Source organism: Mastigoproctus giganteus, chromosome 8, assembly GCF_048544385.1.
Source record: "Mastigoproctus giganteus isolate SK-2022 chromosome 8, ASM4854438v1, whole genome shotgun sequence".
NCBI classification, from domain to species: domain Eukaryota; kingdom Metazoa; phylum Arthropoda; class Arachnida; order Uropygi; family Thelyphonidae; genus Mastigoproctus; species Mastigoproctus giganteus.
The window spans coordinates 214,889,222-214,961,310 of record NC_143582.1 but is presented as its reverse complement, the minus strand read 5'-3'; the positions used below and the strand labels follow the sequence as shown (position 1 = coordinate 214,961,310).

The 72,089-nt window shown below is 36.6% G+C and overlaps 1 protein-coding gene and 1 non-coding gene across 2 annotated transcripts in view; one reads left to right on the top strand and one right to left on the bottom strand.

Annotated features, from left to right (window-relative positions):
* Positions 1-96, bottom strand: part of LOC150082264 (small nucleolar RNA U3) — a 213-nt gene extending 117 nt beyond the window's left edge. The window contains exon 1 of the small nucleolar RNA XR_016547337.1: positions 1-96. This exon is cut by the window's left edge and continues 117 nt beyond it. This is a non-coding gene — a small nucleolar RNA (small nucleolar RNA U3).
* Positions 97-20,704: 20,608 nt separating this feature from the next.
* Positions 20,705-71,340, top strand: LOC150082263 (single-stranded DNA-binding protein, mitochondrial-like). The gene is made up of 6 exons (XM_090380082.1): positions 20,705-20,805; positions 33,971-34,019; positions 46,968-47,087; positions 57,500-57,587; positions 58,757-58,848; positions 71,237-71,340. The coding sequence occupies exons 1-6, from the start codon at positions 20,731-20,733 to the stop codon at positions 71,284-71,286; spliced, it is 474 nt and encodes a 157-aa protein (XP_090236208.1). The 5' UTR covers positions 20,705-20,730; the 3' UTR covers positions 71,287-71,340.
* Positions 71,341-72,089: the final 749 nt, after the last annotated feature.

Here is a 72,089-nt window from a genome sequence, read left to right as displayed (position 1 = left end):
ACCCCACCACTCTTCATCGTGGTTGAGTTTGCTGCGAGTTTCAGGGTCCGAACTCGCTAATCATACTACAGAAATGATCCTGTGAAGTATGATCTTAAAAACCCAATGTAAAGCATGAAATACATCTACTTCTCTTACCCAGATAATTTTATGGTGTGTTATGATTTATACGTTATTTCAGAAAATATTTATAGAATATTTCAACATATTGGTAATATTTAGAAGTATAATATGTATTTAAATATAGTTATATATAAATTTTGAAAATTAAGTTTTCTGTATTGTGTAAAATGTGGAAGGATAGAGATTTTACATAGATGCATGACAAATACCTACAATATATAAGGTGTGGTTACGGTTATAATATGGGGGAATGATATTCTCCAATTCAAAATTAACGACTGGTCCCTTATGCTAGAGAATTCGAAAGAATATATTGATCCCCTCCCCCCAGTTCTTAGCATTATTGTAAAGCACATGAATGCAGGAATTTTCAACCAATTACATACAGATATTTAGGATATCTATAAATAGCTATTTAAAATAATTGTCTTATTCTTTCATGTATGTTAGCAATCAGTAGGATTTAAAAATTACCTAGTTAATGCAATGGTCTTCTTGCAAACTGCAAGACAGACGTTACCTTCACAAGGAGTTGCCTGGAATTGAACTATTGTATGTACTTTCAAACATGTGAAACACCATAAAGTTAACATTGAGTCACTGTTTATTATTTCAGAAAATGCAATACTGCTGACCACAAAATCGCTGAAAGATCAAAAAGGTCGTCTCAAGTTCTTACAGTTTCAATAAGAAAAACAGCATCGAAAAATACATTATATTATATTACAATTACATCAGCTATTTTACAACCTTGAAGTTCAAACTGTGTATAGTTAATTTTCAGTAGCATAAAATATTCGGGAAAATTCGTGATTCTTGAATAAGAGGATAAGGTGTGTTTTGGAAAAGTATTATTCTAATGAAGATAAATACATACTGTATATATATTTTTGGCACTTCCAATTCAAATCACCAGTGGCCGCTACTAGTCAAAGTAAAAGTAGCCGAGGTGATTGGTTCAAGCTCACGCGATTGCTAAATACGGTGCTGTTTCTTGTATTTTCTCTTGTGAACTCCTTTCAGAGGCGGATTTAACGGCGAGCGCACCGGGCGCGCGCCCTGGGCCCCGACTTCTGAAGGGCCCACGCAAAACCCCAACAAATTAGTTGAACATATTGGTTCAAAACTTTGTGATTATTATTATGCTATTATTAATTATATTATACATATATTATATTCAAATTTTATCGGAAATAAAACATTAATAGTACATAATATTTTTTATTTATTTAAAATTTTGGTTAACATGTATTTTTATTTTCCCTGTCTCTCTCTTTTTTTTAAGGGACCCAATATTTTCTTCTGCGCCCGGGGCCTCAACCGACCTTAATCCGCTCCTGACTCCTTTGACCCTGTGGTTATCACGAAGTATAAACAGTAATTTATTTATTTCGGAAGAGCGCCTTCATAACGAGTTGCCCTGGTATTGCACAATCCTGAAAGTAGATTGTGGGTTTCACAGAATAAACCTGTTCTCGATGTTATTTCATCTACCAAATATTCATGTTCTCTTATTTTAAATAAATGGCAGATTAACTTTTTGGCAATTTCATTTATTGCAAAGTAGTGCAATAGCTGGCAGCTCTTTGTATTTGTTTTGTTTACCTAATAGAGTACAGCAGAATCCTCTGAATCCATATAATTTAATAATTATTTTATTTTATAATTTGATATTAATAAATTTATATTTTAACTTCATTTACTAAATTTTTAATTAAACAAACTCATAATTTTTTAAATTATTATTATTATAGCTTTGGTATAGCTTTATTTTCCATCTTCTTTATATGGAAGCCATTTTGTCCCAAACTTGAATGGGAGGGATAAATGATAATCTTATCCTAAAAAGTTATTATTATTATTATTATTGTGCAAGGAAGCCTGATGCTTATGCTGCAACAGCCAAAAAAAAAAAAAAAAAAAAAATTCCCAGAGAGAGAGAGAGAGAGAGAGAGAGAGAGTCAGAAGTAGAAAGGAATCACCAAGAAAGAAGGATGATGATATCCAGCTCAGGACCCTGGGTTTGCCAAGCCCATACTCACCAGAAGTGAGCCCCTGAGGTTAGTTTTTTAAAGTTTCAAAAGTCACAAGTGCAGCAAGAACTACAATTATCACTTTGTAGAAGAAGCACTGAAGTATAGAAAAGCGTTCCATATCATTTACCCCAGATATGGAACTGTTCACGTCTGGTGAGTATGGGCTTGGCATACCCAGGGTCCTGAGCTAGATATCATCATTCTTCCATTTCTTGGTGATTCCCTTCTCTCTCTCTCTCTTAGGGTAACTCGGGAAATTTTTTTTTTTTTTTTTTTTTTGGCTGGTGCAGCATAAGCCTTTTAACATATCAACACACTCAAGGATAAAAACAAAAACACACATCGAATTTGAAATCACGAGGAGTTGCAAAAAAAAAAAAAAGTAATAAACATCGCTCTCAGTGACAAGTCACAGTCCACAAAAGGCCATGTTTCTAAACAATGGTGAATTAGGGCCGCAATAATAAGGCCCTAATTTATCCAAAGGATGAAGTTAGCGCACCTACGAGGTGCGTAGGCACATTAACTTCATCCTTCATCCTTAACTTCACCCTGAAACATGGAGCAGGCAATTTACCTTGCCTGCTCCATGTTTCAGGGGCCGGCGTCTAAAAAGATAGAGAACAAAAGCCTGACATTAATAGTCTTCAAGTAAGAAATCACCTCATGCACACTATCAACAAACAAACATGAAGTAAAAGCCACAATTATAGCCTTGAACCTGAAGTGTCTGTTTGTGCTTCAAATTAACAATAAAATGTATTTATTTTATAATTTTTTTACTTAAGACTAATGTGAAAAATTATGTAATAAATAGAATTTATTAAGATAATAGAATAATTTTATTAATTGACATTCTAAATTTCGAAAAATTTAAAACATCTATTATATTTTTGAATAAAATATATGAAATAATATTTAAAAATTAAGATTTGGCATTGTTGTCATTGCCCTTTTAAATTTCAAGATGAGGCAGTGCCTTATGGCATTTTTATTTTTAGCCTAAAAGTTGTGGTATAAAAAAATAGAAAAATGGACAATTAAAGCAAAGTGATTCAGAATTACTTTTTTCCTATCTCAGTGATTTGCAAAATAATAAGAGAAGTTTACCTCAGTATAATAGGTAGAACACTCTCCAGCAATTAAATCGAAAATCTTACATTACAGTAAAAAATAATTAAAAATCAATTGAACACAATTTAACGCAAAAATTAAAATAATTAAAAGAAATTTAACGAAAAAATTGCAAAACGATTTTTTCGTTAAATTTCTTTTAATTAATTTAATTTTTAATTGCGTTAGATTGATTTTTAATTGCGTTCAATTGATTTTTAATTGTGTTGAATCGATTTTTAATTATTTTTAATTGTATTTAATTCATTTTTAATTATGTTCAATTGATGTTTAATTATTTTTTACTGTAAGGTAAGATTTTCGATTTTTTCGTTTTAATAATTGCTATCATACATTCTACATATTATATTGCGTTCAATTGATTTTTAATTGTGTTGAATCGATTTTTAATTATTTTTAATTGTATTTAATTCATTTTTAATTATGCTCAATTGATGTTTAATTATTTTTTACTGTAAGGTAAGATTTTCGATTTTTTCGTTTTAATAATTGCTATCATACATTCTACATATTATATTGAGGTAAACTTCTTTTATTATTTTACAAATATCGATATCAACGTAGAACATATTGAGCATTACAGCTCCGGTTCATACTATCTCAGTGATATAAATTTGGGGAATAGCAATCCCCCCCCCAAAGTTTTCTGAACAGCATAAACAGGCAGCCAGGAAAGCCCATGGTGTTCTATTGATTTATCGAACATTATCCTAGAGATATGGAAGTCATAGTCCCACTGCATAAGGCAATTGTTAGACCACATTTGGAATACTGTGTTCAAGTATGGAGATATCATCAGGAAAATGTCATTGAGCTTCTTGAAAGGATCCAAAGACAGGCAACTCGCGTGGTGAGATCAGCAAAAAGGCAACCATACAAGGAAAGACTCCAATTATGTGGGCTACAGAGGTAACCAGGCACCTCAGAGAGGCCCTCATTAAGATTTATAAGGCCCTGAGAGGGGTTACTAAAATAAATGGAGGCAGGATTTTCACTGTGATAAAGAATTTCAGAACTAGGGATCATAAATTCAAATTACAGGGGAAGAGGTTTAGACTAGATTGTAGGAAGTTTTCTTTTAGCCAGTGAGTTGTTGATTGCTGGAACAGGTTGCCTCCACAGGTAGTTGAGGCTGACAGTTTTGAATAAATTCAAAGGTAACCTATGTGTGTGGGGGGCAAAGCAAATAAGTTGTATTTTTTTTATATACTTGGCATATGTTGTTGTTACAAAGTCCTTGACTTATCCTGACTGATTTTATGTAATAAATGCAAAGTCAATTTTCTGTGGTGAGCTGAAACTTTGTGAGAAAGACTTATCCTCTAATCAAGACCAGCAGACTCAGCTTTAGTGCGAAATAGCTGTTTCATTGACATATGAAATAATAAACTGACATAGCCTCCAAATTGGGAGTATTATATTGATGCTGCATTTGCTGTTTCATTGAAATATGAACTAATGAACTTACATACCCTCCAAATTGGGGGTATTGGAGTGATGCTGTGTATGATGTTATCAGTATGCTGGGAAATGATTGATGCTGTATTTGATATCATCTGTACACAGGTAGACAATCCCTGGCTGCCTCCATGTGCCAGGAATGATAACCAACTAGTGGTAGTATATGTTATGCTAGAAATTACCTGTACAGTATTTCAATAGATGCTGGAGCTGCCAGGAAACCTGGCTGGGACCGCCTTTTTTAATAAATAAATTTTAAAAAATGTGTAATCATTGTTCCAACAATGATTTTCTCTTCTCCTTATTTTTTTTTCTAATCTCTTCTCATTTTTTTTTCTAATCTCTTCTCCTAAATTTTTTTCTCTTCTCTTCTCCTCCTAATTTCTTTTCTTCTAATCAAAGTTTTCTCTTCTCCTCAGAACTTAACACTCAGAAAATAAATTTACTATAAAGACAAATGTGGTTGTCTCCAAGACTCTTTTAGAAAATGAACACTGTACTATTAAATTTCTGCATTAGTTTAGTAGTGTTCCTTAGTGTTCCTTTTTCTATGATACACTTTTGTAAAAATCACATAAAAGCCACCAGAAAACACACAGGCTATTATCTGTTGTGAAACAATGTATTGTTTCACAACCTCCACACTGAACATTGGGTGAAGCAATTATGTGAAACTTTTCGTTTTGGTTCAGTTGTGTATAGTATATTTTAGAAGTAGAAGAATAAGAGTAATTACCTCAATATGATTAGAAATATCAATATGAAAGTATTATAAATAAGAATAATACTTTCATATCGATAAATTCATATTGAAACCTCAATATAAATAAGAATAATTACCTCAATATGATATGTAGAACACTTCCATATGATACTCTCCAGAAATTAAAACGAATAAAAGATTAACGCAAAATGATTACAGTAAAAAATCAATTGAAAACAATTCAAAAACTAATTAAAAATACAAAAAAAAAACAATTAAAAAATTAAAAAGTTTAACATAAATTTTTAATTTTTTTTGTATTTTTAATTAATTTTTGAATTGTTTTCAATTGATTTTTTATTGTAATAATTTTTCATTAATCTTTTATTCATTGTAATTTCTGGAGAGTATCATATTGAGGTAAATTTCTCTTATTCTTCTACAAATATCGATATCAGTCAGCGTAGAATGTATTGAGCATCATAGCTCTGTTATATACTATAAAAGTATATTTTAGAAGGGAAAATACAAATTAATTAATTTTATTTTGTAAACTAGACATTGGCAAAAATGTCTAAGCTATTTAAAGCTATTTAAAGCCATTGTCGGGTAGTGTCTTTCTATATGTAGCTATGAGCAAACTGAGTCTCTGCTACTTAGCGCATTAATCTCATATTGTGGAGGTATTTTGCCATTAGTTGCCTTAGTTTTGCACTACTCTAAGTAAAAGGCAATGCTCCAGTGGAGAAGCATTTTTTTAATTTTTTTATTTAAAGTGTATTCTCATTTTATTTTGTAGTTAATTTTATTTTTAGTGTACTGCATGATACAACCCTCCATGGCAGCCTAGTTAACATGATATATCACCATCTACCTCTTGTTTGGAGATGCCTGAGTTCAATTCCCATCAGACATATCTAAAGACCTCTTCATTGAAGGCTGTGGTTGGCAGACCTCTGTGTGGAAGATGTAGGGATTCCCCCACGAATTATTCTGGATTTTTTAGCCTACACAACATGCAAATTGGTCTGTGAACACACACCTCCACAGACATAATACACTTCTGTTATGTGCGCATGCTCGGAGGGCCATTAATATACATTTGGTGTCAAAAAATGAGAAATCTTTATTCAATATCTAGTAGGGCTATCTTTTAGCATTAGCATTAGCATTAGTAGAGGCATGTAATGCAAGAAAGCAAGCTTATACAGCATCAGCCCAAAAAACCTCAAAAAACCTTCCCATTTCACCCATTCATTCGCTCCAAATGTTTGTCTAGCTCTGCCTTGAATTTATTTAAGCTATCAACTTCTACAATGACAGATGGAAGTTTGTTCCAGCAATCAAGCACCCACTGGCTAAAGGCAAACTTCCACACATCTATTCTATAATTTGAATTTGTGTCCTCTCAGGTGAGTAATCTGGGCAACAGGAAGAATCCCATCAGCATTCAGCATGCTCATTCAAGGCCTTATACACTTCAATCAGATCACTTTGCAGGTGCCTGGTCTCCAGACACTGTAATTTGCAAACCTTAAGCTTTTCTTCTTAAGAGCAACCCTTTGTTCCATTCACTAATCTTGTTGACCTTCTCTCTTGTTGACCTACTCATTCCAGCAGCTGTACATTCTTCCTAAAATGTGGCCTCCAGATCTATATACAGTACTGAAGGTGTGGCCTGACCATTGCCTTATACAAGGGAATAATCACATCCTTTTCCCTGCTAGAAAAATTCCTGTATATCATTCACAAGGCACCATGAGCTACTCTTGCAGACCATCTGCACTGCTCAGAAAACTTCATACCTGATTGCACAATTATCCCCAGGTCCTTTTCATTCTCTACCACACTAAATGTAGTACCACCCAGCTGATTTCTTACTCTGGGGTTACTGCTACCTATATGCAGTACTTTACATTTGCAATGTTAAATTTCAGTTGCCACCTCTCAGGCCACCTGCTCAACTTTTCTAGGTCCTGCTGCAGTAGCGTACTGTCATTAGTGTCAATAACAACCCAGCCAACCTTCGTATTGTCTGCAAACTTAGACATTAAGCCTTATATTCCATCAACAATATGGACTGGAGATGTGCAAATGTGACCCCAATCCACAAAGGAGGATCAAAGGGAGACACGGGTAATTACAGACCTGTTAGTTTAACAGGTCTGTTTAAAATCTGCTCCAGGAAAATTAATGGAGGCACTGGTTAAAGAAGCACTGCAGGATCATCTAAACAAGACTTCAGTTATAGCTCGCACACAGCATGAGTTTGTTAAGGGAAAGTCTTGTCTGACTAATTTGATTGGATACTATGATGTAGTCCCAAAGGAACTGCAAAGAATAACTTTGATATCATATATTTGGATCTTAGAAAAGTCTTTGATACTGTTGCACATGGAAGACTGCTGCACAAATTGGAGCAGTGTGGCATTGGAGGCAAATTGCTGCTGTGGATAGAGGGATGGTTGAGTGGGAGAAGACAGAGAGTGGTAATCAATGGACACTACTCTTCGTGGACTAATGTTATTAGTGGAGTCCCTCAGGGTTCAGTGTTGGGTCCATTGTTGTTTTCTGTATTTATAAATGATATTGATGATGGTATATCAGGCTTAATGTCCAAGTTTCCAGATGATATGAAGGTTGGCAGGGTTTTTAATGACACTAATGACAGTATCCTGCTACAACAGGATCTAGAAAAGTTGAGCAGATGGGCTGAGTGGTGGCAAATGAAGTTTAACATTGACAAATTTAAAGTACTACATATGGGAAGCAGTAATCCCACAGTAACGTATCAACTCTGTGGTACCACACTGACAGTGGTAGAGAATGAAAAGGACCTGGAGGTAATTGTGTAGGCAGATATGAAGTTTTCTGAGTAGTGCAGACGGTCTGCAAGAGTAGCTCATGGTGTCTTGTCAACGATATACAGGAATTTTTCTAGCAGGGATAAGGAGGTGATTATCCCCTTGTATAAGGCAATGGCCAGACTACACCTTGAGTACTGTATACAGGTCTGGAGGCCTCATTTTAAGAAGGATGTAGAGCTGTTAGAACGAGTACAGAGAAGGGCAACAAGATTAGTGAACAGAACAAAGGGTTTCTTTTACGGAGAAAGGCTCAAGTTTTGCAAATTACAGTGTCTGGAGACTAGGCACCTGCGAGGTGATCTGATTGAGGTGTATAAAGCCTTGAATGGGTTGAGCATGCTCAATGCGAATGGGATTCTTCCTCTTGCTCAGAATAATCGCCTGAGAATGCATAAATTCAAATTGAGGAAAGACGGTTGTAGGATAGATGTGCAGAAGTTTTCCTTTAACCAATGGGTGGTTGATTGTTGTAACAAACTTCCATCTGTCATTGTAGAAGTTGATAGCTTAAATAGATTCAAGGCAGAACTTGACAAACATTTGGAGTGAGTGGATGGGTGAATTAAGGGTTGTTTTGTTTTTTTTTTGGCTGATGCTATATAAGCTTTCTTTCTTGTATCATGTGCTTTTGCTAATGGGTTTGTTAAGGGGAGTCTTGTCTGACCAATTTGATTGGATACTATGATGTGGTCACAAAGGAACTGGATGCAAAAGATGGAACTGGATATCAAATTTTGATATCATATACTTGGATGTTAGGAAGGCTTTCCACCAGATATACACCCTCCCGTCCACTTTAAATAACTGGAAAAGGGACTCATTGGACCAAGAGACACATCTCCAATTATCCAAGGTCCAGTGGCAATGTTCTTTTGCCCAGTTGAGGCATAGAGTCCTGTGTCATAGTGTTAGCAATGGGAGTCTGATGGGTCAGTGACTCCCATAACTAATGGTGGCTAATGATCTCCTGATGGTCTTGGTGGAGATGTTTCTGGCACCTGGTGGTGGAAACCAGGTGATGAAGGTGGTGGAAACCAGGTGGTGGTTCCGACCCACCTGTGCACCTGGCACAGGTGGGTCGGAAAACTGGTAGTTGGGGGGGATACAAGGACTAATAGATTAACAGTAGCCACTGGCAGAGGTGGAAGTGATTCTTGCACTGCTTCTATTGAAATGAGCAGAAGTCTGAAAAACAAGATGCAGGATATTTCGGAGACTGCTGGTAGTCATTGCGGTACAAGTAAACACATGGGTTGTGTTAGGGTAGCTAAGAATAGAAACAGGTGCATGTATACCTGCGTGTACACCAATGCTAGGAGTTTGGTAAATAAATTTGATGAATTTGAGGTATTGCTCAAAACATCAAAGGCAGATATTGTTGGGATATCAGAGACGTGGTGTCACACAGATATAAGTAATGCGGAACTGGAATTTGGGGAATACAATGTGTATAGAAAGGATAGACAGGACAGGAGGGGAGGAGGGGTTATGCTATTAATTAAGAAACACATAAAGTCCAAGGAAGTGAAGCCAGTCGACATCGATGGACAGGGCAGTGTCGAGTCAGTTTGGTGCGACATAAGCATAGGGAAATCAAAATTGAGAGTAGGAGTGTGCTATAGGCCTAATGACTCTGATGAGTATAATAAGATATTGTACAGGGAAATAGAGTGGGCCAGTAAATCTGAGAGTCTTATAATGGGGGACTTTAATTTCCCAGATATTGACTGGAATTTGTGGGTTGGTCACTCGCACACTAGCAAGGCTTTTGTGTATTTATTGGATGATTGTTTTCTACATCAGCATGTTCGTGAGGCAACAAGAGGGAGCAATACTCTTGATCTGATTATCAGTAGTGATTCTTCATGCATTAAGAACCTGCAGATAAATGAACCACTAGGTGGCAGTGATCACAGTGTGTTGAAGTGGGATTTACTCAAGGAGGTAACTACCATCAGAGGTAAAGGGAAGGGTTTTTGTTTTCGTAAAGGCGACTACGATGGTCTGAGACAGTATTTAAATTCTATACAGTGGGACCAACTGATGATGTTACCAACAGCAAACTCAAAATGGGAAGCATTCAAGGAACTAATCTTGGAGGCTACCAGGCTTTACATACCAACTAAGAAATATTGTTCGAGGTTTAGGCCTAAATGGTTGTCAGATGAACTAATGAGACATGTGGCAGAGAAGAAAAATGCATGGGATACTTACAAATTAATGGGTGACATGGAAGCCTATGATAGATATAAGTTGGTCTGTAACCAAGTCACAAAGGAGATTAGGCAGGCAAAGGCAGACTATGAAAAATCCTTGGCAAAGGATGCAAAGAAAAACAGAAAAGAGTTTTTTACATACTTGAACTCGAAAAGGAAAGGGATGAATCAGATTGGTCCACTGGATATTGATGGTTCAACAGTTGAGGATCCTGCTCAGGTGGCTAACAATCTAAACGAGTATTTTGCATCTACATTCACGCATGAGGAGTTATTCAGGAAGGAGAATGATGTAGGTAAAGTAAACATTGGCAGTGAGCTGGATGATTTTGTAATAACTGAGAGGAAAGTGGAGGAGAGATTGTTGAGGATAAACATAAAAAAGGCACCTGGGGTGGATGGGATCTATCCAGTTATATTAAAGGAGGCAGCAAAGGAAGTATGCAAACCCCTAGCCATAATTATGAGAGCTTCTTTGGACTCAGGGGAGGTGCCCATAGACTGGAGATGTGCAAATGTAACCCCAATTCACAAAGGAGGATCAAAGGCTGACACAAGTAATTATAGACCTGTTAGTTTAACTTCTGTTCCAGGTAAATTAATGGAGGCACTGGTTAAAGAAGCACTGCAGGATCATCTAGACAAGAATTCAGTTATAGCTCAGACGCAGCATGGTTTTGTTAAGGGCAGGTCTTGCCTGACCAATTTGATTGGATACTATGATGTAGTCACAAAAGAACTGGATGCAGGGAATAACTTTGATATTATATATTTGGATCTTAGAAAGGCTTTTGATACTGTTGCACATGGAAGACTGCTGCACAAATTGGAGCAGTGTGGCATTGGAGGCAAATTGCTGCTATGGATAAGGGGATGGTTGAGTGGCAGAAGACAGAGAGTGGTAATCAATGGACACTGCTCAACGTGGACTAATGTTATTAGTGGAGTTCCTCAAGGTTCAGTGTTGGGTCCGTTGTTGTTTTCGGTGTTTATGAATGATATTGATGATGGGATATCAAGTTTAATGTCCAAGTTTGCAGATGATACAAAGGTTGGCAGGGTCGTTAAGGACAATACTGACGCTATGCTGCTGCAACAGGATCTGGAAAGGTTGAACAGATGGGCTGAGAGGTGGCAAATGAGGTTTAACATCGACAAATGTAAAGTGCTGCATATGGGAAACAGTAACCCCAGAGCAACGTATCAACTCTGCGGTACTACACTGACAGTGGTGGAGAATGAAAAGGACCTGGGCGTAATTGTGCAGGCAGATATGAAGTTCTCTGAGCAGTGCAGACGAGCTGCAAGAGTAGCGCATGATGTCTTGTCAATGATATACAGGAATTTTTCTAGCAGGGATAAGGAGGTGATTATTCCCTTGTATAAGGCAATGGTAAGGCCACATCTTGAGTACTGTATACAGGTCTGGAGGCCTCATTTCAAGAAGGATGTAGAGCTGCTGGAACGGGTACAGAGAAGGGCAACAAGATTAGTAAATGGAACAAAGGGTTGCTCTTACGAAGAAAGGCTTAAGTTTTGCAAATTACAGAGTCTGGAGACTAGGCACCGGCGAGGTGATCTGATAGAGGTGTATAAGGCTTTGAATGGTTTGAGCATGCTCAATGCCAATGGGATTCTTCATCTTTCTCAGAATAATCACCTCAGAGGGCATAAATTCAAATTGAGGAAGGACGGATGTCGGATAGATGTGCGGAAATTTGCCTTTGGCCAGCGGGTGGTTGGTTGGTGGAACCGACTTCCATCACTTGTTGTTGAAGTTGATAGCCTAAACAAATTTAAAGCTCAACTGGACAGGTATTTCGAATGAACGGAGGGGTGAAATGGGAGTGGTGTGTTTTTTTTTTTTTTTTTGGCTGATGCTGAATAAGCTTGCTTTCTTGCATCATATGCCTCTGCTAATGCTAATGCTAATGCTAACCTACCTTCTCGAAGTCGGCAGTGATTTGTGCCACTGTCACTTTTCGGCTGGCTAAAACAATGCAAGACAGACGTCGACAGCCACCTTCATCCACCTCCCGTCCACAGCACTGTCCACGATGAGAAGTTATTACAGAAATTGTGTATTCCCAATACACTCTTGATACTGTAAAATGGGAATAGTGCAATTTCTGTCCACCTCTGTGATAGAGTGACCCATGCATCGGGTACCCACTATTATCCCTCTTTCAAAGTCGGTTAACTCACAATGTTTATCCATACTAACATTGAATTAACATCTACATGAATGCAGTGTACCTATATACCTGTCAAGTGGTTGGTTTTGTCCACTAGTGAGAGGGCTGACAGTGTTGCGTTGGCCAGGAACCAGGTGTTCCATGAATTCTGTCCTTTCAGTGTACACTAGTATGTATAGTTTGCATTGTAGAAATGCAGTACAGTGCATTTTATTTTATTATTATTATTGCTCTTATATTATTTCTCCCTTATTGGAAGTTCCACCTCGTGATGGGTATTGCTACCAAGTACACAAGGTATTGTTGTTATTTCTGGTGCTCTGATGTATTATCCTGGCTACTTGGTCACATCTATGAGTGTACTCAGTCTGGGTGATCACCTTGCATCCGGTGGTGATGTGTTGGATCGTTTCTGAGGCCAGCTGGCATCGTCGACATGTCTTATCGAACACTCCAGGCTCCTTGACAATGTATTTTCTATAGTTCCTGGTGTTGATTACGTGGTATTGGATGGCACACGACTCCTTCAGTCTCGGGAAAGAGCATCCCACTTGCGAGCCATGCATTGGATGCAATTTTATCAATGTGATCTTGATGGAGATCATTGTAGTATGCAGAGATGGGGGAAACCCCTGGTGCCTAAACACACTAAAAAAAGATCAATGTATTGTCTGCCATGGAGTATCTTCTCCACCCATCTTTCTAGCTTCGTTTGTGCCTCCTGGTTGGGGGTGACTCCTCGCCTAGGTTGAGTGGGCATACCGCTTGTCTATCTTCTTTATGGCCTGCTGAAATGCAGCTGTGTATTTCTGGAAGTAATCCTTCAGGTTAACTATTGCTGTCTTCTATTGCTCAATGAGGTCTATCAGGCCCCTTCCTCCTTCTTTCCTGGCAATTGTCAGTCTCTCCATGGCAGATTTAGGTGGTGTTGGTGGTTCATGGTCATCATTGCCCATGTCTTTCTCATGATATCCTCTAGCTTGGTGTTAGTCTAATCTATGACCCTGGAGAAGTATGTTAGCACTGGGACTGCGTAGGTGTTTATGGCTTTAACTGTGTTCCCTCCAATCAGCCTTGCTTTCAGTAGGCTTCTGAGTCTCTGATGGTATTTTTCGGTCAAGCAGGCCTTAATTTCCTTGTGCTGTAACTGCTGAGCCTGCATCATCCCCAAGCATTTGTAGACCCCTCCCTCTGCCATGGCTTCGATCCCTTTACCAGGCGTGGTAGTTTCGGTTGACTAATTTTCCCTGGTGCAATCCATGGGTCTTGCATTTGTGTAGACCAAATTCCATCCTAATATCATTGTTGAATTCTTCGGTGATCTGGAGTAGTTGCTGGAGGTGCTTCTCGGTTCCTGCGTAGAGCTTGATGTCATCCATGTACGTCCGGTGGGTGAGGGTATACAGGTACTTCCTTACTCCTTTAAGGTTATATCCATACTTGCTACTGTTGAACATGGTAGATAGTGGGTTAAGTGATAGAGAGAACCACAATGGGCTGAGGGCATCTCTCTGAAAGATTCCTCTCGTAATTGGATTGGTCTGGTTGTGATGGTCTTCACCTTAATGGTGGCACTCCATTTCGTCATCGTTTCTCCTAGGAAGTTTGTCACTATCGGGTTGACTTTGCAGATGTTCAGCACCCCTATTAGCCAGCTATGAGGTACGGAGTCGAAGGCTTTGCGATAATCGATGTAGGCTGTGTACATGTTGTGGTGCTTCTTGTAGGCTTGCTCCATAACCGCAGCATCTATGGTTAATTGCTCCTTGCATCCTTTGCTCAGCCGCTTGCATCCTTTCTGCTGTTTGGCCATTATGTTCTGGCTCTCCAAGTGGTCTGATATCCTCCTGGTTATGCAACTGGTCAGGACCTTGTACATTGTTGGGAGGAAGGTGATTGGCCTGTATTTCGCTGTGTTTCTTGTATCTTCGTCTTTAGGCTTCAGATATGTGATTCATTGAGTGAGGAACTTCGGGATTGTCTCTGGGTGCCTTATCTTTCGGGTGAACTGCTCTGCCAGGTGCTTGTGTGTGCAAGTGAACTTCTTGTACCAGTAGCTGTGGACGTTATCTATTCCCGGATTTCGCCAGTTGTGAGCGTTCTTGATTATCTATTTTATTCCTGCTTCCCGAATCTCCCACCCCCTGATTTCTTGTACGTCCTTGGTTTTCTTGCGTTCTAGTTCTATCCAGGGGGCTCGGCTGTTATGTCTTACTTCCCTGTTCCATATGGTTCCCCAGAACTCCAAAATCGTCTTCTTTTTCTCGGGTGGTCCGTTCCCTTCTTTCCCGTCTTTTCCGTGATTCCTGTAGAAGCCTCTTTAGTCCTCATCGAAGATTCGGTTGTTTATTTTTCTCTGGGAGCTCTCTTTGTATCGGTGTAGTCTCTTGCTGAGTGTAAGGAGGTTCTGCTTCAATGTGTCCAAGTACTCTCCCATTCTCTGATTTTTTGTCTCATGTTTGCTGTGGACGCTGTCTCTCTTGAGGATGCTTTTCACTTTTCCAATTAATTTCTTACTCCTATTGCCCTGTTGGTACTAGGTCAATTGGCCTAGCTTGACGCTTAATTCTTCTATCTTCTGCTGAAGTCTTCTTTCCCAAGCTGGCGGTTCCTTCTGTTTTCGATTCTTCTGCTTCTCGTCTCTCGTTTCTCTTCCATTAAATCCTCGTGGCTGCTACCGCAGCACAATACACGACTGTGTGGATGGCCTTCAGTGTTGCACCAGTGCTGTCGAGGTAATGAGGTATTATGTACCGATTGAGGTGGTCTGTGACTCTCCACAAGGTTCTATTCGCCCTCTGCTTCGGTATTACGTGAGTCTTTGTGGGGTCCTTTCCTTCGAATTCTCTTAGGGCCTTCTTCCACTCGTCCTCTATTCTGGATATCATGACCTCGTCTCTTTCCACTTCAGATGCTGTGGGATGTATTTTTTCTTGCTCTTCCTCCTCTGGTTCCGTATTCTTTATTATTATTATTATTATTATTATTATTAGTGTGTGTGTGTGTGTGTGTGTGTGTACAATAAAATGGCCGCCCCAAATCCAGAAAATTCTGATCTGGAAGGGATCAGGTTACAAGGTTTTGCTGGATTTGTAAGGTTCAACTGTATTTTAAAACCCATTGTGGGTAATGCAGTAATAGGAGTTTCAGTTCTCTCATGCCATGTGAAAAAAGATTTCGGTTTTATTTTCGTTGGTGTCACAATGGAAACCTCTTGCCGTGGACTAGGTAGACGGTTTCGGATGAACATTAGGTTTTACGTCCCACATTACATCTCAATGCTCTAGTTACCTCATTGAAAATTGCACGCAAACTCAACGTACTATACCGTATAATTTGCAAATCAGCATTATTTATTCGACGGAAAAATACTGTACCAGGTTCGAAATGAAAAATTACGAAAGGAAATGTTCGTTAACAAGATGTCTCGGTATGAACGGAACCGCAGTTCCAGTACTGTATTGATTCGTGCCTAATCTTCTTATTTTTAACTTAATTCACAATCGAATAATAAAACTTGAAATTGATGAGCTGCCATCTGGTGTCAGGTGCATGCGTCATAATAGTGAGTTGATATTTATTTTCCTTCTTATGATGTGTGTATTGTTTTTAAAAATAACTTTTTAAAATCATTACATGTGGTATTTCGATTTCCAAGTATTAATTTAATTTAAATCTGACGTGTACATTAAAAAATATGTATTACAAAGAAAAAAAATTTAAATGAGTTAAGTTTGTGTTGTGATCAGATTTTGTATGTTTTATTTCGCACGTGGTTCACACAGAATATATTACTACTCTGGTGGTTCTCTACAAAAAATTGCCAACAGGGATAAAATTGAATGCGATACCTTTCAGGATGTTTCAGTAACGTTTCTAATTGTATCGCTGTATTATCTTCTTGACATTACGATAAGCTGCATCCTTAACATCCGACTTGACATTATGATAAGCTGCATCCTTAACATCCGACTTGACATTATGATAAGCTGCATCCTTAACATCCGACTTGACATTATGATAAGCTGCATCCTATGATATGCTGTTAATTAAGAAAAACATAAAACCAAAAGAAGTGCATCCAGTTGATATAGATGAACAGTGCACTGTTGAGTCAGTTTGGTGTGACATAAGCACTGCGAAAGCAAAAATAAGAGTAGGAGTGTGTTATAGGCCTAATGACTCGAATGAGTACAATGAACAATTGTACAGAGATATAGAGTGGGCTAGTAAATCGGAATGGCCTATAATGGGAGATTTTAACTTCCCAGATATTGACTGGAACTTGTGGGTTGGGCACTCACACACTAGTCAGACTTTTGTGGATTTATTGGATGATTGTTTTCTGCAGCAGCATGTTCGAGAGGCAACCAGAGAAAGTAATACTCTTGATCTGGTTATCAGCAGTGATCATTCATGTATTAGGAATTTGCAGATAAAAGAACCACTAGGTGGCAGTGATCACAGTGTACTGACGTGGGATTTACTTAAAGATTTAATTACCATCAGGGGTAAAGGAAAGGGTTTTTGCTTCCGTAAAGGCGAGTACAGTGGTCTCCAACAGTTTTTAAATTCTGTACAGTGGGATCAACTGACGATGTTACCAACAGTAAATTCTAAGTGGGAAGCATTCAAGGAATTAATCGTGGAAGCTACTAAAAGTTTCATACCTATTAAGAAATATTGTTCAAGGTTTAGGCCTAAATGGTTATCTAATGAACTAATGAGACTCGTAACAGAGAAGAAAAATGCATGGGATGCATATAAATTATCAAGCGACTCAGAAGCCTATGGCAGATATAAGCTAGTTGTAATCAGGTCACAAAGGAGGTTAGGCAGGCGGAGGCAGATTATGAGAAATCCTTGGCAAAAGATGCTAAGAAAAACAGCAAGGATTTCTTTACTTATATAAACTCTAAAAGGAAGGGGATGAATCTGATTGGTCCACTTGACATTGATGGTTCGACTGTTGATGATCCTGCTCAGTTAGCAAACAAACTGAATGAGTATTTTGCATCTACATTCACACATGAGGAATTATTAAGGTTTGAAAATGGCAGGTTATCAAATTGTAGCAGAATACTTAATGATTTTGTAATAACTGAGAGCAAGGTGGAGGAGAAATTGTTGAAGTTAAACATAAGAAAGGCACCTGGGGTGGATGGGATCTATCCGGTTATATTAAAGGAGATGGCAAAGCAACTAAGCAAACCCTTAGCCATAATTATGAGAGCATCATTGGACTCAGGGGAGGTTCCCACCGACTGGAGATAGATGTGCAAATGTATCCTCAATTCACAAAGGGGGATCGAAGGGTGACACGAGTAATTACAGACCAGTTAGTTTAACTTCTGTTCCGGGTAAAATAATGGAGTCACTGGTTAAAGATGCATTGCAGGATCATCTAGACAAAACTGCAGCAATAATTCAGACACAGCATGGGTTTGTTAAGGGAAAGTCTTGTCTGACAAATTTGATAGGATATTATGATGTGGTTACAAAGGAACTGAATGCAAAAAATAATTTTGATATCATATATTTGGATTTCAGGAAAGTTTTTGACACTGTTGCGCATGGAAGACTATTGTACAAATTGGAGCAGAATGGTATTAGGGGTAAGTTGCTACAATGGATTAAAGGATGGCTAAGTGGGAGCATACAGAGGGTGGTAATCAATGGGTGCTGCTCTTCGTGGACTAATGTTATTAGTGGAGTCCCAAAGAGTTCTGTGTTAGGTACACTGTTGTTTTGTATATTTATCAATGATATTGATGAAGGTATATCAGGCTTAATGTCGAAGTTTGCAGATGATACAAAGGTTGGCAGGGTTGTTAATGACAGTAATGGCAGTGTGCTACTGCAACAGGATCTAGATAATTTGGGCAGATGGGCTAAGAAGTGGCAACTGAAGTTTAACCTTGACAAATGCAAAGTACTGCATATGGGTAGAAGTAACCCCAGAGAAACGTACCAACTGTGTGGTACTACACTTAAGGAGGTAGAAAATGAAAAAGACCTGGGAGTAATTGTGCAGGCAGATATGAAGTTTTCTGAGCAATGCAGACAGGCTGCCAGGGCAGGTCATGGGGTTTTGTCAATGATATATAGGAATTTTGCTAGCAGGGAAAAGGAGGTGATTACCCCTCTGTATAAGGCAATGGTCAGGCCACGCCTTGAGTACTGCGTACAGGTCTGGAGGCCTCATTTTAGGAAGGATGTAGATTTACTTCAGCGTGTACAGAGAAGGGCAACAAGATTGGTGAGGGGAATGAAGGGATCCTCTTACCAAGAGAGGTTGGAGACTAGGCACCTGCACGGTGATCTGATTGAGGTGTATAAGGCCTTGAATGGGTTGAGCACGCTGAATTCTGATGGGATCCTTCCACTTGTTCAGATTACGAACCTAAGGGGGCATAAATTCAAATTAAGAAAAGACAGATGTAGAATAGATGTGCGGAAATTTGCCTTTAGCCAGTGGGTGGTTAATTGCTGGAACAAACTTCCATCTGTCGTTGTGGAAGTTGACAGGTTAAATAAATTTAAGGAGGAACTGGACAGGCATTTGGAGGGAATGGTGTGAATTTTTTTTTTTTGGCTGATGCTGCATAAGCTCATACACTTGCTTTCTTGCATCACAAGCCACTACTACTACTACTACTACATTACAAACTGTCCCAGAAAGTGATCCGAATTTGACATGTAACCTCCATACTTATATCATGATTGAAAGTGATAACCCTGATTGTCATAAAAACATCTAATCACTATGGATCATAGCAGCATAGCTGATATTATAAAGAAGTGATGGAGATGAAATTTACTCTTCTTTGTTTCAATCATAATGCTTTGTATAAGTGGAATCATGGTTTTATTATATTCATGTGATAGTTTTGTTTCTTACATTTAAAAATTAAATGTTAATTTCTTTGAAATTAGAGGAAAATAAAAGTGAAAATAACTTCAAAAATTTTTCAGCTAAATTCTACTCTACACGTGTATCCTACCAGAGGAAGGCAATATATAGTACACAGAAAAGTATTATAATATTCTACATTACAGTAAAAATAAAATTATTCCTTGCAACATACCTTACTGTTGAGGCCAGTACTTGGGGTGGATGCACTGGGGGAAATTTACCCTGGCCCTTATCTGAAATGAGCCCTAAATCTCAACAAAGGGCCTCTCCTTAATCCAGGCAAGCAGAATGTCTCCTTGCCATTCTTTTTCCCATTATTTCTCTTCTTATAGATGAGAGATTGAAGAACCAGTGCCAAAAGTTTTGCACAGTTTTACCATTACCACAATAGATCATGACCTGTATTACATTGTGAACCACACTCCTCTGGGGCAAGTGCTTTTTTCTTAGGAAGCATGTAGACAAATATAAGTGTTGAAAGTCTCTATGCTGTTTTCAAATGTGACAATCCAAAAATTTTGTGTATGTGTTACATCAACCTTGTGCTTCATGAGACTGAAAAGCTGTTTTAATTATTAAAAAGTTGCCAGCCTTGTTCAAAAAATTTTCCATAAATCTCATTACTTTCTGACAAATTTTAATTGTGGTTGGAGTGGGATAAAACTTTTATAATTCTGAGGGAAAGTGTCAACCTGCAAAATCACTTCTAGCATTCTTTTCTAAAAATAACTGGAAAATGGGTGGCGCTGGATTTAGGAGATTCATTGCAGTTTCTTTAATGTGAATTAAGTTTCTTTAGGAAATTTGCAGTTGCTATGATGCTTTCCAGATGCTTTTATAAGTAAAGGATAGCTATAATGCTAATTTCACATTAAGTTATGTAATTAAATCTGTACTGAAGAAGATGAAGACATTTTAAATATGCTGATGTTACTGATAAATAAATAACTGGGTAATGAGAAAGTCACAAGATAAGTGCATGGAAATAAATTGCATAAAATATAGTTTCTTTAAAAATGTTCTATCTTTTACTTTTTTAGATTTCATAAAAGTTAGATGTTGATGTTAATATTGACAGTATGCTTCACGTATCATTAATTTCATCAGTGTGGAGAGTGATATCAAAAGTAAATAGAATTTCAACAGCTAAAGAGGTAAGAATATTTCAGAAAAACATTTAAATTCATCAGTTATATATTTTTGTCGACTTATTGTTTAATGATTAGTATGAAGGCTTTACATTTTTAGCGTGATGTTTTTTTTTTTTTACAAGTTACTAAATTTGCTTTACAGAATACACTATAAATGTAAAATTGGTAATACTCCAGAACACGGTGCCCCTTTGACAATTACGTCGAGAAGAAGAGGGGGAAAGCAGTGACGTACGGTTCGTAACTCCGCCCACTCACTGCGTTCCCCCTCTTCTTCTCGACAACTGCACGTGGCGAATTGTCACGCGACATAACAGTATGGCGGAACCGAAAAATAACGAAATTATCGGCAACAGTAATTTTTTCGGAGCAGCAGGCAAAATAATTGTAAATTAAACACACTAATTTCGTTCTTCAAAACGAAAAAAAAAAATGAGATGCAGCAAACGACCAATTTTCGACAAATAACTGGCGAAGTCCCGCAAAAAGGTAACCTACCATTTTTAATTAAACACAAACGAAAGACAACTAAAAACGTAATTCCCAATTGAAAAACGTTCTTCAAAACGAAAAAAAAATAATGAGACGCAGCAAACGACCAATTTTTGACAAATAACTAACTGGCATAGTCCCGCAAAAAGGTAACCTACCATTTTTAATTAAACACAAACGAAAGACAATTAAAAACGTAATTCCCAATATACATTTTTTTTTTTTTTTTTTTTTTCGTCCAACGACTGGTTTTTGCTTGAATCCTTCCCGAAGTCGCATGAAAACATAACCTTTTCTGGCTAAACAGAAACGAAAGTCAATTAACACGTGCAACGAACAATAAAATTGCTCTTTGAATAAGCACAAAACGGCAACATAGAATTTTTTCTTTTTAAAAAAAAAAAAACGCAACGGACACAATACTACGTTAATAATACGTGAAAATAACACAGAAATATAAGACAAACTAAACTCACCTCACAGCAGCAAAAAACAAAGAAACAGTTTACCAGCAGGATGGAACGGGATAACGACAAACTGAAAACCACGAGGCAATAACCAGAAAAGCAAGAAGTAACAGCTCAGCACCGTACGCACTAAAAACCAACATTCAAAAGAAAGAATACGCAACGAATTTCGCATTTAGCGCTCCAGTGACGTCGTGTCACGTGACATCCACGTGAAACGAAGAGGGAACGCAGTCAGTAGGTGGGATCAAAACCTGTCAATCACTGCTTTCCCCCGTTCTGACAGCCAATTACAAGGGGGCACCGTATATTGGAGTATGGCCGTAAAATTTAATAAATGTATAAATGAGAGAACTGAAAAATCTTGCATGCTTTATTAACCCCTCCATTGGTTATGCCTCTAAAAGGAACACATTTGGTCATATGGTTTCTGTTGGATTTATTATAAAAATTATGTAATGTTTAATTTTTTGTTGAATTGAGAATGGTGTTTTATTAGTTATGATTTATGTAATGTATCCCACTTTTCATCGTTTGAAATTTCTTGTGCTGTATGTATTTTTTTTTTTTTTCCCTTGTCTCTCATTTAATTCGATGCTAGATGATTTTGTGATAACTGATAAGAAAGTGCAAGAGAAATTTTATAGCTAAGGGTAAATAAGGCACCCGAGGCTGACAGATCTATCCAATTACATGCATGTTAGAAGCAGTAAAAGAGGCAAGTAAACCTTTAACTATAATTACAAGAGCATTCTTAGATTCAGGGGAGATTCCGGTGAATTGGAGATGTGCAAATGTCTCCTCACTTCACAAACGGGGATCAGGGTGAGTTGAGTAATTACAGGCCTCTAAGCATGACTTCTGTTTCAGGGGAAAATAACGGAGTCAGTGATTAAAGTACTGTAGGATCATCGACAGAAAATTTAGTTATACTGAAACATAGCATGGATTTGTTAAGGGACAATCTTGTCTGATGAATCTAATAAACTAATATGATGTAGTAACAAAGGAACATGGACACAAAAAAATAATTTTGATATCATATACTTAGATTTCAGAAAATCTTTTGATACTGTTCTACATGAAAGACAAATGTTGTGCAAATTAGAATGGTATGGCATTAGGGACAAATTACTGCTATGAGTAACAGGATGATTGAGTGGAAGAAAGCAGAGAGTGACTATCAATGGGCATTGCTGTTCTTGGACTAACGTTATTAGCAGAGTGCCCCAGGGTTCAGTGCTTCACCCTTCGTTGTTTTCAGTATTTATTAGTGATATCGATGAAGACATATTGGACTAAATGCCTAAATTTGTAGATGATATAAAGGTTGGTAGGATGGTTAATGACAGTAATCAGGGTATGCTACAGCAACAAGATTTATTAAAATTAAGCAGATGGGCTGAGAAGTGGCAATTGACATTTAACACTAACAAATGCAAGTTACTGTATATGAGTAACAATAATCCCAGATTAACATACCAACTGTATGGTACCACACACAGATAGTAGAGAGTGAAAAAGACCTGAGGATAATTGTGCAGTTATACCTGAAGTTCTCTGAGCAGTGTACACAGCCTGCTAGGACAGCTCAGTGGGTTTTGTCAATGATATACAGGAATTTTGCCACCAGGGATAAGGAGGTAATTATTCCACTGTATAAGGCACATCTTGAGTACTGTATACAAGTCTGGAATCTTCATTTTAGGAAGGAAGGATATGGATCTATTGAAACAAGTGTAGAGAAGAGCAACAGGATTTGTGAGGGGAACAAAAGGGTACTCTTACCAAGAAAGACTTTAGTTCTGCAGTTTTCAGCATTTGAAAAGTAGGTGCCTGTGAGGAGAACTGATTGAGGTGTTTATGGCTTTGAATGGATTGAGTAAGCTAAATGTTGATGGCATCTTTACTCTTGTTCAGAAAATGCATATAAGGGGCCATAAATTTAAATAGAGGAAGGAATGGCTGCCGGACAGATATGTGGAAATTTATTTTCAGGCAGAGGGTAGTTCATTGGCGGAACAGACTTCATTTGGTGTTGTTGAGAGTGAGTAGTTTGAATAAATTTAAGAAGGAATTAGACTAATTATTAGTGGGGAGGTATAGGTAATGTGGGAAGTTTTTATTTGTTTTGTTTATTTTTTTATTTTAGTTTTTTGGCTGATGCTGTATAAACTTGCTTCCTTGCAACATTTGCCAGTACTAATACCCTTCTCCCCTTCGGATTCTAGCTATTCATATGGCAACTTCCCATCCCTTTGAAAGAAAAAAAAAAAGCAGTTTTTAGAAAACCACAGATGGGCACAAAGCCAAATTATAATATGCCATTGGTGCAGATACAAGGGCAGATCAATAAGTAATGCACAATTACTCACGTGTGTGCATAAGTAAGAGGGGAGAATTTATGATGTACACTTGTACTACCAATTACCCATTGACACACCTAATATCATTTTTCTAGTGTTTTTAGATCTGAAGATATGGATGGACAATGACAGCCATTTCTGGCATTGGTGTGTGATGGTGTGTGTGTTCCTGTTCAAATTCAATGATCAGTCAGCCGTATCTATCCATAGAAAACTTCTGGCAGTCTACGTGGACCAGACAGTTGATTGGAGTAATGTCCACAGGTGGCTCCAAAAGTTTTGGGAAAGTGATTTTGACATTAGCATTAACATTAGTTGAGGCATATGATGCAATAAAGCAAGCTTATACAGCATCAGCCAAAAAAAACCCTTTCCATTTCACCCATCCGATCACCCCAAATGTTTGTCTAGTTCATCCTTAAATTTATTTAAACTATCAACTTCCACAACAACAGATGGAAGTCAGTTGAAGGACCTCAAGGACAAACCAAGAGCTGGAAGACCATCTGTCATAAACAGTGGAAACAAAGAACTCACTGACCAGTTCATTCGAAATGACAGTTGCAAACCACCAGACAAGTGATGTGATTGACACTGAGAAAGTGTCAAAGGAAAGTGTTTTGACCATCATCAACAGACTGGGGTACAGAAACTGTTCTCAGTGGGTACCTAAGCTGTTCACACGAGAGATGATGACTGTGAATTTGTGAATCAGAGATCTGCGAATATCTTCTGGAGAGATTTGGTGCTGGCAGTTCTGGTTGCTTTAAAGGGGCCGTCACTGTGGTGAAACATGGCTCTACCATTATGACCCACAAAATCATATATTTGCATGGAATAGGCACACCCAACATCACCTGTAATCTAAAAACCAAAACTTTCCAAGTCATTGACAAAACTTATGGCCATCTTCTTCTGAGATCACAATGGATTTCATGGAAAGTGGAACAACCGTCAACAAAGAAAGATACTGCTTGTGCCTGGAAAAGTTTATTCAAGCTGTGAAAACCAAAAGACCTGAATTGAATCAGCAGTTTCATCAGGGCTGCACAGCACAGATGACACTGTCAAAGATTTCCCAGCTGGGGTGGAGCATAATGCCTCACCCTATAGCCTTGACCTTGCCCGAGCAAATTTTTTATTTGTTTGGTAGACTGAAGCCATACTTGTGTGGTAAGGTGTTTGGAGTTATATGGAACTCATTTTTTATATTAAACATTTGTGTAAATGTCAGCCCCCTGATTTTTACCAAGGTGCAACAACTGCCTGGAAAGAACACTGGAGAAAATGCAGTGATTATGGTGTTTTTTACATTGAGTGATATTTTCACAAAATTGAAAGATTGTATTTTGTGTGTGTGAATATGGTTACAATGTCTCAGAAAATAAAGGTGTTACAGCTTATAGTGCATTACTTATTGATTTGCCCTTGTGTATTACTCATAATTCCTATCCCTCCCACTTTTCAGGTTGGGTTGAATGATGAATTATATCATTCATTAAGGTGCTAAGGAAATATGGCATAAAATTTCAGAAGACATATACACAAGATTTTCCATGTGTTGCAACGTCTGGAAAAGACAACGGATTTTGTGTGTATGCTGTACGTAGATGTGATTTTTCAAGTGGCAGTGCAATCATATATTCGCAAACAAATAAGAATAAAGAAAAGTGCAATGCATAGAAAGAAATGCAAAAATAGATGTAGCATTTCGTAGGTATGATGATGATGATGTCATACATGCCAAATGTTTATTATCATCAATTATTATAGACATAATCTTTCTCTGAATTGTGCTAATCATGCAGGTACATTGTTCAGAAATACATTTTCTGATAGCGAAAAAAAAAAAAATGTCCACCTCATCTGTCTATCCTGTTTAGTGTTTGTCTAATGTTTCCTTAAATTTATTCAAATTATCCACTTCTACAACAGATGGAAGTTTGATCCAACAGTCAGTTACTCAATGGCTGAAAGCAAACTGATTTATGGCCTAGGATACTTATTTGGAAACAGTTCATTATTGTTTGCTTCGATAGAGAATTTACTGAATTTTATTAATTAGTTACAGCTATATAGAACTGTTCTCAGTAGGTTCCTTACTAAGTTGGATTGTAACAATCCGCACTGTTATTTGTGTCATAATTTTTTTAAAAATTATGATCACTTTGACAATGTTGAAACCATGTATATTGACCCACAATCAAAGTAAGTAGCGGTTGGCTTGATCTAAATCATAGATGATGATGAAATAACTGTTCTACTATTGCAGAATTATATAAAATGTGTTCAAATCTATAAAAACCTTTAAAATATGCAAATTGAATTAAGAGTTAAATAAAATTTGTAAATTTAAAACTACTCCACACTGTAGCTTCAAGTGTTGTGACTCCTGGTGACTGCCTTTTCCATGAAATTGTCATGGACAATAATATAAGTATTTCAGCTCTACTGAGTTTCTGTAACAAAAGGACTACTACTTAGATTTCTTCATTTTCTTCTGTTTTTTGCTTATGGTGTTGTTCCCATGCATATTGCTTACATGGATGGATTTGCCAGATGTATTTAATAAATTTTACTTATTAAGGATATGAAATTTTCCTTTATAGAAAGATTGCAGAATTATATAAATTGCCTGCTCTTGCTAGCTTAATCTATTTATTATTTGGGTACAAAGTATACAAGTAAAAAAAAAAAAAAAAAAAGTATACAAGTATAGAATATTAAATGAAAACAGTCAGTGTAGAATATTAAAATTAATGCATCAATAAAATGTTTCTTGATGATATAAGAATCATCATAACAGCAATATCCAAACATCACTACATCAAGGGAAAACATGTCAATTTTTTTTCTCCTCTTTCTTTCACATTCATTCTTCTGGAGTGAATAAGAAATATGGAACCAGTCCCAAAGTTTTAATGAAAAGAATTCTTTTATAAATTGCAGTCTGACATTGGAGATAAGAATGAGTGACTAGCAAAACTTCTAATGTTGTTAATCTAGCAAACATATGTGGTGTTTGTATAACCCCCCACCATTGGTATAAAACCCATTCTTACACAAAAATGGAGATGCCAATGATGTTCAGACTTTCACTTTCTTTCGAGAACAATCTGAGAATTACTTACTAACAAAATTTATACCTATGAGCAAAGACTGTTGAGTAGCAAGTGATAAAAGTTCTTAGAATGTTGTCGTGATCCCATATGTCTACTTATATAATTTTTTTGTAAAATTCGTTTTCTGTTTTGAATTGATTTATGGCTTATGAGATAGTGGGCTGTAGTGTTTTTGAGTTATTTTCTTTTTAAGAAATTAGTGACTGGTAATTTTGTTGTGGCTCTAAAGACAGGTACAAAGAACTTTTTTGTAAAATTACAAAAAATAGCCTCACTATTTTCAAAAGTGAAGAGTATCAAAATATGTGTACAATAGCATGTAATAAAGATATTAATTTTCGGGATGTAAAGCTGTGGTTAGAAGACAGTTAAGGATAAGGCTGAATGTAATTTTGTGACCAAAAAAGAAATAGCGGCAGCATTTCAAGTAAAAAAAGCTGATTTGTAAGTGAAGAAGGATGTAAAAATAAAAAAAATGAAATTACACAATATTGTTATTTGTTATTATATTTGCTAATTCATGAGAAATTAAAAAAAAAAAATGTATATATATTTTTATGCTCTAAGTAAAATGAAGAACAAAGTTAATGAAATGACAATAAATAGGACCTTTACTTAACAGAGTATTTCTGATTTTTTCCACAAAAGATAATGCAGATGGGAATGGACTATACTACATCTGATTAAATTTGTAGTTATTGAAATTTCATACATTAATTAAACTTTATGGTTTGCAATAAATTTTCTTCTTCACATTCTATTTAATTTGAATTATTTGTATTTAATTTTATTCTGAACATAAATATTTTCACAAATATTTTATTTTTGTGTCCTAATACAATATGATTAACATATTTTGCTAGTTCAGATTAACCCTTCCCCAGAATAGTCTGAATTACCGATTTGTTATGGTATTATAAAAAAAGGCCAAAATTGTTTTATTAAAATAAATAAGTAATAATTAATTATTTGTTTATTTTCATAAAAGTTTATATCTGCATTATATGTCTAGAGGTTTTGTTTTTGTTCTGGTTTGTTTTGAATACACTTGCAACCACTTAAAGTCATGAATTTTGGTTTTAAATATTCCTATGATCTGATTTAATTCCTTAGAAGTTCCAACTTCCTTATAACTTTATTGCTGTTGATAAACTACTGCAGCTGATGCAACAGGGTCTATTAATTTTTATGGCAGTGTATGGGTTTGATCTCACAATGCATACCATCTACGCATACCACAGGATCACAAATAACCCAAATTAGTGTTAGTATTAATGGTGGTAGATGTTTCAAGAAAACAAGCTTATACAGCATCAGCAAAAAAAAAAAAAAAAATCACATTTCATCTATCCATCCCTTCCAATAGTTTGGCTAGTTCTTCCTTGAATTTATTCAAGCTATCCACTTTCACAACATCAGATGGAAGTTTGTTCCAGCAATCATCCACCTGTTGGATAAAGACAAACTTCTGCACATCTATTCTGCAACCATCCTTCCTCAATTTGAATTTATGCACCCTCACATTTGTAGCATGATCAACGAATGTGAGGGTGCATAAATGTATAATTTATGACACCCCATAACACAGCTAATAGCACAGATTGGCCCTCTTCCCAGGAGAGAAGAACATCTATGAGCAAGAAGAAGAATCCTGTCAGCACTGAGCTTGCTCAACCCATTCAAAGCCTTAAGCACCACAATCAGATTGCCTTAGTCTCCAGATGCTGCAATTTGCAGAAATGAAGCCTTTCTTGCTTAGAGCACTCCTTTGTTCCCTCAGCAACCTCACTGCTCTTCTCTGTACCCACTCCAGCAACTCTACATCCTTCTTAAAATAAGCCTCCAGACCTGTATGCAGTACTCAGGATGTGACCTGACCATTACCTTATGCAATGGAATAATCGCCTCCTTATCCCTGCTAGAAAAATTCCTTTATATCATTGACAAAGCTCCATATGCTGTCCTTGCATCCTTTTTGCACTGGTCAGAGAATTTCATATCTGACTGCATAAATACCCCCACATCTCTTTCATTTTCCACTACCCTGAGTGCAGTACCACACAGTTGGTATGTTAATCTGGGATTACTGCTACCCATATGCGGTACTTCACATTTGTGAATGTTAAATCTTAGTTGCCATTTCTCAGCCCAACCATCTAATTTTTCTAGATTGTGTTGTATACCATCATTACCGTTATTACCCATGCTGTCAACCTTCGTATCATCTGCAAACTTAGACATTAAGGCTGGTATTCTTTCATCAGAATCATTAATAAATATAGAAAACAATGATGGGCCCAGCACCAAATTCTTGGGGACTCCACTGATAACATTAGTCCATGAAGTGTAGTGTCCATTGATAACAACTCTCTGTTTTCTCCCACTAAACCATCTCTTAATCAACAGCAGTAACTTGCCCTTAATGCCACATTGCTCCAATTTGTACAGCAGTCTTTTATGTGCAAAAGTATCAAAGGCTTTTCTGAAATTTAAGTATACGATATCAAAATTATTTTTTGAATTCAGTTCTTTCGTTACTGCATCGTAATCAGGGGTGAGCCGTCCAGAGGGTGCAAGGGGTGCATTGCTCCCGGGCTCCAACATTGAAGTGGCACCTGAAAACCTGAAACTTACATACACATGTGAATTAAATTTTAAAAGCCACATTCCCTAGGAACTCCCCTGATTGTTAGTGTTCAGTTAGATTGGTCAGAAAACATTGCCTCTTAACAAATCCATGCTGTGACAGCAGTATAACTGCATTCCTGTCTATATGGGTCTGCATTACTTCTTAAACCATTGACTCCATTATTTTCTCTGGAACAGAAGTTAAGCTAACATTTCTATAATAACTTATGTCACCCTTCATCTCCCTTTGTGAATTGGAGATACATTTGCAAACTTCAGTGCACAGGGACCCCCCCCCCTGAACCTACAGATGCTCTCCGAATTTTGACTAAGGGTTTGCTTACCTCCTTTGCCACCTCCTTCAATATGATTGGATAGATCCCATCCACCCCATGTTCCTTTCTTATGTTTAACTTCAACAATTTCTTTTACTTTTATTTCAATTATTACAAAATTATTTAACTCCTTCTTAGAGCTTAATAAATGTCTGGCATTCCCTTTTCTAAAAAATTCCTCAGATGAAAAATACTTATTCAGTTTGTTAGTGACCTAAGCAGGATCATCAATAGTTAAACCATCGACATCAAGTGGACCAATGTGATTCAACCCCTTCCTTTTACTGTTAATATAAGTGAAGAAGTCTTTGCTGCTTATCTTGGTTTTCTTTGCCAGAGACTTCTTGTATCTGCCTTGGCTTTCCTAACCTCCATTGTAATTTGATTACAGACTAGTTTATATCTACCATATGCTTCTATATCACCTGATAATTTATATGCATCCCATGCATTTTTCTTCTCTGCCACACATTTCAACAGTTTATCTGACATCCATTTAAATCTAAGCCTTGAACTGTTTTTCTTAGTTGGTAAGAAAAGCCTAGTAGCTTCTATGATTATTTCCCTGAATGCTTCTCATTTAGAATTTGTTGTTTGTAACATTATTAGTTGGTCCCACTGTACAGGATTTAAAAACTGTCTGAGACCACTGTAGTCTCTTTTACAAAAGCAAAAACTCCCTTAACCCTCGATGATAGTTATATCCTTAAGTAAATCCCACATCAATACACTGTGATCACTATCATCTAACGGTTCGTTTATCTGCAGATTCATAATGCATGAAGAATCACTGATGATAATCAGGTCAAGAGTATTATTGCTTTCTCTTGTTGCCTCTGTAACATGCTGCTGTAGAAAACATTCATCTAGTGAATCCACAAAAGTCTTGCTACTATGTGAGTGGCCAATCATAAGTTCCAGTCAATATCCGGAAAGTTAAATACCCCATTATAAGACATTCTGATTTACACATCCACTCTATTTCTCTGTATGGTTGTTTATTGTACTCATCACCATTATTTGACCTATAACACATGCCTACTTTCAATTTTGTTTTTTGTTTTCCCAGTACTTATGTCACACCAAACTGACTCAACATTGCACTGGCTACCCATGTCAACTGGATGCACTGCCTCAGATTTTATGTGCTTCTTAACTAAGAGCATAACCCCTCCTCTCTATCCTTTTTGTACACATTGCACTCCCCATATTCAAATTCTGCATTCCTTATATCTGAGTGACACCATATATATCTGATATCCCAACAATGTTTGCATTTGATATCTTGGCCAGAACTTCAAATTCATCAAATTTATATACTGTGCTCCTAGCATTGGTGTACATGCAAGTATACTTGAACCTGTTCATAATCTTAGTTACCCTAACACAGCTCAAGTATTTCCTTGTTCTATGATGACCCACAGCAGGCTTTGAAATCCCCAGTACCTTGCTTATTGGGCTGCTGCATGTTCCAATAGAAGCAGTACACAAATCACTTTTCAGTTCTACCTGTGGCTATTGTTAATCTGTTAGTCTGTGCATTCCCCCAAGCTAGGCAGTTTTCCAAATCACCTAATACTTCCTCAATAGCATCAGCAAATATTCTTGTACCCTTTCTATTTAAGTGTATCCCATCCCCGTAGAAGCAGTCTATCCTGTTATCATTTAATTATAAAATTATGACAATCGTTAACAAATTAATAATTGTATCATACAGTATAATAACATGCCATATATACTACAGTTGTGTATGGCTTATGATATGCTTTTACACTAGTAGAAGCAAACCCTTTATGTCACAGAGCAGAACAGGCTACTGCAATGGTTTCTGAAGTGTAGACCACTGAGATATTATATTCTGCAGTATATTCCCTCAATTAGACGATTAAACTTTTATAAACAACAGTAGTTTCTCTCCTCAGTTAGAGATACAGTGAAAAATACATCACTGAAATGTCAACTGTACATTAGACACTTTAAAACCTAAATGGCACCTTCGTAGCCAGGTGGGAAGGAGCAGCAGTGCGTAGCACACGCTTCTTGATTAGACCAGGGTTCGAGTCCGTCACCACCAAATACGGAGAATGTGAAAAGGTCAGGGAATGACCACCGCATATTCCTGGAGCAATATGGCCTTAGTTGCTAATGCTCCTAAAAACCAAATAACAAACTAACAAACAACAACATCAAACCTAAACAATTTCCTCTGAGAGGGAAACAAGCTACCATATTTGTCACCTTTGATATATTCGGTTATAAATTTTTGCAAGCAGCATGAAAGTATATGAAATTCTTTTCAAGGATGAAATCACATTTTGAATGGATGGCAAAAACTGTTGAAAGTATAATGGAAAGTGTGCACATGACAAACAGTTTATATATTTTTATAAGTTGCTACTGCTGACTGCAGTTAAGTGTTCTCCATAATTATGCTGCAGTAATGTAAAATTTACTTTTGTTGTTTTTAAACAAAGTTGTATATCATTGAGGGAGGGTGACTATGAAATGAAACGATTTCGGGATGTTGGTTTTCACCTACTCAAAAAAAAAAAAAGCCTTTTTTTTTGTACCCTCACACATAACTACTCAGCTGTGGTGGTCATTAGATTATGTAGCCAAGTTGTTCCTTGTTTCCTATTTATGCATTCTACCATAAATTAGATTTCTTGTAAATATGCCTCATTTGGAAGTATTGGATTGTTATCTTGACAGCTTTAAAAATTTATTTTTTAAGTAAATGAAGAATTTGTTTAATGTTTTTATTTTAAAGTACAGCATTATAGAAAAAAAACTACAGTAACAGTGCTTTTCCTAGTTAAAATGCTTAATCTGTTTCATCCACTGGCAGCAAAATAATTAAAACTAGAAAACAATTTATATATAAGCAAAATTAATTATAATTTATAATAATTTTTATATAAGCAAAATTAATTATAATTTATAATAATTTTTATATAAGCAAAATTAATTATAATTTATAATAATTTATATATAAGCAAAATGAAATTTGCTTATATAAAAATGCTTGCTTAATAGGTCGGCTTTTAGTTAAATGCGTATTCATGATAAGAAATTGGGAAAAACTGGATAAATTTTATTTTCAGCTATAATGCGCTTTGCTTATAATGCAGGTGTAATCAAAGTTGTCCTGTAATGTTCATGTTATATCAAGGTTGCACCGTATTGATAAGTGTTTTGCTATAAGTTTTTATAGTATTGGATGTCACAGCATTGAGAAACAGAAGATGATGATAATTAAACTGTTTTAATTAGCCTGGCAGAAAATATCTACTTCCAGGCTTAAACTAAATTTTGTTACAAATAAACTAAAACAGTTTATTGTAACAAAGTGCAGAATTATTTAACCTTAATTATTGAAGAAATTTTTGAGATTGCTTTAAAAAGTGTGGCACTGTTGATTGAAATTTTCTATGTCAGGAGCACTTTGTTGGTGTCTAATGTTTTTCAGGGCCATATTCTCAGTTCTTGATTTTTTGCCGACTCTCAAAATGTGTGAAAAGCAGATGTCTCTTTTCTGATTATGTAAGCTAAAAATGAATCAGAAAAGATGTCTCTTTTCTGATTCATTTTTAGAAGGCTGTAATTTGTGAACCATTGGTTCATAAATTAATATTTTTCCCTAGGGAAAAAATATTAATTGAAATCATTACAGAACATCTGGTGAGTATGTGTGTTTGTGTGTGTATTTGCTAATAAATTTATACCAGATAAATTAGACTGAATTTTGTTTGTTGCAGTGTAGTAGAAGATGTTCTCAGGAAGCTGGTTCTTCTAATTATGAGAAAAGTAAGTAATATTAATTTTAAAAAGCTTATTTTTTAATGGAATAACTAAAATCACCATTAGTTGCAGTCTTAATGATATTCACATAAAATCTAAAAAAATGCATATAGATAATAATTTATCAAATTTTTACATGCTTTTGTAGGCAAAGTGTACAGGAAAACTAAAGCAGTTTTGCTTTGTTAGTTGGATGGCCAGAACTATTAATTTAAAATGTGTCATTTCAGAAAAGTTTGAATCTAGATAGAGATGAATTCCTCTCCTCCCTATGGTGCACAGAATATCCAGTTGGAATGATGTGAACAAGAATGACCAACTAAATGGTTGTGTTTTATTGGAATTATGTATTTGGCTAACAATTGTAATTACACATATCTCTCAAAACCTATGGTTTTAAGCAGGGCAACTCTGTGGAGGATGCCATGCACCACCAACTGACAACAGTTTTGACAAACTCAGAGGAGAAATATATGCTGGCTGACTTTTCTGGGGCATTTGACTATTCTGGTGGTCCAGAGGACCCTGGCAGGTCCTCTGCCAGGCAAATGCCCCACAAAACCTCTATAAGGTAATAAACAGCTACCTTACAGACAGAAGTGTCTCAGTATGCACAAGGTTCTGGGAATTGACATGCCCTGTGAATAAAGGCTGCCTGCAGGGTTCACTCCTTGGCCCTTTCTTCTGGACCATTGTTCTGGATGAATTTCTGGCCTTGGATCTGGGCCCTGTGGAAAGCCTGGCCTTTGCAGATGACATGATTTTCCTTGTAAAAGGTAACACATGAGTAGTTGTAGAGCAAAGATCAAATGCTGCCCTCTTACAGATGCAGGAGTGGGCACAAATGCACGTGCTGAAAATATCACCTGACAAAACCAAACAAAGACTTCTAAAAGGCAATTTGGACATAAGAACACGTCCACCAATAAAAATTAATACAACCACTATAAAAATGGTAACAGAACTAAAATATCTTAGAGTAGTCTTCGATTCAAAGTTATTCCCATTTGACCTACTTGGCGAAGAAAGTAAGAAATTATGCAGGTATGATTGCCAGGATCAGTTGGGCAGACTGGGGACTCAAAAGAAAGACCCTGGCAGTCATATACCATGCAATGTCCCTACCTGTTATCACCTATGGAGCCAGTGTATGGTTCACCTGCTCAGCGGAGCCTCCGTAGCCAGGTGGGCAGGAGCAGCAGTGTGTAGAACACGCTTCTTGATTAGACCGGGGTTCGAGCCCGTGACCACCAAATACGGAGGATGCGGAAAGGTCAGGGAATGACCACTGCATATCCCCGGAGCAATATGGCCTTAGTTGCTAATGCTCCTAAAACCAAAATAACAACAACATAACAACCTGTTCAGCCAGAGTAAGAAACAAGAATAAATTAGAATCAATACAAAGGACAATACTTTAGCATTAGCATTAGCATTAGCATTAGTAGAGGCATTTGATGCAAGAAAGCAAGCTTATGCAGCATCAGCCAAAAAAAAAAAATTAAAAAAATAAATAAAAAAAAAATAAATAAAAAATAACCACTTCCACTTCACCCCTCTGTTTGTTCGAAATACCTGTCCAGCTGAGCCTTAAACTTATTTAGGCTATCAACTTCCACGACAAGGGATGGAAGTCTATTCCACCAACCAACCACCCGCTGGCTAAAGGCAAATTTCCTCACGTCTATCCTACATCTGTCTTTTCTCAATTTGAATTTATACCCTCTCAGGTGATTATTCTGAGCAAGAGGAAGAATCCAATCAGCATTGAGCATGCTCAAGCCATTCAAGGCTTTATACACCTCTATCAGATCACCTCGCCAGTGCCTAGTCTCCAGACACTGTAATTTGCAAAACTTAAGCCTTTCTTCGTAAGAGCACCCCTTTGTTCCATTCACTAATCTTGTTGCCCTTCTCTGTACTCGTTTCAGAATCTCTACATCCTTCTTGAAATGAGGCCTCCAGACCTGTATACAGTATTCTAGGTGTGGTCTGACCATTGCCTTATACAATGGAATAATCACCTCCTTATCCCTGCTAGAAAAATTCCTATATATCATCGACAATACACTATGAGCTACTCTTGCAGCCCGTCTGCACTGCTCAGAAAACTTCATATCTGCCTGCACAACCACCCCCAGGTCCCTTTCATTCTCTACCACTGTCAGTGTAGTACCACAGAGTTGATACGTTGCTCTGGGGTTGCTGTTTCCCATATGTAGTACTTTACATTTGTCAATGTTAAACTTCATTTGCCACCTCTCAGCCCATCTGCTCAACCTTTCCAGATCCCGTTGCAGTAGCATAGTGTCAGTAGTGTCCTTGACAACCCTGCCAACCTTCATATCGTCTGCAAACTTGGATATTAAGCTTGATATACCATCATCAATATCATTTATAAATACAGAAAACAATAATGGACCCAATACTGAACCCTGAGGGACTCCACTAATAACATTAGTCCAAGATGAGCAGTGTCCATTGATTACCACTCTCTGTCTTCTCCCCCTCAACCACCCCTTTATCCATAGCAGCAATTTGCCTCCAATGCCACACTGCTCCAATTTGTGCAGCAGTCTTCCATGTGCAACAGTATCAAAAGCCTTTCTAAGATCCAAGTATATAATATCAAAGTTATTCCCTGCATCCAGTTCTTTTGTGACTGCATCATAGTATCCAATCAAATTGGTCAGGCAAGACTTCCCCTTAAGAAAACCATGCTGTGTCCGAGCTATAACTGAAGTCTTGTCTAGATGATCCTGCAGTGCTTCTTTAACCAGTGCCTCCATTAATTTTCCAGGAACAGAAGTTAAACTAACAGGTCTATAATTACTTGTGTCGCCCTTTGATCCTCCTTTGTGAATTGGAGTCACATTTGCACATCTCCAGTCCACGGGTACTTCCCCCGAGTCCAAGGAAGCTCTCATAATTATGGCTAAGGGTTTGCTTACTTCCTTTGCTGCCTCCTTTAATATAACTGGATAGATCCCATCCACCCCAGGTGCCTTTCTTGTATTTATCTTCAACAATTTCTCCTCCACTTTACTCTCAGTTATTACAAGATTCTCTAGCTTACTGCCAGAGTTGAATACACCTCTGGCATTCCCCTCGCTGAATAACTCCTCATGTGTGAATGTCGATGCAAAATATTCATTCAGTTTGTTAGCTACCTGAGCAGGATCATCAACAGTTGACCCATCAATATCAAGTGGACCAATCTGATTCATCCCCTTCCTTCTAGAGTTTACATAAGTAAAGAACTCTTTGCTGTTTTTCTTTGCATCCCTTGCCAAAGATTTCTCGTAATCTGCCTTCGCCTGCCTAACCTCCTTTGTAACTTGGTTACAGATCAACTTGTATCTATCATAGGCTTCTGTGTCACGTGTTAATTTGTATGTATCCCATGCATTTTTCTTCTCTGCCATATGTCTCATTAGTTCATCTGACATCCACTTAGGCCTAAACCTTGAACAATATTTCTTAGTTGGTATGTAAAGCCTAGTAGCTTCCAAGATAAGTTCTTTGAATGCTTCCCATTTTGAATTTGCTGTTGGTAACATCATCAGTTGGTCCCACTGTATAGAATTTAAATACTGTCTCAGTCCATCGTAGTCACCTTTACGAAAGCAATAACCCTTCCCTTTACCCCTAATGGTAGTTACCTCTTTGAGTAAATCCCACTTCAGCACACTGTGATCACTGCCACCTAGTGGTTCATTTACCTGCAGATTCTTAATGCATGAAGAATCACTACTGATAATCAAATCAAGAGTATTACTCCCTCTAGTTGCCTTCTGAACATGCTGATGTCGAAAACAATCATCCAATAAATCCACAAAAGCCTTGCTAGTGTGTGAGTGACCAGCCCCCAAATTCCAGTCAATATCTGGGAAATTAAAATCCCCCATTATAAGACTCTCTGATTTACTGGCCCACTCTATTTCCCCGTACAGTTTCTTATTACTTCTCACTATTACCAGAGCATATCACACAATTAGCACACCTGCACTACATTTGCTGGCCAGAGCTCTCCCACTTTACCTGGAAGTAGCCAAAAGAGGTTTGTATTATAGACTTAAAAAGGGAATACCCACACATTTTCTGGGGATAGCTCTTGACACAGCCAACACCATCAAGGCTGAAAGAAAAAGAATAGCCACAAAGCTCCATGAACTATGGCAAACAAGTTGGGAGCAGGAAACCAAAGGTCTGGTTACCAAAAGGTTTCTACCATGGGTGGCAGTGGTTAGCCCAAAGCCACCTAAGTGGTATGCCTCTGAACTTTTTACAACATTTATATTGACAGGTCACGGCTCCCTAAAGGTGAAACTAACCTCCTTGGGGATGACCGATGACCCAAACTGCACCTGTGGTGAGAGTGAAGACTGGGCACTCATTCTATATAAATGTATAATTTATGACACCCCCCCCCAGAACACAGCTAATAGCACAGTTTCACCCCCTTCTCAGGGGAGAAGAACATCTCATCACAGAAGAGGAACATTATGAAGTCTTTACAACCTTCACATAGAAAGTATTCAAAATGCGCAGAACTATCCAAAGAAGGGCAATTCAGTCCTCCCCAGCAATTAAACAATAATCAATAGTTAAAACTGCCCACGTCTCCCACAATGCCCAGACAATGACTTAACTGTCAGGATAGCAATACTCTGTGCCCTGACAGAAATCTGACATGACAAAACCAGATTGACCTGGGTACCCCGCAGGACTACCCTGCCATGTGTAGAAACCAGGGGTCCCACACCAAATAACCATGTGGGAGGGAGGAAGATGTACAGCAGGCACCCAGGGGAGCAGATTAGCTGAAAAATATTAGTAAGATAGTAGCAAGGGGATGCAATGTAGGATGAAAGAAGAATGAATGAGAATGAAAGACAGAATGAATGGGCTGGGCACTGAGTGAATTAGGAATTATGGTAAAAGGGAATAAATGTCAGTTTTGGTGAAAGAGAGAGTGAACGAGTGTTATGGTGAATGGGAATGAGTGAAAGAGCAAATGTAATTGGCAGAAAGAATGCAGAGTTAATAATAACGTACATTACTTTATATATATATGGGTAGTTCCCGACTTAATGAGTTAATTTGTTCCTAGCGTGCGCTCTTAAAGCGAAAACTTGTAAAGCTAGAATTTATTCCACATAGACATAATGTTAAAAATAGGGGTTACGTTCTCAACAATGAAATTAGTTAGCTAATTAATTTATGTTTAAACAATGATTGATTTATCCAAAAAAATGAAAACAGCATTTAAAATCAAGCAAATTATAATAAGAGAGAAATTATTTATGACTTACAAATGTTAAGAATGTTAATTCTTCACCATCATCGACTAAATGCACACTCATTGATCACCCATTATTGGCTCGGCACTCATTGATTTGTTGCACAAGGAGTTGTCTTCTTCATAAATGCTTCAAGATAATAGAGAAATAATAGAGAAATTATTTATGACTTACAAATGTTAAGAATGTTTATTCTTCACCATCATCGACTAAATGCACACTTGTTGATCGCTTATTATTGGCTCAGCACTTGTTGATTTGTTGCACAAGGAGTCATCGTCTTCAGAAATGCTTCAAGAGGCATTTATTTCCAAGATAATCTTCTCTTTTCTTTATAAATTTCAATAGCATGCATAAGCATTTTTTAACGGAATGCACAAATTGCAACTAACATGATTTGCACGTAGTAACAAGTTTACGAAGCTTAAAAAAAAAAAAAAAGGAAAGAAGAGAATATTCTGAAAATTTATTTATGTTTTTTATGCGATTGAAAATTTCAGTAAAAGGGAAACACATTTGACCATAATAACGCAAAGAACCACACAATTCCGGCTATCGGTATTTTTGCAAATGCAATAACCTCAAGTTTACGACCCGTTTGTAATTGATTGCACTAACAAAAAAGCCCAATAAACCGGAAAGTGCAAATTGTTTGTATTGTTTTATGGTCATGACCTCCAGAAATGTGCTTTAGAAAAATATCACAAAGCTCTTCAAAATTGGTTCTTATAACAGAACATATGATAACGATGAAAGTGTAGTGCATTTTAATGATTTGAATTGGTAACTAATACAATTTACACTATAAAAACGGCCTTTCGGAGAGTTATATAGCGAAAAATTTCAACTTCCGAGGTTGTGGAACGAATTACCAAAAAACAATGTGTTATTGGGTTCACATTACAATATTTTCACGATATGATGGTGTCTCTGGAACACTGATTAATATCATAAAGCTTTATCATACGCTTTACGTACACTTTATCATACGCTTTACGTACACTTTATCATACGCTTTACGTACACTTTATCATATAGCTACGCGCGAGGTTTGAAATGCAATATTTATGAATGTTCACATTCATTTTTTGCAATTAATGTTCATATTTTCGATTTTGTTGATACTTGATACTTGAAAAAAAAAAAAAAAAAAAAAACTCGTAAACCCGGGAACTTGTAAAGCGGGAACTACCTGTACTAACAAACATTTACTAACAACACAAATTCTATCACTGCATTCTCCCCTGGCCTGCAAAAATTTTTGGTTAGGCCTGCACCACAACTGAAGAATAACAGTAAGTTGAGGTGCCCAAAGAGTGCAGTGCAGAAAGTAAGAGTCAAACAAATGAATGAGAGCATAAGTGTGGGAGAGAAAGAACACAAACCATAAATGTTACAGTTAAGTATGATATGATGGTGTCTCTGGAACACACTAACCCTAATTTTAATCTTTTATATTCTTACTTATTTAATTTAATTATTATGCATTAGTATTTAAATTTACACTACACGGCATTGCATCCCTCCCCTGGTGTTTGTGGAAAAAAAGATATATATATAACCTAACAAAAAAAAATTACTATAAAAATAGAATGCAAGTAGAATGAAAATGTGGATTATGAATGAAGTAAATGAGTGTTCCTCCCCCCCCCCCCAGCTGGCAACATGCAGTTCTGCTGCCAGCAGCATCTGGCAATCTGTATCGCACTCCCTTGCATGGTACCTTTATTCCCATTCCCCTCTCCCCAGTGGGGCTTATCCACACTGATATTTCTGGGGCTGCCTTCCCTATCATCCCCATACTTCTATCTGTTTCTCCCCAGCCTTCAGTCTTCTTTCCTACTCTAATTTACCCAACCATCATGCTTGCTCTTAATCTAAATTAAACTTAACTTAGCATCTAAATTTAACTCTACCCTAACTTTAAACTCCAATTCGGCCTTAACCTAATATCCAGCTTTTTTATATATATATTGGAATTATGTCTAATGACATTTAGATTTAAATATTAAATAGTGTAAATGAGGGTATTGGCTCCTACGTTAATGCTATTGTCCTGTGACAATTAGACATTATATATACATGGGTTATATATGTACTTAACTTATTTATACATTATTACTTATTAAATTATGGTACTACTTGGGAGCATCAGGTTTGTAGTGACCCCAACCAACCTGCTAGTTAAATGTAAATCTAGCCCTGGTACGAATAGCCTTATATAAAAATATATAACATAGATACATATAAAAACAACAAATTAATGTAAATTTAAAGAAGATTAGAGAAAGCTGGAAAAATTGGATGCTATTGTTAATTTTCAAATGAGAATGTTAATTTTCACTAAATTTTGATAATTTTCTCCAGCTTTCTCTAATCTTCTTTAAATTTACATTAATTTGTTGTTTTTATATATAAGGCTATCCATACCAGAGCTAGATTTACATTGAATTAGCGGGTTGGTTGGGGTCACTACAAACCTGATGCTCCCAGTAGTACCATAATTTAATAAGTAATAATGTATAAATAAGTTAAGTACATACATATATATATATATATATATAGGCCCTAGCCACTGAAATTTTAGGCACCTCCATAGCCAGGCGCCTTCGTAGCCAGGTGGGAAGGAGCAGCAGTGCGTAGCACACGCTTCTTGATTAGACCGGGGTTCGAACCCGTCACCACCAAATATGGAGGATGCGGAAAGATCAGGGATTGACCACCGCATATCCCGGAGCAATATGGCCTTAGTTGCTAATGCTCCTAAAAACCAAATAACAACAACCTCCATAGCCAGGTGGGCAGGAGCAGCAGTGCGTAGCACATGCTTCTTGATTAGACCGGGGTTCAAACCCATGACCACCAAATACAGAGGATGTGGAAAGGTCAGGAAATGACCACTGCATATCCCCGGAGCAATATGGTCTTAGTTGCTAATGCTCCTAAAAACCAAATAACAACAACAACAACTGAAATCTTAGGAAACTAGGTGGTAGGACCTGGCAGAGTACTATTAAAAATCTACTGGGTGCCTGACCTGCCTTCCTGTGGAAAAGTGTGGACAACTTTGGGTCCCACTAAGGGCCCAACGGCTAAATGGTCAGAGGTACAACAGTACACAACATTCCACTCCCCATACACTTTTAAATCTCTGACCTTCACAGAGTTCTGTGTCAGACGTACAAGGAATTCAATGCAGAGATGGGGGAAAACCCCTGCTGCCATCAGACAACAGGATGGAAGCCTCCTCATTGAAAGAAATAGGCCATAATCTGCCATGCATGCTGTGCGAGTGCACAGTATGCATAGCAGCAGTCAGGATCTTTAACCCTGATCTACTCAAAGAGCGTGTGCTACTGCACTCCTGCTCCTGACCACTCGGTTACGGACGCTTCATGGTAGAATGGTATGTTATCTAATCTTATATACAGTACATTAGATAATGGTACATTGTATAATGTTAAATCAAAAAGCTGAAGCCTTTGCAGTCCAAAATTATTTTCACTGTCTTTCCAATGCAATCCAGCTGCAAAATTAAAAAAAAAAAAAAAAACTACCTGAAATGTGATGTTCAAAAATTATTTATTTTTGGGTTTACATGATATATAAAAAGTGCATAATAAAACATTTTATAAACTCTTCAGACATTTTAAATGTTAATTTTTTATAAGATTTTATTTTGACAATAGAGAGCTATTAAATGTTCAGTTATTCCTATGTTCCATTATCTTATGAGATGCAACAGGGATTACCATTATTTTTTGCTATAGGATGGCTTGTTTCAACCAACTCTCCCAGTCCAACGTGTTAACGATTAATTTGTAACAATGATATGATATTTATAAAATTATTAAACATCTTCCCCACTGTCAGAACAGCAGCAGGTCACTCCCATGGTATCACTATTGGACGTCCAACCAACTCCAGGCTCCAAACACTACCCCCCCTGCCAGTAAGGAAAACATCACGTCCAAACATTAAAACTAAATTTAAAATTAAAATTAAATTTTTTTTAAAAAAATGGTGTAAAAAAGCTTAACTGCATATAAAGCAATATTTTCTTCCTTTCTTAAGTTGGACTAAGGCTTTTCGAAACGATGTGTTCACAGGAATAAGAACAAACCAAAAAATTAACCAGAAGAATTTGTCTTATGTCTTATGTAGTACTTTTTTTGTTCTTCACGCATGCGCATAAATGACCAATCATTGGATAGTAGAAATGGTCTATGAATATTAATTGAAATTTATGCATAACTTAATCTCGAGGGTTTTCGCAATAAGTAATTTATAGTAATTATGCTGGATATTTATTATTTTTGCTTCGTTAAAACCGAATACATGTTGTTCATTTATTGCATGAAACGATAGTTCCAATGCATTTGATTGGCCTGCCTGGACTGAAGCTTCATGTTGTTTTGCTTGACTCTGAACCACCCCCATGGTAAAACCTACATAAACTGCATCGCAGTTTTTTTGCAATGTGTTTTGTGTAGGTTCTACCATGGGGGTGGTTCAGAGTCGAGCAAAACAACACGGAGCTTCAGTCCAGGCGGGCCAATCAAATGCATCGGAACTATCGTTTCATGCAATAAACGAACATGTATTCGGTTTTAACAAAGCAAAAATAATAAATATCCAGCATAATTACTATAAACTACTTATTGCGGAAACCCTCGAGATGAAGTTATGCATAAATTCAATAAATATTCATAGACCATTTCTACTATCCAATGATTGGTCATTTATGCGCATGCATGAAGAACAAAAAAGTACTACATAAGACAAATTCTTCAGGTTAACTTTTTGGTTTGCTCCTATTCCTGTGAACATGTAGTTTCAAAAAGCCTTAGTCCAACTAGGACTAAGGAAGAGAATATTGCTCTGTATGCAGTTAAGCTTTTTTACACAATTTAAAAAAAAAATAATAATTTAATTTAAAATTTTAAATTTAGTTTTAATGTTTGGACGTGATATTTTCCTTACTGGCAGGGGGATAGTGTTTGGAGCCCAGAGTTGAGTTGAATGTCCGATAGTGATACCATGGTGTTAACCCGTTACTGTTCTGACAGCGGGGAAGATGTTTAATAATTTTATAAATATCATATCGTTGTTACAAATTAATCGTTAATGCATTGGACTAGGAGAGTTGGTCGAAAAAAGCCATCCTATAGCAAAAAATAAAGGGAATCCCTGTTACATCTCGTAAGATAAGATTTTATTGTGTGGCATTTCTTGGAACTGTCAAAATCCTGCAAACAAGGTTTTCAGGAGGTTGTCTCACAATACTAAACTGTTTCTTTTCTCCTGCTTCTAACATTTTTGTCACTACATAATGCACACACACTTTCTTCTTATTTGGTTTCTCATCTGAATCACAAAATAAGAACAGACATTCAGTCCGTCTTCTGTATTAATAGCCTTTTTCCAGAAAGAATGGAAATCACCTATTAGTTCAACAAGCAACTTCTTTCCAAAGTGCTTACTTTGGAAAGAAGGTTCCAAAAGGTTCTTTTGATATGGGTCTGCCACCTTTATCAGGATGAAACTGTTCACAACTGAGACTCTTAAAAACCAAAAAAACCAACTTCCTCCACTATCTCATACAAAAAGTTTCACAGTACTTTCAATACTGAAAAGCAGTCTTTGGATGAGATTAAACATGATCCTTAAACTGAAATAAAGCCTGGTTTTGTTGAATTAGTAGTAGCCTTTTCAAAATATGGTATAATAATATAAATAGATAGTAGTGCAGTAATTATGGCAGCATAGCAGAAAATAAATTTCATAATTTGCAACATCAACTGTTGTGGCCAACAGAACATTGGATGGAAAGCAGAATTTTGTAATGTTGCAGCTGCAGCAGTATAGGACTGCAAGGGTTAAGGGATATATAGAAAATTGTTCCTCCAAGTCTTCATATCAAGTGTCTGTTTTTGACCAGATATAATTTTGTTCAAGCTAAATCTGTATCCTTTCTCAGAATTGCCACAATTTATGCTTAAAGGTAAGAAATTTTTCTGAAAAGTACTGAAAGTTTCTAGTTTGGATACTACATATCGTTGCTGGAAATTTTCAAAAATCACTGAGGTGTTTCAAACACCTCTTGCAATAACTAAATGGTTAAAGAAATACCTAAGGCTTTAGTTGGGCTTATTGCCCATTGTCATGGCCAAGTTCAGATTTCCATTTAAATTTATTTGCAAGTACTAGATGTATATATCCTCTGTCATATTAGCACTCTTAACCTATATTAAGTTGAGTTCTCATTTATGTTTACCCCTGAGGGATCCAAGTATATGCTTATTACTTCCGTAATTGAATGTTATTTCTGTTCTGAATTTTAATCTAGTTTTTGTTTCTTAATCTTATTCAAGAGATGATTGCCCACGCTCCAACTACCATGCATTGAAAGTGAAGTGGTCTGTGATAAAACTAACGTGGTCTGTGAATAAACTATCTATAATCTGACATTTTTAAAATTTTTTTGCTATATATTTGGAATAACGAATGGCACTAAGCAAATGATTCAGTTGCCAAGCAAATGAAATTATGCAGCAAATAAAAGTCACTGTGTACATATTAATGAATAAAAATCTTTAAAAATGTAAATTTGTTTATATTTTGATCAAAAATTCAGAAACTGAACTTGTAACGTGGTTTTGGTGGCTCATGTAGACATAGTAATGCATTATTCAGCTATTCATCTGCAGTCTGAATAAGTGTGCATTGAATAGAAGTGTTTTATGTTCATTGTATTTTAAAATGAGTGATTTTACTAACCAATGAATTTGCATCAAATTTTGTTTCAAATTAGAGAAAAGTGCAACAGAAACCCATAAAATGTCAAAAAACAGCTTTTGGAGAAGATAGTAATAGAGGCATGTGATGCAAGAAAGCAATTGTATGAGCTTATGTAGCATCAGCCAAAAAAAAATGTGATCACTTATGTACATAATCTGATCAGGAATGATTGATGTTTAACTATCTGTGAAGTTGCTAGTGAAATTAGTATTTCTTATGACGTGTTGCTCAAGTTTAACACAAGATTTGGGAATGTAACACATTTAAGCTTTGCATTCACATGTTAGGATCTTCGTCAACATGCTGCTCCTGGCATGTGCTTTGTTTCTTCCATCATTACTAGTGAAAAATCATGGGCTATGACCAGAAATAAAGGTGCAGTTCTCTCAATGGAAGACACCATCTTTTCCAAGGCCCAAAAAATCAAGACAATCCTGATCAAACATGAAGATTAGGCTTATCATGTTTTTTGGCTCATACGTTGACCTAATCATTATGAATTTGTACTGCATGGTCAAACAGTGAACCAGAATACTACAAAACAGTTCTATGGTGAGTGCTTGATGCTGTTTGGAGAAAATGGCCAGAAAAGTGGACTTTCAAGGAATTGGCATTTGCATTATGTCAATGCCCCTGCATGTTCAGTGCTTTCCAAGAATTTCTTACTGGTAAGCTTCATCATTTTGCAAATATTAGTTCAGGCCCTGAACTTTTTGATTGTACTTCATAAGTAATAGATTTTTTTTTCTTGCCAGAATTTTCTTTCTTTAATATGATAATTCTTTTTAGTTTAAATTTAGTTCTGTTTAAAATTAATATATATAATAGTAAAATTCAAACTTTATTACAGGTTATAATAATGTAAAACTTTTAGGAAGAGTAGGTATGGATCCTCAGCTTAAAGGAACAGACAAAAGCCCAGTAGTAGTCTTTACAGTGGCAACTAACACAAATTATAAATATGAATCTGGTAAGGGCAAAAAAAAATTGCCAATTTTTTCCCTGCATTTTTGAATGTTAAAAAATTTAGCACATAAAATGCAAATATATAAGTTATATATTATTAATCATTAATTATTAAGTTAAACATAATTTAAAAGCTTTCCCTATTATCCAGGGGAAGAGTGTTGTCAGTTGTTCAGTCTTTCAGTTAGCATAAAGTACTACAGTACTTCCTTTATGTTAACACACGTGTCGAACACAAGAGAATGGCAACAAATGTACTTCAGGAAAAATTAGAAAGTAGTTTTGCATTGGAGGATAAAAAAATTAAACTGTTCTTCTAAAGGAATAATTTGCAATGAGGTATGGCCAGCCTTTTTCCATGACTGGAAAAAGTCATGGAAAAAGGCTGGCCATACCTCATTGATAATTTCCATTAATAATGTACAGTTATTAACTTTCTCATGTTGACTAATAAATCGTTCACAGAGATGTGTATCTGACAGACATCACTTTTTAAAATTTCTTTCATTTATTAAAATTTTAGGAATAAAATCAAATCCTCCCATGTACTCTCTCCACCAATATTGTCTAAATCTGTGTTTTTCAACAAGTTCCATGTGAGTAAATCATTTGGGATTCTGTGCTGAGGAATAAATTTTTACATAATTTATTTACAAGTATTGCCTGTGTAAACGAGTGACATCTTATTTAGCACATTTTCTGGATCATTTCTATGCTGAAGTAGTATTAATATACAGTACAATGTAAAAAAAGGTACACATGCACACATTTTTTCTGTGCTCTGCCTAAATTATTATTATTAGTAGTAGTAGTGGTGGTAAACGATGCAAGAAAGCAAGCTTACACAGCAGCATCATCATCATCATCAGCCATTTTCAATCCACTGCAGGATGAAGGCCTCTCCAGCAACTTTCCAGTTCCTTCTATTTTGAGCAGTGGCCATCCATTTACTACCCAAAAACTCATGAATTTCATCTATCCATCTCCGCCTTTGTCTTCCAGGTTTTCTTCTAGCTCCTCTTGGGTACCATTCTGTTATTTTCTTAGTCCAGTCCTGCCCAAGACCATTTTAGTTCTTTAGTTTTGATAAGAATATCCTTTACTTGAGTTTGCTGCCTAATCCATGAGTTTCTCTTCTTATCTAACAGTCTGATTCCCAATATAATTCGTTCCATTCTTCGCTGTGTAGTTCTCAGCTTCTCTTCCATTCTTTTGGTGAGTGCCCAAGTTTCACTTCCATAAGTCATGGTGGGGAGTATACATTGATTCATTATTTTACGTTTCAGACAACCTGGGATATTGCTCTTCAGTATGTGACTATATTTCCTGAATGCTATCCATCCAAAATTTATTCTTCTCTTGACTTCCAGCCATTTATCATTATTACAGCTAATAACTTGTCCCAGATAAGTATATGACTCCACCTTTTCAATTACTGCTCCTTCAATCATTATTTTCCTTTCTGTGGCATACTTGTTCATCATTACTTTTGTTTTAGCCATATTCATCTTTAGTCCAAAATCCTTACTAACTGTGCATAACTGATTAAGATTTTCCTCTAATTCTTTGGGATTGTGGCTTATGACATGTCATCTGCAAATCGTAAATGGTTTAGGTACTCTCCGTTCACATTGACTCCTTTCTGCGACCAGTCTAATCTTCTGAAAGCTTCCTCAAGGGCAGCAGTAAACAACTTCGGAGATATTGTGTCTCCTTGTCGAACTCCTTTCTCGATTTTAAATTTCCTACTGTCTTTGTCTAGTCTAATAAAGGAGGTAGCACTCTCATATATTTTCTTCAAAATCATAATATATGGGGTATCTATGCCTTGTCTTTCCAGTGCCCGAAACATTGCCTTATGCTGTATGGTGTCAAATGCCTTTTCATAATCCACAAATGCCAGGCATAATGGTGTTTTATATTCATTTGCTTTCTCCATTAACTGTGATATTACGTGAAGGTGATCCATAGTTGAGAATCCTGTCCTAAAGCCAGCTTGCTCTTTCGGTTGATTCTCATCAAGTATTCTTTCTAATCTATTAGTAATGACCCTTGTGAACAACTTGTAGATGTGGGATAACAAGCTAATTGGTCTATAATTTCCAATTTCTGATTTATCTCTTTTCTTATGCAGCAAAACTATGATTGCATTATTCCACTGCTTAGGCGTTACACCTTTTCTAATGCACTTTGTGAAGAGCCTTGCCAGTTTTTGTGTTATATCTCTTCCTCCCAATTTTAACAACTTTACAGTAACTTTATCTTCCCCTGGGGCTTTCTGATTCTTCATTTTCTTCAATGCATGTTCTACCTCATCAGGAGGCGACTCCGTAGCCAGGTGGGAAGGAGCAGCAGTGCATAGCACACGCTTCTTGATTAGACCGGGGTTCGAGCCTGTCACCATCAAATATGGAGGATGCGGAAAAGTCAGGGAATGACCACCACATATCCCGGAGCAATATGGCCTTAGTTGCTAATGCTCCTAAAAACCAAACAACACACACACAACACACCTCATCAGGAAGAATATCGGGTATGTCGTATGTGTTGCTACTTTGCAATCCATCTTCCCCACTGCTGGCATCATTCCCTCGCTCCTTGTATAATTCTCTATAGTAGTCTTCTGCTATTTGAATTATGTCTTCTCTGCTGTTCATAAGTACACCATCGCTATACTTCAGTTTCAGTATCATTTGTCTTTCTGTATTACTGCTCATGCCTGCTGATTTAAATCCTTTGTTTTCCCTTAATGTTTGTTCTACTTTTCTTGTGTTAAATCTTCTTATGTCCTCTCTGAGTCTCTTTCTAATGGCTTTGCATAACTCAGTATACTCAATTTTCTCCCTGTCAGTGCTTTTCTTGCTCTTCATTTGTCATCTTTGGTTCATCATGACAAGTGTTTCTTGACTAATTTTTTTTTTTTTTTTTTTTTTTTTCTTCTTTGGATTTCTTTTTCCCTATAGGTTTCTTGGGCTTTATCACTTTCAGAAAGTTGTAGTATTCCTCGTCGATATCTTGGTCCTGAGCAGTCTGCAGAAGCTCAAACTTGTTCTTAAGTTCCAGTACATACTGCTTTTTCTCCTCCTCTGTTATCTCAAAGACCTTTGTATTATTTACTCAAGTCAGTTTTTTCCTTTCCTTTCCTACATCTATATCAAGTGTACATCTTACCATTCTGTGATCACTTCCAACATTTACCTTATTCAGGACGGTAACATCATTCACAATATATCTTCTGTTAGTGAGGATGAAGTCGATTTCATTAGTTGTTAATCCATTTGGACTCTTCCATGTCCACTTTCTGTTCACCCTTTTCTTGAAAAAGTGTTCATTACTGACAGTCCTTGAGATTCTGCAAATTCCACAAGTCTTTCACCTCTTTTATTTCTTTCACCAATTCCAAAATTTTCTATAGTTCCTCTTTCTGTGCTGTTTTGCCTTTTTTCAACCTTAGCATTGAAGTCCCCCATAATAATAGTGTAGTGGGTTTTCTTCTCATCTAGAAGACTCTCAATTTCGGTGTACATTTCTTCAACCTCTTCATCATCATGGCTCGATGTTGGTGCATAAATCATTATAATCTTTAGCTTGTACCTCTTAGAAATCTTGAGTATTAGTCTTGACACCCTTGGTGATGTACTTTTGAATTCCAAAATGTTGTTTTTAAAATCTTTATGGACCAAAAACCCAACTCCACCTTCACTCCTTTCACTGTTTCCATTGGTGTACAGCAGATTTCCACTTGATAAACTTATAAGTGATTCATTTCTTCTTCTTGTTTCAGCCAAACCGATGATATTCCAATTCACATTTTCTAATTCCTTTTCCAGCTCTAATATCCTGCTCTATCCTCTAATATCCTCTACTATCCTCTAATATCCAGCTCTAGCTTACACAGCATAAGCCAAAAAAAAAAAAAAAAGACACTTCCCATTTCACCTATCCATCCCCTCTCACTGTTTATTTTGTTCTTCCTTGAATTTCTTTAAACTACTCATCTCCACAAACTCACCAGATGGGAGTTTGTTCCAACAGTCAGCCAACCTGTGGCTGAAGATAAATTTCCACACATCCAATCTTCAACCAGTTTTCCTCAATTTGAATTTATGCTCCACCCCTATATGTGCAGTCTGACCAAGAGAAACAATTCCATCAACATTTTTTTTTTTTTTTTGTATTGTATTTTTTTTTTAATATTTTTTTTATTGGTATTAGTATTGCCATAACACACAGTTCAAGGAAACAAGGTTTTGCTTGCATTCGACTGTGTCCCTTCATTTTAGCATAATTTAAATTTACTTTTTGTTCATTTTAATATTCCTTCTTAGAGCCTTATAAGCCTCAGTTAGATTCCCTGTAAGGTACCTATAGTCATACCACTATGAGAATGAACTCAAGGTCACCATCAGGTTTAGGAGTGAAGGGGCTATGAAGTGATTATGACACTTTTAATTTTTAGATTAATTTGAAGCAAAGATAATCATATGAATGTATAACTAAATGATATATAGAATTGATTCTAATTCCATTTTGATCTTGGTCTATAATATAAATTTAATATCTGCATTTACCTTCTTTTCCTATTTCAGTAATCTCTCTACTTCTTCTTCTATGTGTGGCAGTGACCTCGAGTTAATTCTCTTGGTGGTAGGAGTATACCTACCAAGCTTTGTAACTCACATTTAGTCTCTCATGTGGGTACCCCTTAGCTAATCTCACCAAGAATTCTGCCCATCTTTGAACCTTTTCAAGAACCTCCATTTTTTTTTTTTTTTTTTTTTTTTAGGTGTGGTCTCCATACTTGGACACCATATTCTGAGTGCAGTCCTGCAATTGCCTTATACAGTGGAATTAAATCCTCCCTGTTTCTACAAACAGTTGTTTGAAAAATCATTGATAGGACACAAAGGATCCTCCTTGCAACCTGATGGCACTGCATAGAATTTCATGCTTGAGTATTGTAACCCCCCAAATCCTTTTCTTCATTAACCATTTTTAACTCAACTCCCTCCCAGTGTTTAAGTTATTTTGGAGTTAATTTCTCAAATCTAACATTTATATTTTGCAGTATTAAAACAGTTGCAACTTATCTGACTGCCCTTTAAGCCTCTCTAAGTCATCCTGAAGTGGTTAATAACCATAAAGGTCTGCTTAATAGTTATTAGCCACTCTCCTAATCTTCACATTAACTTGCAAATTTTGCAGGTGATGTGAAGATTGGGAGAGTGGTTAATAACCAGGGTCCACCTTGGAAGTTTTTCTAGACACTGTAATATATTTCAGATTTTACAGTGCTTAGGTTAACTAGTACAGTTGCTCTTTGCTATGAAGGAACTTTAATCTGTAAGGGTTGATGTGAAATACCCATTCAGTTCATCAGCTGGATTGTCTATGACTATTGCACAACCAATCTGAATTACTTTTTATTTTTTGTATTTGCATAAATGTAAAACTCCTTGTTCCCTTTATTATTTTGGCCAGCAATTTCTCTTAAACAGCCTTTGCCAGCCAAACTGTTTCTGTGGAACTGTTGTAAATATTTTATTTTAATGCATTTCTTCAATCTATAACTGTCCTATGGTATATATATTTTTTTTTTCATCCTCTGTTAAACTAGCACATTCCTTATTCATCCATTCATGGCTTCTTTAAAATTATTCAATAATTCACCTGTATTCTTCCTACCTAACTGTCTTCCCTGTTGATATAGGCCATGCAAAATCTTAGACTGTCATAGCCCCTTTTCTTGAAATTAAAACTCCTGCTTGGGACCCATGAAACCATAGCCAAATGGTCAGGAGTGAGAGTGCAATAGCACGTGCTCTTTGAGTGGACCAGGGTTCAAGCCTGTGACTGCTAAATATGATTAATGTTTGTATTGATAATTTATTGTAAACTCTACTGACCTGGTGTCATGCCAAAGTATAAACAAGAACTAAGACCTCACTCCCCCATTAGTTACCTTAGTACTCCATGCTTGCTACTGTTAAGGGTTGTACTGTGTTAATCCTGTGATAGTGTAGTGTTAGGATCACTGGCATTGAGTGTGTCCAAAATATCCTTTCCCCAAGTATTTTCTCTAACATACTGATATAGATAACAGTCTAATTGATTTAACAATTCTGATCTCCATGAAGAGTTTCCCTTCCCAGTTGCTACAATCAATAATAGACAGATTGAAATCTATTACAAGGCAGTAACATTTACTTGTCCATTCCATTTGCTTGTATGGGCTCTCATCATACCCTTTATAGTCTTCTGGGTTGTAGCATACTTTTATTTTTACTTTGTTTCCTACTATCTCACAGATGCAGAGCTGGCATTGCCTTCATCAGTGATGTGAGTAGAGAATATTTTCAGAAAATTCTCTGAAATAACAGTATTTTATAAAAGATCATTTTAGAATTGTCAATCATTATTTCTGATATAGAATCCATTCTTATGGATGTTTAGGTGGTTTCTTAGTGATGGGCAATGTCAGTTTTGCCCATCAGTACGAAATGATGATGATTATAAACACAGCAACAATAGTGGCAATGCTCATCATTTCCTTGATTATAACAGACTTTTGCATTTTAGGCATTCCACTTTTCTTGAACTTTAAATTCTTTGATCAAATAAATAAGTAGACTTTGGCAGTGTGAGAATACCTCATGATTGCAGCTGAGCGGCGGTCAGTGCATTATTATTGAGTTATTCCTGTGTTTAAATATTGTAAACACTTATAACCCTTTGTGCCATCTCAGCTTATAAACAGAATTTATTTATTATAATTTTCTTGCAAACTTGCATTGCAGTCATCCTCAAAAAACTTGAGCTACATATTATTCTGTGCTTACTTCCATGGCAAATTTAGGAGTTATCTTGAAAAACAGTCAGCAATCTCTTTTTTGTGTACATAAGGGACTGCTGCTAAATGCAGAAGTCATGACTAACAGTGTAAACAAATGCCAGGGAGACTTTTCATAAGCAACTGTTTTTACATTTTAAAAAATCATTTTTGTTTGTTCTTTCTTGAGTGGCAATTATATATACATTTAAAGACCATTTAATTCCAGTACATGTTTATCCTTTCTTTGATGTTAAGTGCCCCTCTAGCTTGTTTGCTATTCAGTGCATGTAGTAGTAGTAGTAGTAGTAGTAGTGGCACTTGATGCAAGAAAGCAAGTGTAGGAGCTTATGCAGCATCAGCCAAAAAAAAAAAAAAAAAAAATCACACCATACCCTCCAAATGCCTGTCCAGTTCCTCCTTAAATTTATTTAACCTATCAACTTCCACAACGACAGATGGAAGTTTGTTCCAGCAATTAACCACCCGCTGGCTAAAGGCAAATTTCCGCACATCTATTCTACATCTATCCTTTCTTAATTTGAACTTATGTCCCCGTAGGTTCGTATTCTGAACAAGTGGGAGGATCCCATCAGAATTCAGCGTGCTCAACCCATCCAAGGCCTTATAGACCTCAATCAGATCACCGCGCAGGTGCCTAGTCTCCAGCCACTGCAATTTGCAGAACTTAAGCCTCTCTTGGTAAGAGGATCCCTTCATTCCCCTCACCAATCGTGTTGCTCTTCTCTGTACACACACAAGCAAATCTACATCCTTCCTAAAATGAGGCCTCCAGACCTGTACGCAGTACTCAAGGCGTGGCCTGACCATTGCCTTATACAGAGGGACAATCACCTCCTTTTCCCTGCTAGCAAAATTCCTATATATCATTGACAAAACCCCATGACCTGCCCTAGCAGCCTGTCTACATTGCTCAGAAAACTTCATATCTGACTGCACAATTACTCCCAGGTCTTTTTCATTTTCTACCACCTTAAGTGTAGTACCACACAGTTGGTACGTTTCTCTGGGGTTACTTCTACCCATATGCAGTACTTTGCATTTGTCAAGGTTAAACTTCAGTTGCCACTTCTTAGCCCATCTGCCCAAATTATCTAGATCCTGTTGCAGTAGCACACTGCCATTACTATCATTAACAACCCTGCCAACCTTCGTGTCATCTGCAAACTTCGACATTAAGCCTGATATACCTTCATCAATATCATTGATAAATATACAAAACAACAGTGGACCCAACACCGAACCCTGTGGGACTTCACTAATAACATTAGTCCACGAAGAGCAGCACCCATTGATTACCACCCTCTGTCTTCTCCCACTTAACCATCCTTTTATCCATTGTAGCAACTTACCCTTAATACCATTCTGCTCCAATTTGTACAATAGTCTTCCATGCGCAACAGTGTCAAAAGCTTTCCTGAAATTCAAGTATATGATATCAAAATTATTTTTTGCATCCAGTTCCTTTGTGACCATATCACAACCAATCAAATTTGTCAGACAAGACTTTCCCTTAACAAACCCATGCTGTGTCTGAATTATTGCTGCAGTCTTGTCTAGATGATCCTGCAATGCATCTTTAACCAGTGACTCCATTATTTTACCCAGAACAGAAGTTAAACTAACTGGTCTGTAATTACTCGTGTCACCCTTCGAACCTCCTTTGTGAATTGGGGATACATTTGCACATCTCCAGTCCGTGGGAACCTCCCCTGAATCCAAGGATGCTCTCATAATTATGGCTAAGGGTTTGCTTAGTTGCTTTGCCGCCTCCTTTAATATAACTGGATAGATCCCATCCACCCCAGGTGCCTTTCTTATGTTTAACTTCAACAATTTCTCCTCCACTTTGCTCTCAGTTATTACAAAATCATTAAGCACACTGCTACAATTTGATAACCTTCTTCCATTTTCAAACTGTAATAATTCCTCACGTGTGAATGTAGATGCAAAATACTCATTCAGTTTGTTTGCTATCTGAGCAGGATCATCAACAGTCGAACCATCGATGTCAAGTGGACCAATCATATTCATCCTCTTCCTTTTAGAGTTTATATAAGTAAAGAAATCCTTGCTGTTTTTCTTAGCATCTTTTGCCAAAGATTTCTCGTAATCCGCCTTTGCCTGCCGAACCTCCTTTGTGACCTGATTACAGACTAGCTTATATCTGCTACAGGCTTCTGCGTCGCATGATAATTTATATGCATCCCATGCATTTTTCTTCTCTGTCACGAGTCTCATTAGTTCATTTGATAACCATTTAGGCCTAAACCTTGAACAATATTTCTTCATCGGTATGAAAAGTCTAGTAGCTTCCACGATTAATTCCTTGAATGCTTCCCACTTAGAATTTACTGTTTGTAACGTCGTCAGTTGATCCCACTGTACAGAATTTAAAAACTGTCTGAGACCACTGTACTCCCCGTTACGGAAGCAAAAACCCTTTCCTTTACCCCTGACGGTAGTTACCTCTTTGAGTAAATCCCACTTCAGCACACTGTGATCACTGCCACCTAGTGGTTCCTTTATCTGCAAATTCTTAATACACGAATGATCACTGCTGATAACCAGATCAAGAGTATTACTTTCTCTGGTTGCCTCTCGAACATGCTGCTGCAGAAAACAATCATCCAATAAATCCACAAAAGTCTGACTAGTGTGTGAGTGACCAACCCACAAGTTCCAGTCAATATCTGGGAAGTTAAAATCCCCCATTATAAGACATTCTGATTTACTGGCCCACTCTATTTCTCTGTACAATTGTTCATTGTACTCATTCGAGTCATTAGGCCTATAACACACTCCTACTCTTATTTTTGCTTTCGCAGTGCTTATGTCACACCAAACTGACTCAACAGTGCACTGTCCATCTATATCAACTGGATGCACTTCTTTTGATTTTATGTTTTTCTTAATTAACAGCATAACACCTCCTCCCTTTCTGTCCTGTCTATCCTTTCTGTACACATTGTACTCCCCAAATTCCAGTTCTGCATTCCTTATATCTTTGTGACACCACGTCTCTGCTATCCCAACAATATCCGCCTTTGATGTCTTGACCAACACTTCAAATTCATCAACTTTAAATTTTGAATATCTGTAAGTTTTGAATATCTGTACATCACTGTATTCCTTTTAGAAATAAAGTGATATTTATATATATATATATTATGATGTTTAAAAATTATTTTGTTTATTTTTTCACGTCACTGGTTCTCCCATTCAGCTCTCTCTCTCTCATTCATTCGTGCACACACACACACACACACACACACACACACACAACTCAGCAGTAAATTCTGCATGTTTTGGGGATTTGATGAAACAGGTTACTAGTAAAGTGTGCACAGTAATTATGTAATCTGATGTATAACATATTTTTTAGATGCTTAATTCACTATACTTAATGGTATTATAATATAAATAATATTATAACCAATTCATTTTAAACTTTAATAGAATATCATCCTAGTGTTTACGGAAATTTTTATTTTTCTGCAGCCTGATGTATAGTGTTTTATTTTTCCAAATCATTACCAGAAGTAAAGAGTGCTTCCTTTTTGTAGGAGAGGTTCAGCAGAAAACTGACTGGCATTTTGTTAGTGTTTTCAAACCATACTTGCGAAATGCTGTACATCAGTATGTGAGAAAAGGGTAAGTAGTTCAGCTCTTTAATGAATCATATGAATCATATTGATATAAAGATATACTTTTTTTTATTTTAATTTTACCTTTAAAATGCAGACATTATAATATGAATCGTCTGCATAATTTTTACCTGGTAAAATCCTTAAATACAGTTAGCATTCAATATCAGTAACACCCTTTAAAATTTTATTATGAGTAAAAGGCGCCTCCGTAGCGAGGTGGGCAGGAGCAGCAGTACGTAGCATACGCTTCTTGATTAGACTTGGGTTCGAACCCGTGACCACCAAATACAGAGGATGCAGAAAGGTCAGGGAATGACCACCGCATATCCCTGGAGCAATATGGCCTTAGTTGCTAATGCTCCTAAAAACCAAATAACAAACAAACAAACAATATAAATAAAATTTATTTAATAAGTGGTGAAATTCAAGCATATGAGTAAAAGTATTTTCTTACATATTTTTTCGACATTGGCATTGATTCATTTATCCCAAAATGACAAGTTTGAAAATACCCAACGTTGTCTGCTAGAATGTTTTCATTTTGGGTGGGAAGGTTTAGCATACTCTCCATACAGCTCAGATTTATTGCCCACTGATTGCCACCTTAATAGTGTCATGAAAAAACATTTTGCCAAGGGGAAAAAAAAATATTTTCAATCATGTGCAATTCTGGGATGGATGCATTTAATGTTAATTAACCAGATGTTGAGAAAGTTGTTCGGGAAATATACTTTTAGTTGCACATTCAAATTTCTCCATTGATTAAATATTGATTAAATCTCTTTAAAAAAATAAAAGGTATTACTTATTTGAACATCTACTCACATACGTTAAGTAAAACTTTCTGACTCAGAGGAACCTGTCATTTTCCAGTACTGCAAATGCTATTTTTGAGATGTTTTATTTCATTAAATTATTTTTAAAAAAAAATTTCAAATTATCTTATGCAATTTCAAAGTTTAGAAAACTTTGAAATTGCATAAGATAATTCCTCTGTCTTTACCAAAATATTTTAATTTTTCAGTCTAAGTTCTGCAATTGAATAAAAGGACAAAAGTGAAAAAACTAATTGAAATTGAAATTCAAAAAAATGTATTGTACTGTTTAACTAAATTTTTGTTATCTATTACTGTCTTAATTGTACTAATAAAAAAATTATTAAAATCTTTAAAGGAATCGGGTATTTGTTGAAGGAAGAATACTATATGGGGAAATGAAAGATGAAAGAGGATTCAATCAAAGGAATACCACTACTATTGTGGCAGGCAAGAATTTTAATATTGGATTTGTTTATAGATAAAGTAAATTATATATTTTTCATATCTGTAGTGATAATGGAACTAAGATTCACCTAACCAGCAGTTTCATTGAAAATTAATTTAAATACCCCAAATCTCAGAAGATTACACTGGTTAATCTTCGTGTCTGTCATTTGTTCGTTTAGCGATTTTGGTTTTTTAAGAAAAACTTCGAATTGAATATACCTTATCAGAGAACTTTCTCCAAGCAAATAGGTCTTGAATAAATTGGACTTGAATATTAGATGTGAAAGACACTTTTTCAAGCTTGTACCATTATGGATATAATACTGAGGGTTCTTTAAATAAATATAAGGGATAAACCATATTAACCTACTTGATATGAATGGTAAAAAAGTATCAATAAATTTGTAGGAGATAGACAGTAGTTATAAATAGCCACCGGTTCTCATGGACTAATGTTATGAATCAGTTGGCACAGGGTTCGGTGTAGGACCTTTACTGTTTTTAATATTTATTAATGATATTGTTGTACGTACATATTTCAGTTTTGTTGTCTAAGTTTGCTGATGATACAAAGGTGGGCAGGATAGTTAATGACAGTAATCGGGATAAGCTACTTTAAGATCTAGATAAATTAGGCAGATGGACTGAAAAATGGCAATTGAGATTTAATATTACTCCATTTGGGTAGCAGTAATCTCAGAATAACATAGGTTTGAATATCCTACGTGCAATCTCCTCACATTCTTGGGGCGCTGACCGATGTACCCTCATGCGCCTCTATCGTGCACTCGTACGATCTAAGATAGATTACGGGTGCCAGGTATACGCATCCTCTAGACTCAGCATACTCCGATGGCTGGATCCCATCCACCATCAGGCGATCCGTATTGCCACTGGAGCATTTCGAACTTCTCCTGTCCATAGCCTCTATGTCGAAGCGAATGAGCCCTCGTTATCGCTTCGCAGGAAACAGTTGTCTCTACAGTATGCTTTGAAACTGAAATCCCTGCCAGACCATCCGACGTGGACACCCATTTTTGAGCCACGTTGGGAAAATCTGTACAACATTCGCCAGACTGCCAATCAACCATTCGGTATTTGTATCCAAAGGCTACTCAATGATTTGAACATCACATTAGACAATGTTGCTCCATCACCAGGGCAACCTTTTCCACCCTGGCATGCTCGTGTCCCAAACTGCAACTTCTCCCTTAACAACTGGAGAAAGGGCAATACATCATCCAATGTCTACCTGCAGCTCTTTTTAGCTGAGCGCTCGGAACATGCTGACTTCTTGCCCATCTACACAGATGGCTCGAGGTCAGATATGTCTGTCGGATCTGCAGCTGTTTTTCCAGACACCACGGTATCTGAGCAGATCTCCAATGAATGCAGTGTGTTCACTGCATTCATTGCGGTTGAGCTAGCCTTAGATCATATACAAACCACCCACCACAAAAAATATATTATATATACCGATTCTCTGAGTTCATTGCAGGCTTTATCATCGATGAGGTTCAACCCTCATCCTGTCCTGACCCGGATACAGCAGAAGCTGCATTCCCTAGCAGAATTCAAATTTGATGTTCGTTTCTGCTGGATCCCAGGCCACATTGGGATCTCAGGAAATGATTTGGCAGACTCTGCAGCCAAATCAGCGAACCTATTTAACTCTTGCCTGTCAGTCCCCTATACAGACTACAGGCAAGTAATTCGAAAGAAACTGATATCCCAATGGCAACACTCTTGGCATGGACAGACTACAAACAAGTTATATGAGATTAAGCCTGTAATTGAACATTGGCAGTCTAGTCTGCGCAGGAACCGAAAAGAGGAAGTTGTTCTATCTCAGCTCCGCATAGGACATTGTCACTTGACACATTGCTATCTGCTGAGGGCAGACGATCGTCCTATGTGTAGAAATTGTGACACCATTTTAACAGTCCGTCATATTTTAATTGAATGTCCGTCCTTTTATAATGACCGCCGCTTATGTTTTAGCCATCTGTCTGAACCTTATACACTCAGACAGGTTTTATCCGACAATGACAATATGTCAGCTATTTTTAAGTTTTTACAACTTATTAATCTAAATAATTCTATCTAAAATATTTTTATCGTTTTATGCTACATGAACGTTTTAAATCGTATATTCTTTTAAAATAATATACAAATAATTTAAATTTTATATTCTACATCTTTTTGACTTGGCGCATTATAGCCTTAGATGCTAATGCGCCATAAAACAAACAAACAAACAAACAGAATAACATATCATTTGGTTAGCGCCAAATTCAGTTGATAAAGAAAAGGATCTAGGGGTAGTTGTACACTCCAACATGAAGTTCTCTTTTCAGTGCAGACAGGTGGCTGAAGCAGCCTGTGGAGTTCATTATGGAAACTTGCAAGTAGAGACAAAACTGGTGATTATCCCATTTTTTGTGATGCAGTTATTAGGCCATATCTTGAATGCTGCATACAGGTTTGAAAACCTCATTTTAGGAAGGATGTAGATCTCGTGGAAAGGTTGGAGAGAAGAGCAACGAGATTCTTTGGGGGACACAAAAGGGTATTCATACCAAAAAAGATTGGAATTCTATAAATTGCAGCATCAGAAAACCAGACACCTGCAGTGAGATAACTGAAGTGTTTATAGCTTTAAAAGGATTGTTGAGTTAAATGGTATGGTATCCTTACTCATTAAATTTATGTTCCCTGACAGGAAACATAAACTGACAACCCTTTTAAAGCCTTAAACACTTCAGTCATCTCACTGCAGGTGCCTAGTTCAAGGATTTTATGATAATCAGAAGGAAGCTGTAATAAACAAGAAACAACAAAAAGTAAACAAGAAACCTGGTATCCTATCAATTAAAAAGAAGCAAGCAAAAGAGATAATTAGACATTTAGCTCTAATAATGAGTGTGGTTGGATTTAGGGAAAGTGCCAAAGGATTGTAGATGTCTCTCGTATTCTCATAGGTGGTTCAAAGGGTAAAGTAAATAATTACAGACCTATAACTTTGACTTTTGTGTCAGGGAAAATTATACAGTCCATAGTTAAAGAAGTAATATAAGATCATCTGAATAGAAATAGAGATATAATGCAATTCAGACATGGATTTTTTAAGGGGGAGATCATGTCTGAGCCTGATTAACCACTGTGAAGTTTCACAAAGGACCTAGATGCAAAGAATAATTTTGACATCATTTTCTTAGATTTCAGTAAAGCTTTTGATACAGCCCTGCATGAACTATTCTAATACAGGTGACTCCCGCTTAACGCTGATAATTGTTCCAGAAAAACAGAGTGCTAAGTGAGTGCTGCATTCCCATAAGTTAACATATGTATTTGTGAGTTGCGGTCAGTGCCATAGGATATTATCAATAATAAACGATAGTGAAAAGATGCATAGATATCAGTCAAAATATTTAATATTCAAATATTTATACATATAAAATATTCTGCATTACATACGTATATAATTATGTGGTAACTACTTGCGTATCAAAATTAAACTTAAAATTCATTCCAATTAAAATTATGAATTTAATTGATCTAAATTGATTTTAATTGATTTAATTTAATTGATGAATTTAATCATGAAAAATGTGTCGATTTTGGGTTGTACTTTGGCCCTATTCCTGGTAAACTAAAAGGGATTTTAATTTTAAATCCCCCGCAGTGTTACACCGAACAATAAAGTCAACCGATCCTTCGCCGCTTTGAAACCTGCCATGTTTTTTCCTTCTTTCAATATGAAACTTCTTTTAGGCATTCGTTTCCAAAAAAGTCCTGTTTCATCTATGTTAAAAACTTGTTAAGAAGTATAACACATAATACCCCTCTTCAATAATTTTAACAAGTTCTTTTTTGAAACTTTCAGCTCCTTGATCTGCATTTGTGGCTTCTCCCCGGATTTTAAATCTATTCAACCAGCCCTTAATAATTTTAAATGGTTCCACATTTTTTTTTTTTAGGTGAGTTTTCTTCAGATCATCATATAGGCTAATCTGTCTCTCTCTCTCTCTCTCTTTTTTTTATGTAATATTTAACTTAACTGAATTCTGCATTGGATATTATCTTCAATAAAATTAGTTAAAGCCTCTCCATTTCAATCCTAATAGCCGGACTAGTCCTAGTTGCTTGCAGTGGAACAGCTGTCTTTCCCACTGCTAAAATATTCTTACAGTTAAACTTGCCAGTCCTAAATTATGGCACACATCCGCTTGTCATTGACCGGAATCGATTCGCTTCACAATGTCTAATTTAATTTTCAAATTCAGTCTTTTTCTTACATTTGTAGTCTTCGTACTGCGTCCGAACGTTGCTTTTTCATTCTTATCCGCCATTATTAACTCTTCGAAAATGTAACTGCGTTGGTTGCATTAATTATGATTAAATGTTCGAGTAAACTGTCCGTTACGCACAATGTCTAATACTGTACTGAGTGACGACTAGACTTCGGATAAATGCAATATAATGCAAATATTACAAGCAATATACTTGATCATTTTTTAAAATGTTGATCTTGGAACTACGTAACAAGTCACTGTACTGCAATTAAATTAGCATGTGAGAAAATTTCACTGAGCATGGGAAAATTTCTCAAGTTGGTGTGGGAAACATTTTAATGATGTTTTGTTATTCATTTTCAAGCTATCGACTCCATCAAATGAAACAATTTCATTAAATATGTCAAAAATGCAATCTGTAAAAGAGTGTTATAGTGATTTGTGACAGCCTTATAATATAAGAACAGCGTTATAGCAAATCAGTGTAAAGTTAACGCGTTATAACGAGGGCCTGCTGTAATAAAATGCATTTAAGATAACTTTTAGTGCTTATTTGAAACTTGGCCTGCACACCTTCCTAACTTCGTAACTAGTTTCCACAGGAAAAGTGTTGATAATATCATAAACTATTCAGTGAATATAGTATACTGCAATCATTACATAATGCCATTTATAGATATATAAAATGAGCCAAATATAAGGATTTTTCTTTTTAATTTAAAGGAGTGAGCTCTACAAAGTTTCATTTTCATGAATTTCCTGTAAAAATTTGAATAAACAAAACAGATGCAATAGCTTCTTTGATTAATACAAGTTATTGCTGATTGTTGTATTTGATTATCTATATATGCATATTCCATACAATACTGACTTTAAAACTGCAGAGAGAGAGATAGAACTATTTTTAATGAGTTTGTATGAACTTTACTGGTTCTAGTTGTTAGTCAACCTTCAAAATCATCAGCAAACTTTGGCAGCTTCTCCTATACTCCATTATAAATGTCATTAATGTAATTTAGTATTAGTGGTGGCAAATTATGCAAGGAGGCTTATACAGCATCAGCCAAAAGGGAAAAAAAAGCATTACTCACTGTCCATCCCTTCTAATAATTTGTCTAATTCTTCCTTAAATTTATTCACGCTACCCCACTTCCACAACACCAGATGGTTTGTCCCAACAATCAGTGGTTGGTCCCAACTTGTTAATTATATACTAGGATTTTGTCAGCAGGGATAATGAGTCAAATAGGCCACACCTTGAGTACTGCAAACACGTCTGAATATGTACTATATATGTACCTCATTTTGAGGATGATATGAATCTCTTGTAATGGTACAGAGAAAAGCAAAAGTCTTGTATATAATTAACAAATTCCCATGAGATGGTTTGTCCCAACAATTAAGGCTGAAAGCAAATTTTTGCATATCTATTCTGTAGCCATCCTTTTTTTTCAATTTAAGCTTTCTCCCTTATGTGTGTTGTCCAAGAAAGAGTAAATATGCCATCAGAATTTAGTTTGCTTAATCCATATAAAGCCTTAAACATTTCTCGTCACTGGTACCTAGTTTCCAGACACTGCAATTTTCAAAACTGAAATCTTTCTTGGTAAGAGCACTCTCCTGTGTCTGATTAAGCCGATTACTTTTCTCTGTACCATTCCAAGAGATCCATATCCTCCGTAAAATGAGGCACATATATAGTACATATTCAGACATGTTTGCAGTACTCAAGGTGTGGCCTGATTGCCTCATTATCTCTGCTGACAGAATTCTTGTATATAATTAACAAAATCCCATGAGCTGTTCCAGCAGCTCTACACTCCTCAGAAAACTTCATATTGATCTGTACAATTGCCCCTAGATCTCTTTCATTCTCTGCCACCTGGATTGTGTATACTATTCTGGGACTACTGCTGCCCATATGCTAATTTGTCTAAGTCTTGTTGAAATAATAATGCCTTGATTCTTGTTATTAATCTCCCTGTAAACTTAGACATTAATGATGAAGGCATATGCTTGATATGCATGCCTTCATCACTATCATTAATAAATATTGAAAACAGTAAAAGTCTAGGAAGAACAGTGCCCATTTATAACCACCCTCTTGTCTTCTGCCATTCAACCATCCCTTTATCCATAGTCATAATTTGTCATTAATGACACATTGCTCTAATTTATACAGTAGTATTTCATGTGCAAGAGTGATAAAAGTTTTACTAAATATACCATGTATATGATATTGTCAAATAAGAAAACTCACATGACTATATTTACTCAAATAAACAGTTTGATTGGAATAATCACTCTTAAACCATGTGAAAGTAATAATGCCTGAACTCCAGTATATTACATGTTTGGTAACCACTGTTCTTACCATAACAAAAAAAGGGGGAAAAAAGTTACCTAATATGTAATATGCTGGAGTTCCAACATTATTACTTTCACATGATTTAAGAGTGATTATTTCAATTAAACTGTTTATTTATTTGGATAAATATACCATGTAGGTTTTTCTTTTTTCCTTTCTTATTTTAAGATATTATTTAGTACACAATCACAATTTGTCAGTAACCCTTTCTTTTTTTTTTCTTTTTTTTTTTACTTCCCTCACCCTTTTTGATTTTTACATGATATTTAGTGTGGTTGGTTCTCTTTATATTTTGTTTTTTGATTATCTTTTTTTAAGTAACAGCTCTCATTTATTTAACCAATATTATTGATTGATATCATTTTGGCGCCTCCGTAGCCAGGTGGGCAGGAGCAGTAGTGCATAGCACACGCTTCTTGATTAGACCGGGGTTCGAGCCCGTACCCACCAAATACAGAGGATGCGGCAGGTCAGGGAATGACCACCGCATATTCCCAGCCTGGATAAAGGGTGAGGGTTGGCATCAGGAAGGGCATCCGGCTGTAAAAATTGCATGCCAAAACAATAAAAATGCTGACCCCATATAATAATGGGAAAAAGGCAAGGACAAAAAAAAAAAAATTTAATTGATATCATTTTATTTATTTAATTGTTTTGATAATTTTTTTCAGTAGTTTAATTTGGTAATTTTATTTTACATTTTTGTATGTTTAGTTTTTTTAAGTTAGTCCAAAGAGGGTTGACTATTTGAGTTTTTCTATAGATTAGTTAGTTCTCTTGTTTTGCTTTGTTATAGGATGTATAGGGGCACCAGTGAATACTTGGGCATATTTTGGCAGTTCACTATGAAAATATAACCTCTGGGTATTTACAAGTGTGGGTGTTCCTCTGAGGTAATCATGCCTGTGATACTCCTATTCTTTTAATTCTCTTTGATTATTTTATTATTTCAGTTCATTTCTTATTTGGGAGTTTGCTTTTGTCTTAGGGGACCAGATCCTCCAGTGTTTTTGTGTAATGTAGGTCAGATAATTGTGCTAACCTCACAAAGGGCTAGGGACTCTTCCTGTAGCATTGGTAGGTTTTTTGTTTAATTAATTTAGGGTTTTTTTTTTATGATAACAGCAGTAGTTACCTCATATAATAAGCTGGAGACCCAGCATCTTACTTTCACATGGTTTAAAAGTAATTATTTCAGTTAAACTGTTTATTAATTTAAGTATATGATGTCAAAATTATTTTTGCATCAGTTCCTTTGTTGTTGTGCCATACTACCTAATGAGTTTGGTCAGACAAGATCCAATTAATCAGAAAAGATCCTTAACAAATCCAATCTGTGATTTTCTTATAACTCCATTCCTGTCAAGATGATCTTGCAATGCTTCTTTAACTAATATCTATTATTTTCCTTAGAACAAAAGTCAAGCTTAGAGATGTCTTCAAAAAAATATCAGTTCATCATATTAGCATTAGCATTAGTAGAGGCATATGATGCAAGAAAGCAAGCTTATGCAGCATCAGCCAGAAAAAAAAAAACTTCCACTTCACCCCTCCGTTCGTTCGAAATACCTGTCCAGCTGAGCCTTAAATTTATTTAGGCTATCAACTTCCACAACAAGGGATGGAAGTCTGTTCCACCAACCAACTACCCGCTGGCTAAAGGCAAATTTCCGGACATCTATCCTACATGTCTTTCCTCGATTTGAATTTATGCCCTCTCAGGTGATTATTCTGAGCAAGAGGCAGAATCCCATCGGCATTGAGCATGCTCAAACCATTCAAGGCTTTATACACCTCAATCAGATCACCTCTCAGGTGCCTGGTCTCCAGACACTATAATTTGCAAAACTTCAGCGTTTCTTCATAAGAGCAACCCTTTGTTCTGTTCACTAATCATGTTGCCCTTCTCTGTACTCGTTCCAACAGCTCTACATCCTTCTTAAACAATCTTCATCAGTATCTTTAGTAAATATTGAAAACAACAGTGGGCCGAGCACTGAACCCTGGGGAACTTCACTAATAAAAAAATTAGTCCAAGAAGAGCAGTGCCCATTGATAACTACTCTTTCTTCTGCTCAACCATCCCTCTACTCATACTGACAATAGTAAATTGTCTTAATACCACACTGATCCAGTTTTTTCAGAAAATTTCTTGTGGAACAGAATCAAAAGCTGTTTTGAAATCGAAGTATATGATATCAAGATTATTTTTTGTCACTTACTAATGAAACTGAAAAAGGACTAGGCCCAGCTAGTAATGGCTCCTGAGGGCCTCTACTAGCTACATTATGTAATTATGAAAAATATCTGTTTATGAATTTCCCCCCTCCCTGTTCATCAGCTAACCACTGATTCACTTACCTTTTCTGTAATCTCAGTTAAAGGAGTATCAAACCTTATCTGTAGAGACAGGTTATAATCCCATTGTATAAGACCACACTTGGAATATGGAGACCACACCTAAAAAGGCATGGAGCTTCTTGAAAAGCCCAAAGGTGGGTAGTGTTTCCCAGTGAGACCAGCAAAAGGGCATCCATATGAGGAAAGATATTGAATATGTGGGCTACAGAGCTTAGAAACTAAGCACCTTAGAGGACACCTGATTAAAATTGTTAAGGTTCTGAGAGGTGTAAATAAAATGAATGGGACTGAAATTTTCAGTCATAAATGATTCCAGAACTAGGAGCTATAATTTCTAATTACAAGGGAAGAGATTTAGACCAGATGAAGGAAGTTATCTTTTAGCCAGTGAGTTATTTACTACTGGAATAATTTACCTTCATGGGTGTTAAAAGGCTGACAGCTTGAGGAAATTCAGAGGTTAACTGGATAGACACCTATGTAAAGAGGGAGTTGAATAAGTAGTTTATTTTATTCATTTATTTATTTTTGGCTGATGCAACTAAATCCTAGGACTTCCTTATACCATATGGCTAATACTAATTTTCTCCAGTTAATGTAACCTCTTGTGGGAAGTCATGTCAAAATCTCTACTTAAATCTAGGTATATAATATTAAAATTGCTTATTTCATCCATTCTATGACCTCATCGCAGCAAATGAAGTCTTGATAACCCTTTGTAAACCCATTCTTTGATACCTTTAAGTTTATTTATTCTTATCAGGGTAGTACTGTATTGTGGCCATGACAGCAGACTCAGTGAGCCTACCAACCACAGAAGTCAAACTTGCCAATCTTTGTTTTCCCATCACCTGAAATGAAGTTTAACTTTGACAAATGCAAAGTACTGCATATGGGTAGAAGTAGTAGTAGTAGTAGTAGTAGCAGTGGCATTTGATGCAAGAAAGCAAGTGTATGAGCTTATGCAGCATCAGCCAAAAAAAAAAAAAAAAAAAAATCACACCATTCCCTCCAAATGCCTGTCCAGTTCCTCCTTAAATTTATTCAACCTATCAACTTCCACAACGACAGATGGAAGTTTGTTCCAGCAATTAACCACCCGCTGGCTAAAGGCAAATTTCCGCACATCTAATCTACATCTGTCTTTTCTTAATTTGAATTTATGCCCCCTTAGGTTCGTAATCTGAACAAGTGGAAGGATCCCATCAGAATTCAGCGTGCTCAACCCATTCAAGGCCTTATATACCTCAATCAGATCACCGTGCAGGTGCCTAGTCTCCAGCCACTGCAATTTGCAGAACTTAAGCCTCTCTTGGTAAGAGGATCCCTTCATTCCCCTCACCAATCTTGTTGCCCTTCTCTGTACACGCTGAAGTAAATCTACATCCTTCCTAAAATGAGGCCTCCAGACCTGTACGCAGTACTCAAGGCATGGCCTGACCATTGCCTTATGCAGAGGGATAATCACCTCCTTTTCCCTGCTAGCAAAATTCCTATATATCATTGACAAAACCTCATGACCTGCCCTGGCAGCCTGTCTGCATTGCTCAGAAAACTTCATATCTGACTGCACAATTACTCCCAGGTCTTTTTCATTTTCTACCACCTTAAGTGTAGTACCACACAGTTGGTACGTTTCTCTGGGGTTACTTCTACCCATATGCAGTACTTTGCATTTGTCAAGGTTAAACTTCAGTTGCCACTTCTTAGCCCATCTGCCCAAATTATCTAGATCCTGTTGCAGTAGCACACTGCCATTACTGTCATTAACAACCCTGCCAACCTTTGTATCATCTGCAAACTTCGACATTAAGCCTGATATACCTTCATCAATATCATTGATAAATATACAAAACAACAGTGGAGGCGCCTCCGTAGCCAGGTGGGAAGGAGCAGCAGTGCATAGCACACGCTTCTTGATTAGACCGGGGTTTGAGCCCGTCACCACCAAATACGGAGGATGTGGAAAGGTCAGGGAATGACCACCGCATATCCTGGAGCAGTATGGCCTTAGTAGCTAATGCTCCTAAAAATCAAATAACAACAATAACAAAACAACAGTGGACCTAACACCGAACCCTGTGGGACTCCACTAATAACATTAGTCCAAGAAGAGCAGCACCCATTGATTACCACCCTCTGTCTTCTCCCGCTTAACCATCCTTTTATCCATTGTAGCAACTTACCCTTAATACCATTCTGCTCCAATTTGTACAATAGTCTTCCATGTGCAACAGTGTCAAAAGCTTTCCTGAAATCCAAATATATGATATCAAAATTATTTTTTGCATCCAGTTCCTAAGTAACCCTAGAAAACATACCAACTGTGTGGTAGAAAATGAAAAAGATCTGTGAGTAATTGTGCAGTCAGATATGAAGTTTTCTGAGCAATGCAGACAGGCTGCCAGAGCAGGTCATGGGGTATTGTCAATGATATGCAGGAATTTTGCTAGTAGAGAAAAGGAGGTGATTATCCCTTTGTATAAGGCAATGGTTAGGCCATGCCTTGAGTACTGCATACAGGTCTGGAGGCCTCATTTTAGCAAAGATGTAGAGTTTCTTGAGCATGTACAGAGAAGGGCAACAAGATTGGTGAGGAGAACAAAGGGATCCTCTTACCAATGAAGGCTTAAGTTCTGCAAATTGCAGTGGCTGGAGACTAGGCACCTGTGAGGTGATCTGATTGAGATGTATAAGGCCTTGAACGGGTTGAGCATGCTGAATTCTGATGGGATTCTTCCGCTTGCTCAGTTTACAAACCTGAGGGGGCATCAATTCAAATGGAGGAAAAACAGTTGTAGAATAGATGTGTAGAAATTTGCCTTTAGCCAACGGGTGGTTAATTGCTGGAACTAACTTCCATCTGTCGTTGTGGAAGTTGAGAGCTGAAATAAATTCAAGGAGGAACTGGACATACTTTTAGAGGGAATGATTGTGTGAAATTGTTTTTTCTTTTTTGGCTGATGCTACATAAGCTCATATGCTTGCTTTCTTGTGTCACATGCCTCCATTATTATTAATACTACTACCTCTTTAGGAACGTCTTTATGGACTGGAGAAACATTAGTGCTGCTTCAATACAAGGGTTTCCCAGAGTCTATTGATGATCATTAACATCAGTGAAACATTGACAGATTTGCTTGCAATTTCACTGGAATATGATTAGAAAGATTATGATATAGATTAAGGTATGTTGTCTTATGACCAGGACTGGAGATTTTTATTTGCCATATGTAAAAGATTTATATTTTAAAGGTGTTTTTCTTATGCTATTTAACTTTTAAAAGAATAAATTTAATATCAGTGAACTAATCTATTTGCTTAGAATTGCATTTTTACTTAAACAGTATTATTTCTTTTTTAGATAATGTCATCTTTTTAACTTCAAAAGACAGTAAAACTGTGGAAGGGTAATCATGCAGCTTAAAACATGTTTTTTTATTAACTAGCCAATTCCATCACTGGTAGAATTTATATATTGATATAATTTTTGTAATTAATATTGTCAGTCGTGTATATAATGGACCATGTCATAAGAAATTAAATAGTTTTTGAAGTTTTATAAGTTCAACTTTTTTTCAGTCTCATTTAAAGAATTACAGCAAAACTAGATTAAGATTCTATAAACTTTGACAACTTGCCCTGTATTCCCTCATCAGTGAAGATTAGAAGCCAGAGGGATCTCAGTCCCCATCCCTGAGAGATTCCATTTGCTGCATTCGCACACATTCTTTTATTATACTTAATTCCAGGATTAATGATCTTGCATGCTTAAAAACAAGTGATCCACACGTGGAAAGTGGAATTTTACTTAGAAATTTAAGACTTGTTAGGGCATTAGTAGAGGCATTTAATGCAAGAAAGCAAGCTTATGCAGCATCAGCCAAAAAAAAAAATAAATAAATAAAAAATAACCACTTCCACTTCACCCCTCTGTTTGTTCGAAATACCTGTCCAGCTGAGCTTTAAACTTATTTAGGCTATCAACTTCCACGACAAGGGATGGAAGTCTGTTCCACCAACCAACCACCTGCTGGCTAAAGGCAAATTTCCTCACGTCTATCCTACATCTGTCTTTCCTCAATTTGAATTTATGCCTTCTCATGTGATTATACTGAGCAAGAGGAAGAATCCCATCAGAATTGAGCATGCTCAAACCATTCAAGGCTTTATACACCTCTATCAGATCACCTCGCTGGTGCCTAGTCTCCAGACAC

What these genes read in the sequence shown, in the direction of transcription:
- LOC150082263 (XM_090380082.1), top strand. Translation starts at nt 20,731, where the DNA reads ATGCTTCACGTATCATTAATTTCATCAGTGTGGAGAGTGATATCAAAA. An exon ending in GAATTTCAACAGCTAAAGAG is followed by an intron (nt 20,806 to 33,970) that starts GTAAGAATATTT and finishes TGTTTGTTGCAG; the next exon opens with TGTAGTAGAAGATGTTCTCA. An exon ending in TACCACTACTATTGTGGCAG is followed by an intron (nt 58,849 to 71,236) that starts GCAAGAATTTTA and finishes TTTCTTTTTTAG; the next exon opens with ATAATGTCATCTTTTTAACT.